The sequence below is a fragment of the Monodelphis domestica genome, chromosome X (genome assembly GCF_027887165.1).
Source record: "Monodelphis domestica isolate mMonDom1 chromosome X, mMonDom1.pri, whole genome shotgun sequence".
Classification (NCBI taxonomy): Eukaryota; Metazoa; Chordata; class Mammalia; order Didelphimorphia; family Didelphidae; genus Monodelphis; species Monodelphis domestica.
The window spans coordinates 1913179-1982675 of NC_077235.1; the positions used below are offsets into that span (position 1 = coordinate 1913179).

Here is a 69497-nt window from a genome sequence, read left to right on the forward strand (position 1 = left end):
GGCTGGAGGGGGTTCTGGGCATTGTCAGACAAGTCCAGGAGAAGAGGCAAGAGGAGGTTAGCTTGGAGAGCAATGGCAGAAACCAGAGGAAATATGGGGTGTGCTGACCAGGGGGAAGCAGAGAAAGACCTCAGCCAGTGTAAACCAGGCAATGGCTGGACACAACAGAGCCCACAGTGGAGGTGCAGGAACATGACAAGTGAGCGATGTAAAGTGAACTCTGGCCAAGGCTGATGCCCAAGCTCGACCCCAAAGAAGAGAGAGGAGAAGCAAAGGAGGGGGCTCGCCAGGGTGGCATGCTGCCCACAGCCCTGGTTCCTTTCTGTCAGTGTCACTGACAATTCTCTCAGGGGATGGATGGGAGGGAAGCAACAGGAGCAATAGGAAAGGAAGGTGATGGAAAAGCCAACCATGGCAGAGGCTGCTTTTTTCTTCTTCTGGGAGCTGGGAGGAGAAACGCAGGACTAACTGGCAGGGTCTAAGGACGTCTGGTTTTTGGAGAAGAGGAGAGACTTGGGCAGAACAAGTAAATAGGGAGAACGTGAAGTTGAGGGAGACGGACAGAGAGAGGCTGGCTGTGAGGGTAACCTGCCAGAGGAGGCAGGAGGGCCTGGGGTCCCTTGTTCAGATGGGCCTTTGACTGCACAGAAGACTGGAGTAAAGAGGGGAGAGGAGAGGTGTTGTCAAGGGCTCCAGAGATGTAGAGCAGGGAAGCGGAGGGAGCTCCTGGAAAGTGGCCTTGCCTAGCTCAAAGTTCAGAACAGCCTTGGTGGGAAATGGCTTTAAGGCCTGTCTGAGTGTGGTGAGGACCAGGTGGGCCTAGTCAGCTCAGTCACATGACTCCTCCAGGTCATTAGCGGCCCATGATCCTGAGGGGCAGGCTGCAGGTCCAACAACAGGCTTTTGGCAGACTTCTGCTGTGCTTCCTGTACTGGGCTTCAGAGTCCAAGCCAAGGGACGCCAGTGGGGAGCCCCTTCCATTCTCCCAAGGGTCACCACACTCAGGTATGTCTATCCTGGGAGTTTTTCTTCCCCGATGCCCTGCTGAGACAAGGATGAGGGCCCCTGGGGCCCCAAGGTCACTATGTGAATTCAAGTTGAACTCTAAAAGAGCCAGCTTGCCCTTCATAAGCCTTTTGGCATTTCAAAGCAGATGCAATGGGCCAGGCCAGCTTAGACTAGCAACTGCTGCCACTGCTGCTGCTGCTGCTGCTGCTCTTCTCACTTCCTTCCCTTTTTCTCTGCCTCCCTTTCTCCACTCCAAAGAGACTAGGCAGTGAGGGGTCAGATACACCCACTAATGTGGTGCAGCTGTGGACAGTGCAGGGGGGAGCCCAGAGCAGGAGGAGGAGGAAGGGAGTCAGTGGGGAAGGCCCCCCTGGGCCCACTCTATTCTTCAGCAGCAGGTGAGGGAGGGAACTGAAGCCTGCTTCCACTTCCAAAGATCTGGCCATGAAATCTGGAGGGGAGCCTGGAAGCCCAGGAATGTGGAGGTGGCGTGTTCCTTGGCCAAGGAAAGCATCCCACAGCCATGAATCACTCCCTTCGGAATTAGTCAAAGGCTAAAGGAATTCAGGCCAGAAGACAAGACCTCTTAAAGGCTCTCCCCAGGTTGTGAGTGGGGGAGGAGAAGAGGAGGTAGAAGAGAGTCAGCAGAAGTGCAAGGAATCAGGCAGTATAGACATGGGAGATCTGTGGGAAAGTGCAGCTTCTGGCAATCCAAGCTCTGGTTAGTGAGTCACTGTTAGCCTCAGAACTTGGCCTCATCCTAGCTGCACAGCCAGCCCCTTTCTGGGCCCAGTTCATCTGAGGCCCTTTCGGTTCCTCATTTATCATTCGCCTGGCATAAGGACAGTGGGGGGAGGGGGCCAAGCAGGCCACCTCTGCTGATGGAATGCAGCCTGGGAATGGAGGGGGTGGGGGAAGGGGGCAGGAAATACCGGATGTGTACATCAGCACGATGGGGGGTACAGGCAGGCTGCTCCAGGGGACTTGGGGCACACCCCATGGCCACAATGGGATAAAGTTGAGCAGAGATGAGCCTCACTGATAAGCGAATACAGGCAAGAAAATTCAACCCAAGCCCCATGGGTAGGAGGAATTAGGAAAGACCAAGGTACAGTGAATTGAGCTGTGGGGGTGGAAATACCAGGGCAACTGGAGTACGGTGACTCCTGGCAGAAAGACAGCTGCAGCTTATACAGTGGATAAAGCCAGAGGAGACTCTGGAAATCGTCTAGTCTGGCGCCATCCTTTCAAAGGCACAAGAAGGAGTTGGCTTGATTTCTTTATTACCAATGACATGTACACAGGTCTTCCTAGGGTAGATGATGGAACTTCTCTCTCTCCCTCCCCCCTCTTGGCGCTGGCAGCCGAGTCGATCTGGGTTCTCCGTGGATTATTGCACAAAACGTGTTCGTTTTCGTAAGCGACCGATCTTCTAGAACGAACCACACACACACACAGAAACACAAATGATCCATTGAAAAATCGTTCGCTTCCGCTTCCGTCTCCAGCCCGACTCCTCCGTCCGTCCAACAGTTCTTCCTGGGGGGGGGGGGTGGAGAGAGCATGCTTGGTCCTGCGGCCCTCAGAACTGTCCTGGATCGCCGTGCTGTTGAGAGGAGCCTGGCTGAGCTTTCGGCAATATCGCTGCCACCAGGGACGCCATCCTCCTGGTTCTGCTCGTTTCGCTCGGCATCAGTGCCCACAGGTCTTCCCAGCTCTCTTGGAACCATTCCTTACAGCCCATCACATAGCACAGTCAGTTCAGCCACTCCCCAGTTGAGGGACGCCCCCTCAATGTCCAGTTCTCTGCCACCACCAAAAGAGCTGCTTAGAAAGATTTCTGTCCAAGCGGGTCCTTTCCCCTTTAGGAGGGAGAGTTTGAGTCACATGCCTAGTGCAGCATAGTTAGCAAGTGGCAAAGCTGGGGCTAGCAAGCAGGTCTCCCTAGCATGCCCATGTGGCCAAAGGCCTTCTATCACACTGTCACCTTGTCATGGTGTTGGCTGCCAGAATTATTCATGACTAGATATGTGTGATGAGACCAGTTCAAAAGTCTGTTTGTTGTTCATTTCGGAGTCCATTATGAGAAACTGGGCAACTTAAGACCTCTATAAGCGTCTTTCTCCCAAGGCCTTTTCTCCAGGACTCATTAGACTGATCTGCAACCCTAAGAAGAACAGGCCAGAGGTGAGTGGGTTAGGTACTGCCCCTTTTGTGGGGATTCACCACTACTGGACACAGATGGAAAGGAATGGAGACAGCTGCCAGCTAGGTCACTCCCCTCAATTTTCAAAGGAGGAAATGGAGTCCCAGAGAAAAGAAGGAATTAGACTTAATTAAAAGACTTAGCCAAGCTCTCCCTCCCCCAGGCCCTACTCAAAGCCTCCAAATACTGACCACATCCTCCTGACCACTATGCCTCGTTTCTATTAAGATCAAATGAGCATAGGGATAGCCAGGTGGCTCAGAAGACTGAGTGCCAGGCCTAAAGACAGGAGATTCTGGGTTCAAATGTGGCCTCAAGATACTTCCTAGCTGTGTGACGCTGGGCAAGTCATTTTACCCCACTGCCTAGCTTTGGAACTAATACATAATACTGATTCTGAGACAGAAGGTAAGGGCTTTAAAAAGAAAAGAGCAAATGAGCTATAGGCCTACAGACTTTAAAGCCCAGTTATATTGCATACCAAATATGCCAGATATGAATAGATCCCATACTCTCCCCTACTAAGTTGGGGGAATGTAGGCCCTGAGAGAATCAGATTCAAGGGGGCTAGAAGCAACCATTTGACCTTTGACTCAGAACACGGTGCTCTGATTCTGACTGACCAACATGACCTCCAAGATCTCTTCCACCTCCACAATGCTATGGCTTCTATGACTCCCTGAGCTTCAGTTACCTCATCTGTAAAATGGACTCCTGCCCTACCTATTTCATAAAAGAGAAAATAAGCTAGGAGGAGAAGTACTTTGAAAATTCTCCAGGTGATAAATACTGTGATCTGAGAGTCAGAGCCCAGATATTTGGAAGTTCTGTTCTAGTTTTCTCCTTTTGTGAATGGGAAACTGAGGCCCACAAAGAAGAAATTATCTGCCTAACGTGTGAAGCCAAGTCTTTGGACTCCAAATCCAGGGTGCTTTCCACTGCCCTCTGCTGCCTCCCATCCAAAACAAGTTCCCTTTTCCTTCTCTTTCCTATCCTTCCTCCTTGAATTATGAGAGGCCAGAGGCTGGATTTGGATGACGGATTGGCTGAAATGGCTCAGAGGTCCTGCCCAACCTACAATTTGAGTCATTAGACCAAGACCTCCTGGCAGTGAAGAAGAGTTATAGAATCAACCTCAATTCACTAAACAGGGAGTGGAATGCAGGATTTCCAAGTCCAAACACAAAGCACGCCTTCTACTTGAACTCCCTCCAGCAACTCGTGTCCTCTGCTCCTTTCTTTATTTTGCTTTTTTTTATTACCTCTTCTTCCCCGGATTGGGGGGGAGGGAAACATCGGTCAGTCAATACTGATTACATGCCTACTGTGTGCCAGGCACTGGGCTAAGTGCTGGGATTCAAGAATGGCCAAAAGACAGTCCCTGCCCTCAAGGAGGATAACATTTCCAAAGAGGGTCCTAGGGTTAAGGATTGTTTGGGAAATGGTACTTCCTGTAGAAGATGAGATTTTAGCTAAAACTTGACAGAAAGCAGGAGCAAAGACAAAGAGGGAGAACAGGTGTGGTGGACAGCTAGAGAAAATGCCCAAAGTCAGGGCCACTGGATCCAAAAGTTTCTGTCAGGGAGGGGTGTTGTAAGAAGCCTGGGGAGAAAGGAGTTCCTGATGAGGTTACAAAGGGCTTGGAGTGCCAAACAGAACATTTGGTAGTTGATCCTGGAGGCACAGGGAGCCACTGGAGTTTGCCTTTGGTAGCTGAGGAGAGGATGGACTAGAGAGGGAGAGAGCGACTTGAGGGGTGCATTGTGTGGGAAGAAGGGCATGGACTAGAGTGAGCAGTGTCAGAGGAAAAAGGAGGCATATTCAATCGATGTTGCAAAGGTGCAATTGAGTTTGAATATGAGAGGAGGGGATGACAGAGGACTCCTAGGTTGGGAGACTGAGGGACCTCCTGAGAGCATGGCGTTGCCCTCTACAGAAAGAAGGAAGGTGGGGAGTGTTTGGGGGGGAAGTTCTGAGTGCAGTGCTCATGATTGGACCATGTCAATATGCTATTTGAACGCCGTGCCAATCGACTAATAAAAAGTGCTTTTGGAGGAACAAAAGACCTGGAATATGAAGAGAAAGAATGAAAAAAGATGGAGGAAACAGCATTTCCAGACTCCAAAGTATATTGTCAAGCAGCAGTCTTGAAAATAGAAAAGTGCATCCGTGGAACAGACCAGACATGAGAGAATCAGAAATAATGGAACTCAATAACCCAGGAAAAAATAGAAAATACTTAGGAAAGATAAGAGCTCCAGATTTGATAAGAACTGCTGGGCAAACTGGAAAGCAGCCTAGCAGAAACAAGATGAAGACCTTTAGTTTAGGCCAGATTCTCCAATCTAATCCAAAGGAATGCAAAAACTGAATTTTAAAGCTCAGATGCCCAAAAGTACCAGAAGAGAAGCAAATCACCTTCCTTTCACAGCTATGGGCAGGAAGTTCACAACCCGGCTAGCATTTTTGACCCCTCACACCCCCCCCCAAATTCAAACACTCCCCTTTTGAACATTTCCTTCTTCCCACTCAGATATCTATAACCCTCGTTTAAGCTCTCATCACCTATTGCCTGAACAACTTTCTTGAACAACAAGCTTTCAAATAACTGCCACTAGCCTGCTGGGGGGGCGGGGGGAGGGGGGGAATGTCACCCTGCCCTCCTGCATTTCCCTACTCTGGCCCACATTTTAGGAAGATCATTTTGATAGCTGATAGATGAGAATGGGGAGACACTTGTGGCAGACAGAGCCACCGGCAGCTATTGCAGTAGTCTAGGCCTAAGGCGACTAGGTCCCAGACCACAGTGGTGGCAGTGTCAGAGGAGAGAAGGGAGAATATAGGGGAGACGTTAGGGTGGTAGAAATGGCAGGCTTTGAACACATCTTTAATACTGAGGGTGAGAGAAAGTGAGAAGTGGAGGATGACCCTGGGCAACTAGGAAGATGGTAGTGCTCTCAACAGCGATGGGAAAATTAGGAAGAGGGCAGCATTTGGAGGGAAAGATGGTGAGTTCAGTTTTAGTTATTCCAAGTTTGAAACGCCATTGGGGACATCCACTTGGACATGTTCAAGAGGCAATTGAAGATCGGGAACTGGAGATCAGGAGAAAGGATTGAGCCAGACAAGGAGAGCTGAGAATCTGCATAGAGATGATATTTGAATCCAGGGGAACTGATGAGATCACTAAATGAAATAGCATAGATAGTGATGTGAATAAGAGCCAGGACAGAGCCTTGGGGAGTACCTCTAGCTATTGTTGAGCATAACCCAGAAGAAGATTGCTCAATGGAAACAGGAGTGGTCAGAGAGGTAGGAGAACCAGGAGAGAACAGCAGCCCAGAAACCTAGAGGGAAGATAATACTAAGAAGAGAGTGCTCAAGAACCAGGAGAACATCGTACACAGAGACAGATACACTGTGGTACAATTGAATGTCATGGACTTCTCTACTAGCAGCAATGCAATGATCCGGGACAGTTCTGAGGGACTTATGAGAAAGATGCTCTCCACATCCAGAGGAAGAACCGTGGGAGCAGAAACACAGAAGGAAAACAACTGCTTGACCACATGGTTCGATGGGGACATGACTGGGGATGGAGACTCTAAAGGATCACCTTGGTGCAAATACTAATAATATGGAAATAGGTCTTGATCAATGACACACGTAAAACCCAGTGGAATTGTGTGTTGGCTACGGGGTGGGGGGAAGGGAGGGAAAGAACATGAATCTTGTAACCAGGGGAAAATATTCTAAATCAAATAAATAAATAAACTTAATTTAAGAAAAAAGAATCTAGTGTTCACTAATGGCAAAGGCTACAGGGGTCAACAAGAATGAGGAGTGAGAAAAGGTCAGTAGATCATTGCTAACTTGGGAGACAGCAGCTTCCCACAAGTGAAGAGATCAGAAGCCTAACTGAAATGTTAAGAAAAGAGTGAGAGGAAAGGAAGTGGAGGCACTGATTGTCCATGGCCTTCTCAAGAATGAGACTCTATAGGGAGAAATGTAAAGTCTTTCACTCTAGCATTAAAAAATGTTATCCGTGCAAGATGGGGGAACCCAGCTAGAAAGTAGTGGTTCTGAAAAAGATCAGTGGGGTGTTAGTGGACTGCAAGCTCAATGAGTGGTCAGGGGAATGTGGCCACCAAGAAAAGGAATGGGATCTTGGCCTGGGGTGGAGGTTTCTGTGAAGAGCACCAGAACTTCCAAGAATAGGAAGGTGAGAGGCCTCTGCCCTGCTCAGAACCCCTTGCTAGCTTCCTGTCATTGCTCAGCTTAGGCCAAGAGGGTGATGGGGCAAAGTGTGGGGAAAACAGCCTCTGATCAAGGGGAAGAGTCCTAATGGTCACTAGGAAGATAAAACTTCCCAGCCCGCGAGAAGTTTTAAGGTAGGAAAATAGAAACAGGATAGAAGTTTTGAATCCCGCGAAGAGTGTGAAAGAGCCGACCTTAGAGATGTGAATAAATGAGTCAGTAATCAATTATTAATATTCGGGAGCCACAGCCTGCTCCAACCACTGGACGTTACTATCTAGGCTATTCCCATCCAATGATCCCAATTTAACACTGCACTGGTCAGAGGATAATACTAGCTCAGTAGGAAAGGAGATTAGAAACTAAAGGAGTTAGATAACGCTAGGTATTAGCATTGGAAAAGAGAGAGAGACAGGAAGGCCTGACTGAAGGGCCAGGCCTCAGGGAGAAAGATAGAGAGGAGAGAGAAAGGGGAGAAGTGGGGGGAGCTGGCTGTGTCCCTTTCTTTTTATTCTCTTTGATATACAAATGAGCTCAATACATATTGATAAGTTACATGATGCCTCAATACATATGGATGAGTTACCTGGCGTATTGCCATTGGATAATTGCAAATTATGACAAGGTGAAGGTGGGGTTATTATCCTCAGGTGAGTGAGACAAAGGGAAGCAAGGTTTCACGCCCTAACTTCAGCCATGCTGGGAATAGCATTCATTGCCATGCGCAGAATGGCCATGTGCTTGCTCACTCACAATCCTTGTCTCTCCATAATACCTATGGGCTGGACTGCTACAGAAGAGAAGGGTTCTTAGCCTTGGCTTCTCTCCTGAGTGAGGGGGGACTCAGGACTTGGAAGGGGAGTTACTGCCTGGGCCCTAAATCACTGTTCTTCTCTGAACTCCAGTCCCTCTCTAGGCAGGGTGAAGGCCATCTGAGGCTGAGCCGCAAGTCTCAGAGAAAGGTCTATGCCTTCGGAACACGTGGGGGTGGGGAGTAGTGGGGGGAGGTGTCTGGATGGTCTCACTATGTGAGATAGCTGTATCTTCATCAGTCAGATTTCCCTCCCATACCTTAGGAAGTTCAGCCTTTGAGCAAATTTTACAGGTCAGGAAAACCCTTGCCCAAGTCCTTTCTCAGATGTGGTCAAGCACACTAGTCATAACCAGGAAATGGGAATGAGGACCCGGAGAGCCACTGCAGGGCAAAGGATGACAGTAAAGACTGACTGTTCTTTGTTCAGGCTTGACCGGTCTGGTGGGGAGGACAGCTCCTAAGGAGGATATTGTATAGCCTGGCATGACAACAAATGGCCTTCCTGTTGACTTCCTGGCATGTGCTAGGAGTGGTTTGGGGCTCACTCTTTGACCTGGTCCCCTAGCACACACTTACAAGAAGGTAGAGAGACAGACCCTAAGCTGATGCTGAAGACTACAACCAATATGACAACAGCGCATGTGGACCTGAAGCTTGAATGTTTGTAAGGAAGCATTTGACCTTATAGACAGCTCAATCCAAATATCGTATTTGGGCCAGGGATTATTATTAATAATAATCACCATAGTGAGCACTTCTATGGGGCCTTAAGGTTTGCAAAGCCCCTAAAACATTCTACTTTGAGATACTTCCAACAACCCTGGGAAAGAGGTATTGTTATTCCGCCTTTTTACAAATGAGGAAACTGAGGTTGGGAGAAGTAAAATGACTTGCCCACAATCATCCAGCTAATAAGTATCTGAGACAGGATTTAGACTCAAGTCTTCCTGACTCCAATCCCAATGCTCTAGCCACTGTACCACCTACCTATGAAACCAAAGTGTGATATGCATTGATTCTAAGATGTCCCCAGATAGAGGCAAGTTCAAAAAAATTGGGCACTTGATCTGCCCATCTCCATTAGCTATTGTCCTATAGTGACCTTTTCCTTTTCATGGCTTAACTTGAGGTGGCCATTTACATTCAGTGTCTCTACTGATCTCTCTTGATTCTCCTACCTGTCTAACTATTCCTTCTTGGTCTTCTTTCCTGGATCTTCTTCCAAGTCATGTCCATAATGATGGGTATCACCCAAAGCTCTGCCCTGTGCCCTCCCCTTCCTTCTCCTCTCCTCGCTACTTTGCTGGAGGATCTCTTTGGCTCCCATGGATTCAATGATCATTTCTATGGAGATGAGTCTCATAGCTACTTATGCAGACCTCCAGTCTCATATTTCCAACTGCGTATTGGACATCTTCAGCTCAACATGTCCAAAACCAAACTCGTTATCATCCTCCCCCTCCCTGACCCCAGCCCCTTCCCTGGGACCAAGGATCATAGGAGTAGGGCTTTAGTGGGAGAAGGGACCTCAGCGGCTATCTAGTGCAACCCTTTCATGTTGTAGAGAAGGAGACTGAGGCCCAAAGAGAGGAACAAACTTCCTGAGGCTGTACAGTACAGAATATGGCAGTGAAATGGAGAGAGTCCCTGAACTGGATACCAAGAGCATTTGGCTCCACTCCAAGAGGGCTTTTCTGTTTCCAGCACTTGCCCTGTGAGGCAGGGGGTACAAGGCACATCAACTCCATTTTACAAATGAGGAAACTGAGGCCTAGAAAATGTATGCAGTTAGTCAGCTACTAGGAAAGAGCACTTTGTGAAGGAGCATCTGCCAGCTGAGAAATTATTCCAGGTACACAAACACTCGAAGAGAAGGAGGGGTGAGAAAGTGGCTTATACTGAGTAGGAAGAGAAACAGTTGGCTGTTGCTTCATTCTGACTCCAAATATTGTAGAACCCCCCTCCCCCACTGCAGGGAGACCCAAAGAGAGCAGAGGCAGAACTGGCCGTGGGAGGAGACATGAGGTGACAGGCTGGAGATGCTTGCTTTTCCGAAAATTGCCTGTCAAGCAGCCCCCAGTGGTATTCTAGCAATTAATGCAGGAAAGAGAGCCCCAGACTCCAGAAGCTGCTGTCAGCCGTGGCTCCAAGAAGTAGGCAGAGGAACAGGCTCTCTGGGCCTGCAAGCTGGGGCAGACTTGGGGGCTTTTGAGATTCTGTCAACAAAATCTGGTTCCCCAACCCTTCATTAGGTGTCTGCTGTTTAGAGAGCCCGGGTTAGGAGGAGAGGCAGTCTTGTCCTAAGGGAGGGACCTTCTGTTCTCACCTAGAGGAGCTGAGGCAGCCTGAAATAACTACCATCCATGATATCACAGGATAATTAGGGCACCAGAGAAGGGAGAACAAAGCCTAGCTGGGGGAGGGGGGAGGCAGGGACGGAGAATAATACTGCCCACGGCCATAATGGAAGTCCTCCTGACTGAGCTGGAGCTAGGTCCCCAAGGATGGCCGAGGAGTTCACCAGGCAAGAAGAAAAGCCATTGCTGACTGACACAGGGAACTGAGCTGAAAGGTGGGAGAGTGCTTGATGTGTTTCAGGAGGCAGCCATGGTCCAATGGAGCTGGAGCAGCATCAGAGGAGATAAGATTGAAAAGGGGATCAGTGGTAAAGAGGGTGCAAAATTCCTGGCCTGAACATCCAATGTGTACTTGGTAGGCAATAGGAAGCCACAGAAGATTGCTGATCGGACAAGGGAGTGATGTGACCAGATTTTGGCAGAAAGAAAATTCATCTCTTGAACTTCTAAAGGATGGACTGCAGGAGAGAAGACCTGTTCGGAGGCTAGTGCAATTGTCCAGGAGGGCAGTCAGGAAGGACTGTGCTAGGACAGGAGCAATGGTGCAAATACCAAATGTTCAAGGAGGAAAAGGCTTTAAGATCCCCTAGCCCAAATTCTCACTTTACAGATGAGGAAAGTGAACAGCCAAGAAAAGCGACTTGCCTAAGATCTCACACCCTTAGAGAATTGGCACAGCTGGAACTAGAACCCAGGGGTCCTGACTCCTAGGTCAGCAGCCTTTCCTCTCTCCAGCATGTCTTGTCTCCATGCTGGGTAATGGCGTCCCAGCTGTAGGAAGGACAGGGATCCCAAGGTGGGGGGCATGCTTAGCAGAAGTAAAGGCCGGGCACTTTCTGGTCCAGTGTCCTTCCTTCTAGGCCACTTCTTAGCCACTTCAAGGCCCTGAGCTCCCCTGAAAGCTGCCATGGCTACTTAATAGTAAGAGAAGGCAGACAGGTGATGCCTGGAAAGGATTAGAATGAATGGCTAGCTAATCCTGGGGAAGAGTTCCATCTAGGGCTGAGATTTTATTACCTGAGAAAACGAGTTCAAGAAGAAGAGATGCTCCTTGGAAAAGGTGGTAGCTATTGGGCCTTAATGGCTCTGGAAAGTTTCCTGGGCTTGAGTTGGAAGTAGAAGAAACAGCCATGGACAAGGTGACAGAATCCCCGGGAGCAGCTAGTTTGAGGTACCACAGAGGTGGATGCCAGGGACAACCCCCCCCCAAAGGTCTTCAATCAGAGACTGGACAAACCCAGAATCTTGGAGCTGGCAGAGCCTCAGTGACCATGTCTTGTTCAATTTCGACCCAAACAGGAATCCCTTTTACCCAACAAACGGGCATCAGGTTTCTGCTGGAAAATCCTCCTTCCCACCCTGCTAAAGAGACTAAATATCAAGAAGGTAATCTGGGAGGGAGGGCCAGCCTACTGGATGGAGGATTGGGGTAAAATGGGGAGCTACATGGGTGCCCTCTGTCTAACCTCTTAGAATCTCAGATCCTGGTGGCTCAATGGATTGAGAGCCAGGCCCAGAGACAGGAGGTCCTGGGTTCCATTCTGGCCTCAGATATTTCCTAGCTGTGTGACCCTGGGAAAGTCACTTCATCCCCATTACCAAGCCCTTACCACTCTTTTGTCCTGGAACCCATACACAGCATTGATTCTCAGACAAAAGGTAAGGGTTTTATTTTTTGGTTAAAAGAGGAATGCCTTATCCTTGGCTGTAGGGACTGTTTCATTCACTGTCCCTTATATCCCCAGTGCTTCAAACAGTGCATGGCATACAGTGGGTGTCTAATAAATGTTTGTGATTAATTGCTTACAGAGAGCTGCCTTGGCTACTCCCAAGGTCATTGTGGAAAGAAAGGCTTCAAGGAAAAGCTGGATCTGAGACTCTTCTTTGGACATGGCCTTTGAGAGGGCCAGCCAGAGGTTGAGTCTAGAACAGAACTGCAAGAAGAGCCATGCATAGAGAACAGGCTTTGTGTGGTGAGGGGTGAGGGGAATCTACTCCTCTATGTGGCCCTCTACCCCAGAGTTGGCAGGTGAAGAGAAACCACTTCACCTATCAGAAGAGCTCCCAGAATTGAGCTTCTTGGAGGGAAGCAGGACTCCTGAAACACACTGGATGCAAGGATTGAGGGAACTTTCTAGACCAAGACTGCTAGAGTGAAGAAGAAGAGAAGTCCTGGCCAACTGCAGTCTCCTGGAGGTCAGATTTGGGGATGATTTTCCCATCTACTTGTCCAGCCTTCACCTCTTTCTTGATTTCCCATCTCCAACTGCCTAATGGGCATGCCAAATTAGATGTCCCTTAGATATCTTAAACTCAACATGCCCAAAACTGAATTAGTGATCTTTCCCTTCCAAAGTCTCTCCCTCTCCCTAGTTTTTTTAATCCTTGTCTTCTAAGAATCAATATAAATATCAGTTCCAAGGCAGAAGATCAGTAAGGGCTAGGCAGTGGAGGTTAGGTGACTTGCTCAGGGTCACACAGCTAGGAAGTGTCTGAGGACAGATTGGAATCCAGGTTCTTCAGCCTCCAGGCCTGGCACTCTAGTCACTGAGCCACCTAGCTGTCCCCTTCCCTCTTACTACTGAGGTTACCACTATCCTCCTGGCCATGGAGGTTCGGAACCTAGGTGTCATCTTCAGTTCCTCATCTCTCTCATCCCCCATATCCAGTCTGTCTGGGCCTATTGATTTGGCCTTTGCAACATCTCTCGTGTGTGCCCCCTTACCTCAAATCTCTCCCTACTGCAGTCCATTCACTTAGCTGTCCAATTAGGCTTCCTAAAATGCAGATATAATTATGCCATGCCTTCCCACCTCCCCTTTTCATAAACTCCAACGGTTCCTTATCACCTCCAGGACCAAATTAAAATCTTCTATTTGGCTTTCAAAGCCCTTCATAATCTGGCCTCTTCCTTCCAGTCTTATTACTCCACGTTCACCCCCATGTACTCTTTGGTCCAGTGACACTGACCTCATTACTATTCCTCAAACTAGACACTCTGTCTCCTGCCTGGGGGCCTCTTGATTTTTTTTAAACCCTTACTTTCCATCTTAGAATGAATCCTCTGTATTGGTTTCAAGGCAGACGACTGGAAAGGGCTAGGCAATGGGAGTTAAGTGACTTGCCCAGGGTCACCCAGCTGGGAGGTCTGTGGCCAAATTTGAACGTAGGACCTCCAGTCTCTAGGCCTGGCTTTCAATCCACTGAGCTACCCAGCTGCCCCCTGTAGGTCTTTTTTAAAAGCTGGCTATCTGAATGCTCTCCTGCCTCACTTTTGTTTCCTGGCTTCCTAGCTTCCTTCAAGTCCCAGCTAAAGTCTTCTATAAAAGCCCCTTAATGCTAGTGCCTGCCTTCCCTCTGGTGATTCCTTCTAATTTATCTTTTCTCTAGCTTGTTTGTACCTAGTTGTTTGCGTGTTGTCTTCCCCATTAGACTGGGAACTCCTTGAGGGCAAGGACTAGCTTTTGCCTTTCCTTGTATGCCCAGTGCTTAGCTTTGTACCTGGCACATAGTAGGCACTTAATAAATGCATATTGACTGACTGACTGGACCATGAGAAAAGATGGGGCAGCCATGGGAGCCTGGAGCTAAAAGAGTAGCTAACAAGAGACAGAGCCTCGATGTGGAGAAAGAAACAAACTCCCACCTTGCCCATGTCCCCTCTTACTGTGAGTGAGCTATGTGGACTGTGCAGGTCCTTTGGGAAAAGAATTGACTATTAATACCAAGTCAAAAAATCCCCTTTGTCAGAGGGAACCTCAACCTTAAGGTTCAGGATTGCTATTGTCCTTAGGGCTCACTGGAAGATGAAGGATCAATTTTCAAGCCACCCCCATTGTCTTCTGCTTTCCAAAATGGGGAGAGGAAGGTAAGGGCGGGGGGAACCTACTTTCCCCTTTTCAGGAAGTTCCAACCTTAGAGTGGCTCTATGTTATGTGAGACTCTATGGGTCTCTAGTGAAGGGGACACTCTTCAGAGATGGAGAGGAGGAGGGAGGAAGGAGTTGTCATGTTTTATGAGCTCAATTGGGAGTCCTTTATGTTTTGCATTTTTCTGGAAGGTGAAATCAAGGTTGTCTTGGGTCCAGTGTATTGCTAGTCTGCTATAGCTTGCATGGGAACTGAGGACCCATCATCTTATGCTTTGTGGTTTTTCTGCAGGGACCTAACATGAGCTCTAGTTTGATGCTCCCAGGATGGAGGAATGAGCCAAAGAGAACTCTGCTTCCCTCTTGTACTAAAATTGATATGTGTGTGTGTGAGCCCAGAACTTCAAGCTCCCCTCAACTAAATGCCACTGCAAAAAGAAATGACCAGAGTTTCTGAACTGGTTTAGAGGCCAAAGGGCTTTCTGACCTTCAGATTTCATTTGAACTCATGTTGTCCTCCAGGGGATCTCTGATCGCTCCCAGAAGCAAACATACAATATTAGAGGATCACTGGAAATACACAGACTCCAAAAGAAGACAGACATTTGAGGCCTTCAAGGCCTTCAGAGCTGCTAGAGCTCTTCCTTCGCTTGGCCATCTCCCACTGGCCTCTCCCTCTCCAGACTAGGCCAGCCCATGTTCTTCCCACCCCTGGTCTTGTGGCTGTCCTCTAGTTCCAGCCTTGGTGACTCTTCCTAAGCCGCAGGGCCCAGGGCAGCCTTGGACTATTTTGCAGCAGGGAGGTCACCACACAGCAGATGAGGAACAGGCTAACGACAGCCAGTAGCACCCACGCAGCCTGAGTTCCTTGCCACCATGTACAGAACTGACGGTGGTCCCTGGCTAGGGGGCCCCAGGAGCCCCCATCACTGCTTGGGTATACACACTGGGCTTCTCCTAAGTCTGGTATGCTAACATTGGCACTGGCCAAAGCAACCAACCAGCCCAGGGTACAGCAGTGAAAGGGGTTACCTGCGATGAACATGGATGTGAGGTGGCCACTCAAGCTACCCAGTGCCTCTGTGTCCAAGGCCTGGAGATGGTTTTTGCGCAGGTCTAAACGCTGCAGAAATGGGGAGCAGTTGAGGGTCCAAGGCAGGCTATCCAGTGTATTGCCTGATAGGTCCAAGACTCGCAGTTCCTGAAGGCAGGGAAGCCCCAAGTGGGTGCTTTCCATGCCATTCCCTCGGAAGGAGAGCTCACGCAAAGAATGCTGAAGGCCCTGAAGGTCACTGGGGACCAGAGCCAGCCCTGTGTTACCAGAGAGATCTAGAGAGAACAAGGTTGTAGGAGAAAATGCAGAGGAGCACAACTTCCTCAGCCCGTTTCTACTGAGGCTCAGGTGCTTCAGCTGGAAGGCAGAGCCAAATGGCTGAGGGGTCCCTCGGAAGGGCCCGTCTTGGCCAGCCTCTGTCCTCCAGCATAACTGTAGCTCATTGTCACCCAAGTTCAAGACTTTGAGACTGGGCAGCATTTCAAAGACCCAGCTTGGAAAAGTCTGAATGTGATTCCCTTGGAGATCCAGAGTCCTCAGGGGCAGGAGCGGCAGCACAGACATGGGTTGCAGAGCTGATAGATTCTGGAGACAGTTCCAGGCCATGCTGAGTCTCTGGAGGGCAGAGAGGTGGCTAAGGAAGTCCACTGGAAACATGCCCAGTTGGTTCCTACTGAGGTCAAGGTCAGTGAGCCCAGGTAAGCTGACTGCTGGATTCTGGCCACTCTGGGTCAGATTTGGCCTTATCACCTCTTGGTACCAAAGGGCAGTGTCCTGAGGTAAGGGTGGAGGATGGGACTCCAGGGAAGCCAGATGGTTGTCCGAGAGGTTGAGATGGCGGAGATGGTGCAGAGCTGAAAGCATGGGCACGGCCCTTAGCTGATTATGGCTCAGGTCCAGCACCTGTAGCTGGTACCCCCAGTTTCCTTCCTCAGTGGCAAAGAACTGCAGGGCATTAAAGCTTAAGTTGAGTCTCCACAGGGGCCGGAGGCTGAAATCAGAGATGCAGTGCAAGGAGTTTCTAGCCAGGGAGAGCTCCCGCAGCTGTAACAAGCCCTGGAAAGCCCCTGCTTCTATCTGCAGGATATAGTTGCCACTGAGGTTAATGTCCAACAGGTTGGGGTTGCCCAGGAAGGTGCCACGTGCTAGGAGTCTGATGTGGTTGTTGGAGAGATCCAGGCTCCACAAGGAGCTGAGATTGGCCACATAGACAGCAGCCATGTCACCATCTAGGCAGTTGGCCGAGAGGTCCAAAAAGTGTAGGTGGTCTAAAGGCCACAGTGCCTGGCTGTTGGACTCATAATCCTGGTTCAGGGTGTTGCCTGCCAGAATGAGAGCCTGGAGCCAGCGCAGGGGCAGCAGGGCCCCTGGGGAGAGTCTATCTAGCTGGTTCCCCCCAAGATCCAGGTACCGAAGATTTGGCCGTTCTTCCGTAGTGTTGTCCTGTAGGACTCGCAAATGGTTATGAGAGAGGTCTAGCTGCTCTATGGTCAAAGGCAGCATTTCAGGGAATGTGTGAAGGCCCAAGCCTTGGCAGGATGCCCTCAGCATGCCCTGAAAGAGAAGGAGTTTCAAGGAGCTGAGAGACAGGGATTGGGCTGAGGGTAATGGGGAGAGACAATGACCAGAAGCTGCTTCAGTGCTGACCCTGCTCCCTGGCAGAGGCTTAGTCACTCCAACCTGCGTCACCCTAGGCAAGGCAAGTGAGCCTCAGTTTCTTCACCTATAAAATGATACTTAGACTCTCTACCTCACTAGTGCTCCCAAAACATGAGCTCCCATTATGATTACTACCACTGTTGTTGTTGCTATTGCGACTGCTGTTGTTCAGGCCTGGCAAGGCCATCCTGAAAGTCAGGGAAGGCCACCGAGAGAGGGCCTGGGGATTCAGAGGGAAAGGGGCTATAGTTTATTTTGGCACCTTATCAAGGGGACTGGGAATTCCAGTTGAACAACCGCTCAAGTCATTTTCTGTACAGGCCCTACTGCCCAAGAACCTCCCTCTTTGTGGCTCCCCCTTATCCATAATCTCTAGGATCGATGGCCTTTCAGAAGCTTGAGGTGAGCTGATGAGCTCTGTTTTCCTGCTATGCTAATCACACTGACTCCCTTTGGTCGGTAACTACACATGGCCTTGCATGGGCAAAGGGGGCAGTAGGCAGCTGCCACAGATGGCCAGAGGGAGAAGCGCAGTGGAAACAGAATAGCTCAGGTGCCACCTTGGCACTGGCCTCTGCTTTGCCCAATCCTCTAAGGATCTACACCTTCATTGATGTAGGTTGTAGTACCCCCACCACCACTACTCCTCAATGTCAACTGCAATCATGCCCCTAACTCAAGCTAGTGGGAAAGTGACTGTCTCCTCTGACTGGTCTCCAGAGAGCAGAAATACAACAGCAATCCTGGGGAGCTGCCCAAGTTTGAGCTTTGTTAGCACGGCTTTTTTTTTTTAATCTACTCCAGGATGATACTGAAAACCTCACAGGTCAAATTCTTAGCCTGACATTCAAAGCTCTCCAGAGGGTGATTCTAGGAGTTCTCTCTCCCTCCCTGTCCTTGGCATTTGGGCTCTCCTCTCACCAAGGTAATCTCCTTGAACACCCCAAGGTCTTTCCCAGCTATTTCCCCTCCTAGGATGCCCAACCTTGGCCATCTTTCCTTGTGTCCAAGTTGCATACATCCTTCAAAGCTTAGCTCGGAGCCCCTTAACTTTTCTGACTCAAGTCCTTTTAGATGCCTCTAGCCTGCAGTGATCTACTCGGTCCAGTTCCACGCCATTTGGCACTGACTGTATGACACTGTTTTATCTGGTTGTTTTCTGTGTGTATGCTTGGGCTCACCAACAAGATCACGGACTCCCTGAGAGCAGGAAGATTTCAGGGCACAGTGGGCTGAATGAAACACTTTCCGTATTTTGGAAACCCTAAAGCCCTCTCCCACTGTAAGCTCTTCTCTCTAATGATCATGGCATTTCAGAATGTCTTAGTGAGTGAATTCCTGAATGGAGGAGGGAAAGCCAGCTTTGGGATGCCAACCTCTGCTGAGGCCAGGCAGAAGTGGGCCTGAGAGCATCAAAGAAGGAAGGGGAGAGCAGATGTAATTACTTCTAGAGATTTTGCCTAGACCCCAGAGTCAGGAAGACCCAAGTTCAAATTCTACCTCTGACACTGTGATCCCAGGTGAATCACTTATACTCCCTGGGCCTCATTGCCTCATCTGTAAAATGGTACCAATTATCCCTCTAGTTCAAGTAGTTGGGAGAGTCAAATGAGGTAATGGTTGGGCAAGCTGTTTGGACACCTGAAGGTACTACGTTGATGATGTGATTATTAACTCTTCCTCTAAGGCAAGACCCCGCCCCCACTCCCCAGAGCAAATAAGGCCCATCTCCAGAGTTTCAGCTCCCACCCCAGAGAAAAGGGCCAAAAGATGCACTGTGTGTGCTCTGAGGAACCCTGACCCCATCCCTCCAGGTTTTCCATTTTTCCATTCCTGGCTGACCCAGGAGGGCAAGGGCCACAGTATGGAAGACACAGCCTTACCTTCAGGCAGCCAGGTGGCAGAGAAGCTAAGTGTTCACTGGTGACCTCAGGGCTCATGTGCAGCAGAACCAGGAGCAGGCTGAGGCTCAAGGAACTGGGCCTTGGCTCAGTGGTCTCCTGGGGAGCCATGCCACTGGCCTCCTTCAGCTTTTCTTGTCCCTTCCCTAAGCAGCCAACTATCTTGAGGTTGTGGGAATTTTAATAGGCCCATGCCAAGGCAGGAAGTATTGATATAGGTCAGTGAAAGTCAGAAACCACCAAAACCTCTGGGTGGAGGATAAGGAAGAGACATGGGGAGGAGGGGGAATATGAGGCCTCTGGGAGGCTCATTTTGGGGTTTGCGCATTGGGCGGCCATGACTGGGTATCTGTTACTGTCAGAGGGGGCTGGATGACAAGTCATCCAGGAGGCCAAGCGTCTCAGATCAGGAACCCCTCCCCTGCCTGCTGTATCAACTGGAAGAGAAGCCCAGGATGGTGTTCCCCCACCTATAAGAGTCCTTCCAGCTCTAGACTTCTGATCCTGTCACCTCATGAGCTCCTGTACCATGAGACTCTGGCCAGATAATCTGTGAAGACCCCAGAAAGCATGATGAAGAGTTTGGCCTTTATCCTGTAGTCAGTAGGAACTCTCCTTAGACTCTTCAGCCAGGGAATGACATGATGAAAGGGAAATTCAGGGAGGCTCTCTAGCACTTTCCTTTCCTCCTAAAATTATCCTCCCCCTCCACTCAAGTGGGAACTGGGGTGGACAGAAGTGAATAGAAAAGGAGTAGCGTCCAGTCGGGACCTTGAGAGAAGCAAGAGAAAGCATTCTCTTGGAGGTAGCTCGTCCTCCATCCCCTTGTGCTCAAGGTTGGGTTGGAGGAGATAAAGAGAGAGCTGCTTCTGTTTTTCCTTGGCTAGTTGAGCCTTGTCTCAGGCTCTGTCCATCTAGAGGCCCAACAAGAGTTTCTTCTCTAGCCTCCACTTGATAATTGGCTTCATCTAGCAGCAGTGTGGTGCAACAAAGACCTAAGCTTGAATCTCATCTATATTATTGGCCTGACCACGGGCAAGTCACCGAGCCTTCGTTTCCTCATCTGTCCAATGGGGGTAATAATTCCTAGAGTATTTCTCTTATAGGCTCGAGGTGAGTATACAGGGCAGTGCACTTAGTCCAACCCCTTCATTTTGTAGCTAAGGAAATTGAGGCAATCCAGGGAAATGAACAGACTTGCCCAAAGTAACACACAGAGGTAGAAGTGGGTAAGATTTAGGCCCAGATCCTCTGATTCTAAACCCAGCACTCTTAAAAAAGAAAATAAACCCTTACCTTCTGCTTTAGAATCGATATTATGTATCGGTTTCAAGGCAGGATAGCACTAAGGGCTAGGCAATTAGGGTGAAATGACTTGCCCAGGCTTATATAGCTTGGCAGTATCTGGATCTGGATTTGAACTCAGGACCTCTGATCTCCAGTTCTGGCTCTCTAACCACAGAACTACTCTGTGAACACTGCATGGGCACTTATTTCTCTGGGTAGATGTTATTTCCCTCAATTTAGACATTCCTTGGAGGCAGAGACTAATTTTTATTTGTTTTGTTTATCCCTAGGACCAACTGAGGAGGTAGCTATCTGGCACAGTGGGCCTAGAGTCAGGAAGACCTAAGTTCAAATCCAGCATTAGACACATTAGTGGAGTGACCCTGGGTAAGTCACTTCACCTCTGGCTGGCTGTTTCCTTCTCTGTAAAATGGGGATCATCATAATCACACCTACCTCCCAGAGTTGCTTATTTATAAAGTGCTTGACCAAATGCCTGGCACATAGTAGGCACTTGTTCCTCCTCCCCTGAAAACTTAGGACCTTCAAAACCTTCCTTGCTTGCTCATCTTTGCTGCGCTGTGAGCCCCAAAAGCTTTGGCTGGGGCTGCCTCAGAGACATTAAACCTCTCCCCATTCCCTAGCCATCTCCTTCATGGCCATCTTGGGTCCTGATGGTGCTACTTCATAAATGCCCACACCTGGCTTCACTCCCAGATCTTCCACCATGTCCTGGGTAGCTGCCTTACCCCTTTCTGGCTGCCCCCCACCCCACCCTTAAAACCATGGCCATTGTTCCGAGACGAGGGGTGCCAATCTAGCACTCTCCCAAATCTGCCCTGGCCACCAGCCCCCATGGATGTTGTCTCTCCCATTAGCACTGAAGCTTTTGGAGAGCAGGAGATTGTCTTGGTATCTCCTGCATCTGTCACGCGATCTAAAGGCAAACGTTTCCTACCTCCCCCGTTAGGCCAGTCCCTTTCCCTGAAGCTTTCCTCACCCAGTCTAGCCCAACTGACCACAGTTGCCACAGAGAACTGCAGAAAAGTGCCCAGTACAGTCAAATGGGGGCAATTGCTGGGTTCCACATGCCACCCAGTGGTCATACCTCACATGGCAGATAAAGGCTCACTGGGAGTTCTTAACTTGACTCTGACCCTGATCCCTTCTTCTCTCCTACCCTCTTTCTTCCCCTCTCCAGGGCCCCTGCCATTTCCCAGAGACAATAGCCTGTACTTGAAGAACTGGGGCCTTGGAAACCACTGCCATGGGAGACACTGGGACCCTCAGGCACAGATGGCTTCAGTACCATGAGATGAGGAGCATTGGGCATGGTTACCTTCATCATCTTCCTTATTCCATCAAGCCCAACTGACTGGTCCAGGCCAATTTAAAAGGCCCTCCTAAAAACGAGGGGAGCACAGACCATTCTACCGGTCAGATAAGGAAGAGTTTATGGCCAAACTAGAACTCGGACACAGTAGGGGGAGTGAAATCGGTAATTTTGACTGTACGACATTCAAAAGGTTTTACACAAACAAAATGAGCACATCCAAAATTAGAAGGAAAGGAGGAAACTGGGAATTGGGAGAATTGTTACAGCAAGTTTCTCTGATAATAATGTGACCGTTTTGATGATATAAAATGATAACAATTCTCGTAGAGGGACATTTCTAAACATAAGAGCCATTCCCCAATTAACAAATGGTCAAAGGGTATGAAGAGGCTACTTCCAAAGAAGAAACCAAAGCTATCTACAGCCATGGGAAAAAATGCTCTAAATCACTATTGGTTAGAGGAAGGCAAATGACAACAATTCTGAAGTGCTACCTTATACCTCTCAGGTTGGCTAATGTGACAGAAAAGAAAAAGGACAAATGTTGGAAGAGACATGGAAAAATAGGGACATCAATGCTGGAGCTGTGAACTGGCCCAGCCATTCTAGAGCAATTTGGAACTATCTCCAAAGGGCTGTAAACCTGCATACCCTTGGACCCAGCAGTACCGCTGCCAGGTCTATGTCCCAAAGAGATCAAAGAAAAAGGCAAAGGGATCCTGTGTACAAAACTATCTATCGCAGCTCTTTTTTGGTAGTGGCAAAGAATTGGGAATTGAGGAAATCCCCATCACTTGGGGAATGGCTGAACAAGTTGTGGCAGAGGTGGAGGATATTTGTGGTTTCAGAAAAGCCTGGGAACGCTTGGATGAACTGTTACAAAGTGAAATGAGCCAAACCGGAGAACAGTGTATACAGTAATGGCAAAATTGTAACAAGGATCCAGGGTAAACTACTTTGCTACCTGATCAACACAATGATTCAAGGCCCCACCGTCAGAGAGAGAACTGCAGACGTAGGGAAATGTTTTGGAGGGTGGGCTGCAGGGGGCAAGAAATGAAACTGAAAAAGTCTGAAGCACCTATTGAGCTCAGCAGACCGGAGGATCCTAAATACCTGAAGCTTTGAAGAGTTTAATGTCCAGTTCTGTCCTGATGGTCATCTGTTAGCTCCAGGAGAACTGGAGGGTCTGAATATCAGTCTATGTCCCACCTCCTTGCCTTTGTACAAACTCCTCCCTCCCGCCAGGTCTGGAATGCACTCTTTCCTCAGGTACAAATCTTGTCATCCCTGGCTTCCTTCAAGACTAGGGCCTTTAAGCTTCTGCCAGTGCCTCCCCTCCTACAAATGATCACTTTGTATCTATCCTGTTTCCACATATGTGTAATTGTGCCCAGAGGTAAAGAGGGATTCAGTTGGGTCAGGGCGGAGTATGAACAAAAGGCAGTGACAGAGATGGGCCTGGAAAAGATCTTGGAAGGTCTTGTGTGCCAGACAGTCAGGCAGGGGATAAGCAGTTATTAACCACCTGCTAGGTACCAGGCACTGTGCCAAGCTCAGAATATTGTTTTTAAGTAAATGAAGGCCAAAGACAGGCCTTACCCAGCTAATGGAGAAGGCAACAGACAAAGCACCCCCTACCCAAAGAATTTGACAGTATCCATTGAAAGTAACCAACAGAGGGAAAAGTAGTAGCATTCGCGAGAATGATCTTTACTCACCAGGTAAGGAGGAACCACAGCCATTGGGAGGTTTTCTGCTGTTGTTATTGTTTTTAGAGCAAAGTGGCCAGGCCAGATCTACTCTGGATAGCAGGCCGCAGGGGGACAAAGATGGGTTCAGGAGCTAATTGGAATGAAGGAAGGAGGACCAAACAGGCTCTGGTTGCTCTTCAGAAGGGTCTGCAACCAGGATAGTAGCAGTGGAGATAGAGTTGGCCAGGCTTGGTAACAGATTGGATATGGCAGATGGGGAGAGCCAAGACTTATGGGTTATGAACGTGGGAACCAAGAGGCCACCAGTAACACTGGGCAGTCAGAGGGGAAAGCAGTTCGTTTCTTTGCTTTGGCTTTTTACAAAAGGCACTTATTAAGTACCTGCTATGTGTTGTGTAGGGAATACAAAATAAAAAATGAGGCAGTTCCTGTCCTTATAGTCTACTGAGGGGAGGTGGTGGTGGAGTCCACATGTTTTCAGGCAGGCAGCATTCAAGGCAGGAAAGTGATGCCATCTGTGAGCTGCTCCATTTAAAGTGCTAGTAAGCCCTTTAGACAGGTGCAGATGGAAAGGACAGGGCCAAAGACTCCTATTTGTGAGTCACGCAAAGATGGTAGGAGAAGCTGGCAGAATGCAGAAGAGTGCTAAGGGAGAGTGTCCACACTGAAAAGGGCCAAGGAGAGAGAGCAGAACACATGATATTAAAGGGTCAAGAAGAGGCTGAGGAGGCCAAAAGCACAGGTGGACCAGGAAAGCTGGGCTTTCACTCAAAAGCATCAAAAACTAGAGGATCTGTTACATGGAGAGGTGAATTGGAAAATAAATTATCTGATTCTCCCAAACGTGTGGGTTAAAGAACAAATCACTGACTCACTGCATTGAAGAGAATGACAAGGAGGAGACAACACCTGATGCGGCCAAAGCAGTACCCCAGAGTGCCCACAGGAACAACAAAGAGGATGAGGAGCTAACCAACTAGAAAGGAACAAGCTAAAAGCCCTCAGACAAAGACCCAATTGGAAGGCCTAAAACTCAAGGAGAAATTAGTCCAAGGGAAAGTCAGCAACTACTGAACTCATCAGTAAGACTGGGAGCTGGTTCTTTGAAAAAGGAGGTTTTGGACTTCCAACAGGAGACCTCAAGAAAGGGAAAGAGACCAGAGGACAGACCAGAGAGTAAGGAGTGGGAGCACCCATGGCGAACCTTTCCCAAAGAAGGGCAGTGAAGGAGCTGGGGGGAGGGGAAGACACAGGCCAAGAGCCTGTCAGGCATGGGGCCTCCTGGGCATGGGAAGGAGCTGGGGGCCTGGAGGCTGGGGATACATGAGGCAGGCCTATTGGAGTAAGGTCCTCCCCAAGTCACGAGGGAATGGACTCAAGGATTCCAGGGGCAGGATTACCCGAAGCAGAGCTGAGATGGGTTTGGAAAGGAATTCGGATCCATTGGAATGAAGGAGTCTGGCAAAGGAAGGAGAAACCAAGAGGCTGGGATAGCAGCTCCTGGAAGGCAGGGATGGTGTCACCAGTTCATGGGGGGGGGGGGGGGGCAGTGACATGAATAAGATGCTTGTATCTGTGACATCTTGGAGGCTAGGCGAGGCCGTCAGGAGTGCGTGGGTCGGGATCTGGCCTTTGACACTTTCTGGGCCATTTGCAACCCTTCACCTGGCCAAACAGCTCGTAGCTCAGGGCGGGGGTTCTCGGGAGTTTTCCGAGAAATCCGGCCCGCCCAGGCTGGGATGGCTTTGAGTGCAGGCCACGCAAATATCAGCTGTTCCCCCCCCCCCCCCAACTGTCATAGCACAGTCACGGGCTAGCGTAGGAGGGAGAAACAACTCAGACCTGGGAGGGGTGGAGACGTGCCTCCCGCCCCCGCGCGTTCTGGCTCCGCCCCCGCGCGTTCTGGCCCCGCCCCCGAACGCCTTTGCCTAACCCCCACCTCAGGCCGCCGGGTGGCGCTGTGCGTAACTGGCTCGCGCCCCTCTCCAGCGGCAGCGGCGGCGGCGGCGGCGGCGGCGGCGGTAGAGGCGGCGGCGGTGGTGGCGGCAAAAGCCTCTCGCGCGCCCGAGGCGCGCTCGTCCGGCTGGCCGCGCTCGCGCCCGCCCAGTAGTCTGCCAGTCACTCCGCGGTGGGCTGTGCCTGTGCCCGGGATGGGTTGGGCCTGTGGCCGCGGGGCGGGGCAAGGCGGGACGCAGACTCGGCCGTGGTGGCGGCGGCGGCGACGACGGCGGTGACGGGGAAGAGGGGAGGTGACTGGGGGGGGCCCCCCCGGGCCCTCCGCCCCCCTACGAGGCCTGTGAAGGGGAAAAAAACCAACATGGCGGCTCTTCCGGTGAGGCCGGGAAGTGACTGCCCTTTGACTCCGGAAGTAGATGACCGCTGGTTCCGTCCTTCCCCAAGATGGCGGAGGCGGTGGCGGCGGCGACCGAAGAAGAAGAGGAGGTGGCCGGGCCGCGACTGCCACAGCTGCTGGAGACCGGTCGCCGGCTCCTAGGTGAGGTCGAAGACACCAGCGAGTCGACAAACTCCAGGTTCATCCAAGAGAAGGTGAAGCAGGGTTTGGAGAGCCTGGATAAAGCTTCTCGCATGATGGCGCAGCTTGACCTGTTCAGGTGCGAAAAGGAGAGGGGGCGGGGCCGCCAACGGCCAGGTGGGGGGCAGTGGGGGCCGGGCGGAAGAGGGACCGAGCGCCCCACGTCCCGGACAAGGACTCCGGGAGTGCCGGCAGCCGCATGTCATTGACAACTCCCTCCGGGACTTCCCCCGGGCACCGTTCCGCCCGTGCATGTGGTTCCCGGGGTCAGTGGCCGAGCATGGCCAGAGCCCAGGCTCAACCTTTCTCTCTACCTTCCTTACAGCTCCAACGAAGACCTGGAAGAAATCTCTTCCACTGATCTGAAGTACCTGATGGTTCCCGCCCTCCAAGGAGCTCTCACGTTGAAGCAGGTCAATTTCAGCCACAGGCTGGAACAAGTACAGAGTGCCCGGGCCCACTTCCTGAACTTCTTAAAGCAGTGCCAGAACTACAAGGTCACAAAGTTCGAGCTTCCCCTAACCCATGACAACCTCCTTGGAAGAAAAGTAATAGACGGGACCCCAGGAAATCAGCAAAGCCTCGTCACCATGGCCTCTCACAGACAAGCCAAAATTGAGAGGTGAGTCAGTGGCTGCGACTCGACAGAGTTCCCACGGGGGATGCATGTTTGGGGGAGACCCAAAATGGAGCTTGCTGTTAAGGGGGCGAGTCCTCACTGAGGAGAGATCGCCAAGATTTGCCAGAAAGCACTGCCTTTGGTTGAGTAGACACCCCTCACCTCCATCTCTGAAACCAAGGTCTAGTGAAAAGAATGCTGGCTCCTTTGTTTGGAGTCCTCGACTCTGTTCCCCACCCTGCTGTGTGTGCACTGTATCCTAGCTCTAGACTATTTAAGTGGAAAGGGACCTTAGGAACCAGCTAGTCCACCTCCCTCCCCCTCAGTTTGCAGTTAAGAAAACTGATGATTAGAGAGGAGAGACTTGTCTAAGCTTATTCAACTGTATTCATTAGCAGGTCTACTGGGCATTTGACTCCAGATCCTTTAGTTCCAAAACGAATTCTCATTTTGAGAAGCCTGGAGCAGATCACTTTCTGACTTGATTGCTCCATTGGAAAAAATAGAGGTTTCCCACAGATGCATGAGAATGTCATGAAATTCATTGAGAAAAACGAATGTGAGTTTTTTGAATTTGTGGAAAATGATTTTATATCTTATAGATCAGATTCTTCAGACATAGGTTAGACTAAATGGCTTCTGAGGTCTCTTCCTATTCCTAAGATCTAGGATTTTGGTCAAGAGCATTACTCTAAACTGAAGGTCCCATAGTTTCCTCAGGACTGAGATTCTATTCCCTGTCTCCCTCCCAGGAAGAAACTTTGAAGGATGGGAAGCAACCCACACCGATTTCATGTTGTTTCTCTTCTCTGCCGGAAGGAACAAGAACTATTCAGGGTGCATTATGAGTGCCAGCTGGGACTGGGGGCCTCTTAGTGGAGATGGAACCCAGTGGGGCTTTAGAAAGAGGCCTGGAGATTGAAGTTTGTCTGTTGTGGAAATGTATCTGTATTAAATGCTGTAAATGTAGGCCTGAAAGGGATTGTTGGCTCCCCAGTGTGGCCTTTTGGAAAACCCTCTCTTGAGGATATTATATTCAGAATCTTTGTTGAAAAAATCCAGATTTCTGCCAAAAAGTTCATCTATTCCAAAGCATTCCTGAGCAGGAATTTCCTCTGAAGCATCCTTGAGATGTGTGATCATGTGCAGCTTCAGGCCTAGTGGTATGCTCTTTAAGCACCTAAAGGAGAACTTACCTACAATGAATGGGCTTCTCTGCCATGGGCAATCTTCCACCCTTCTTGACAAGGTTTCCTGTGTAGTGCTCTGTCCATAGCTTGATAACCTGATATAACCCAGAACATTGGGCAGCCATAGCTATGCTGCTGTGTTGCCTGGCGTCTCAGTCAAGTGAAGCATGTGCTTGGACCATGGCATTAGCGGTCAGCTTAGCAACTTTACTAGAACCCATTCCAGCTCCCCTCCTTTCCTAAGTGGTGATAATTAGAATTTTATCAAAAATTTGCCCTTGTTGGAGGAGTAAGAGTCTCTTTTGCTGGTGGTAGACAATTTGAGAGAAATGGCTCCCTTATTCTCCTGTGTTGAACCTGCCATTCACTTATTCCTTAGGAAGCTTTCTGCTTCATGGTCTTCCCTTTCACGTTACCTTTATTCAGGGCCCCCAATTCATCTCACATTTCTGGAGTGTTCTTCTCTACTCCCTCTAGACTTTCTGTATGGATTCAATTATCAGCCCTGTAGATGATTCTCAGATCAAGCTAGCCACCCCACCACCACCACCTCTCTCTGACCTTTAGACTGGGGTCTCTGAGTGCCTATTGGAGGGAGAGATGTCTTGCAGATGTCTTTAACTCAGCATGTGCAAGACAGAAGCCTTTTCCAGGCTTCCTTATTATTGTCAAGGACACCAGCATTTTCCAAGCCCCTCAGGCTCAAAACCCATCTTATCTTATCTTCACTTCTTAACTCCCCACCCCCATCCCTGGATTATTGCAATACCCTACTGGTTTGACCCGCCCTTGCCTCAAGTCTCTTCCCCACTCCAGTCCAGCCTCACTTCAGCTGTCAGGGATCTTCCTAAAGCATAGATCTGACCATATCCCCTATTCCTTAAGGTCCAAGGGCACCGAAATTCAATATAAAACCCTGTTTAGCTTTTAAAGCCCTTTGCATTATAGCCCTTCCTATACACCTTCCTAAACATTTTGACTCCCTACCCTACCTCCCACTCCTACACGGTGACAGGAACAAGATACTCCATTTCCTGACTCCCTGCATTTGCCTGAAAAGTGCTCCTTTCTCAGGTCTCCCCTGAAATCCCATTCATTGTAGGCAAACTCTTTTGGCACCTCCTTAATGGTGCCCCTTTCCTTCAGTTAAGCTGTTGATTTATCTTACTCATGCATAATCAATTGCTTGTTGTCTCTCTGCTTAGATTGTAAGCTCCTTGAAGGCAGGGATTGGTTTTGCCTTTCTTTCCACTTAGTGCAGTACCCAGCACATAGATGTTTAATAAACGCTGGTTAACGTGAATCTGCCATCCAGTGTGGTGTTTGTCTTGCCCAGTTTGTTTGTTTTTTGTCATCTCTAAATTTTGTTTTCACCTGTGCCTTCTAATCATTGATTAAAATGTTAAACACCACAAAACCCAAAGATAAGTGACTGTGACACGGAGTCAACCAGAAACCCTCCAGAATGGAATTGGATCCATTAATCACTATTTGGGGCAGGTCATTCTACTGGTTGAACCCACATAACTGCACTGTGCTCCCAGCTCACATCTCTGTTTTGTCCAGGACTTTGCTGAAATCCAAGTTATTTTGTCTCTGGCATTCCCCATTGGCTGACCCTGTCAGTAGAAGGAAGTATGGTTAGCCTGGAATGAACCTATTTCAGCCTGGTTGAAGTCCTGTGGATTCTTTTTTTATTATTCATTGATTTTTGGCCCTGACCTTCCGTCTTAGAATGAGTACTGTGTACTGGTTCCCAGGCAGAAGAGCGGTAAGGGCTGGGCCATGGGGGTGAAGTGGCTTGCCCAGAGTCACCCAGCTGAGAAGTGTCTGAGGCCACATTGGCACCCAGGACCTCCCGTCTCTGGGCCTGGCTCTCCATCCACCCAGCTGCCCCCCAGTCTGGTAGATTCTTAAGGGTCACCTTTCCCTTTCTACATGCTCACAAACCATCTCTTTCTTAATACATTCTAGAATGTTGTTTGGAAGAAGACGCAGGCTTACCAGCCTATTGTTTGTAAACACTGCCACATTCTTCCCCTTTTTCCAGTCTCCTGGCACCTCTTCTGTTCTGAGTTTCCCAAGATCGCTAGTTTAAGCTGCTAGTTTAGTCAGTACCCTGGACAGTAGTTTTCTAGGGCCTGCTGACTGGAAGGCCTTGAAAAAGCTGTTATTTGCTCTCTGACCATCTCTCCTCACTCCCTTGCATACCAAATCTGTTGCATCCGTCAGAGCCTAAAAATGATAGCTTTAAAGGTGGAGTATCTAATCTGTAGACCAATACGGTGCTGCCCCACCAGTAGCCTCGGCAGAGCAGATAGAAGCCAAGTCAGGCCAGCAGGTCTTTTTCTTGGTTGACCATGCTAATGGTTGCCTCCTCATGCCAGATGGTAGTTATTTTATCCCCAGTGTTTTGGTTATCACCAGCCTCGGATCATTGGGGGTTGGAGAATGCCTGCCGTTCGTACCCAACCTCCTCTTGACTCTGGCCTCCGTTGCCATCTTCCCTTGAGGTGCTTTGATTCTGGCATTATGAGCCCCCTGCCCACTGAGATTGCCAGCCTCCAGGGTCATGAGCTCCAGGCCAGCCGACTTTTCTCCCCAGAGCTAATGTGGCCCTTGGGTCTCATCTCTGTGGGGTGGGGAGGAAAACACTGGCATACACCTGCCATGGCTGGAGTGGGCGGTCAGGTGGCACACAAGCCATTTACTGGGGTCAGCGAGGGCAGATGGGTGGGGAGGGGGTGGGGGGGGGTGCGACAGGCACTCTACTGGTGCTGCTCTAACATGCACACATGCACCCGGAGGCCAAAGGCTACATTGTAGGAGGTCACAGAGAGCCTGGGGAAGAAGGGGCTCTGACTGGCAACATTGTCAGAAGGGCTTGAGAGTATCCATCCTTCTGTGTTTGTAACCTGTGGTGATGTTACAAGCTGCTGTTGTTACTGGAGTCGCTACTCTGTATCCAATTCCTTACATGTTTCTAACCGCCTCTCTAGAGATAGGTGTGGACTGCTGGCTGTGTAAGAGAAGAGTGCCCAGCGGGAACGGGAAGGGAATGAGCATTTATAGAGTGTCTCCTATGTGCCAGGTGCCGGGCTAAGCACTTTACAAATATGATCTCGTACGACCTTCACAGCAATCCTGGGAGGGAGGTGCTGCTGTTTTCCCCATTTTACTGGAAGGAGGAAACTCAGGCAGACAGAGGTAAAGTGACTTGCCCAGGAACCCACAGTTCATAAGTGTCTGAGGCTGGATTTAAATTCAGGTCTTTCTGACTCCAGGCTTAGTGCTCTCGCCCCTGAGCCGAGGCCTGCCAGCATAAGGATGCGGCTGGTAGTTTGGGGCCCTTCCTTCCCCAACACTTCTTTTGGAATGCTGGAGGGCACTGGTCTGTAGCTCTCAGAATCTATTGAGGTGGCATTGTGAACCGAATGTCAGGGAGCAACCTTGCTTCTTTGGGCCTTGTGGCGACTTGGGGACAACGAAGAGGGTTTGGCCACAGAGGCCCTGCCTCTCTCTCTCTCTCTCAGGTTGCACGAGAGATAGAGTGGGAACAGGATTGGCCGGAGCAGCCTCTGGCAATACAGCTGCTAGAAATGAAACCATTTCCCCTTGTTCCAGAAGCCTGCTGGCCCGTCTCTTTGGCACATGCAGAGTCGACTACTACACCTGGGTGTCCTACTAGGGAGCAGGAACACCTGGGGTCTGTACCTTTCATAGGAAGAAGCCACCGGGCTTAAGAAGATCCAAGTGGCAGGAATGATAAGTGAGTGAAAAAGCATTTATGATAGGCCATCCCCTGTCTGAAGCACTCTCTCCCGCCCACCCATATTGTTTGGGTCTGGCCAGATGTGTCGCCGCCCTTGAAATGCCATCAGCAGGGAATCATTTGTTGGTTGTAACATGCCACTTCCCTAGATGTGAATTACAGTGGCTGGGGTTCCTCCCTCTGCCCATGCCGGCAGGTTGTCTATTTCAGGCAGCACATGTTTCCTGCTCTAACAGAGCATGTTGGGAGAAACGAACTGACACTTCCATTTCCTTAAAGAGATGGCTAGGCAGATCCCACAAACTGCGTAGTTCCATATCCTTTCATGGAACCTCGTTAGGCACACCTCATCTGGCTGGTGGGGGTGGGGGGTAGCATAGCAGAGGCTCAAAGAGCCTGGGAAAAGATGATGAGCCATTTTGATTGCCAACCTCAGGCTCAAGTGCCCCCTCCTTGAAGAGGTCTTCCCCGACTGTCCCTCCACTCTCTCTCCCCAAATATACACTTAGTACGTGTGTGTATTCATTTCTCTGGGCACATGTGCTTCCCCAGCAGAATGTCAGCTCCCTAAGGTCAGAGTCTGTCCCACCTTTATGTGTGTATCTCTAGCATCTAGCACAGTGCTTGGCGCATACATGCTTGCTGGCCAATTGGGATATTTGTCCTGAACTCTTCAAAAGGCCAGAAGTGGAACTGATGGAAAGGCAGGTTTCAGGTGGCATCTAAGTGGTGTCACAGGGGATAGAGTGCTGGACCTGGTGCCAGAAAGACCTGAGTTCAAATCCAGTCTCGGATAATCACTAGCTGTACGACACTGGGCAAATCATTTCACTTCTGTCTGCCTCCGTTTCTTCAGTTATAAATTGGGAATAATAATACCACCCACCTCCAAGGGTTGTCTTAAGGATCAAATGAGATAATGCATGCAAAGTGCTTTGTAAGCTTTCAAGTGCTCTATATGACACGCATATGACATGTCTCTCTGAGATACATATATGTGACATAAAGAAGAACTTTCTAGCAGTCAAAGCTGTTCAGCCGAGCATAACACAGCACCTGGCCTGTGGGCACTTGATAAACAATGATTGGCTCCCTATCCCTGAAAGTATTTCTTAAGAAAATAAATGACCACCTGGCAGGGATGTTGAGAGGAACCCAGTGTGGGTGGGAAGTCAAACTCGGTGGCCTCTGAAGTCCCCGTTGGTTATAAGATTCTGGGGAAATGAAAGTCACAAGGCCTGGAGGAAAATTTGATTCGATCGACCACAGATTGATCCAATAATCTAAAGAAGTTGACTTCTGGAATCAGATTATCTCTCTTATTGTCTTCTTTTTCTTTAGTATCTTCTTTTCTCCTGGCTTCAGTTCTTCTCACTTCTTTTAAACTCTTACCTTCTGTCTTAGAATTGATCAATACTAAGTGGCTCCAAGGCAGAGGAACAGCAAGGGCTAGGTAATGGGGGTTAAGTGCCTTGCCCAGGGCCACACAGCTAGGAAATGTCTGAAGTCAGATTTGAACCCAGGTCCTCCAAACTCCAGGCCTAGCTCTATCCACTGAGCCACCTAGCTGCCCCTAGTTCTTCCCCCTTTTTCGTAATCCCTTCCTTTCTTGAGGCTCAAGGGAACTGGGTTATGAGACCTGACAGCCCTACCAAGACATGATCAAATTTCTAGGCTTGCTTGTTCTTGAGAGAGGGAGAAATCATGTTGAGTATATAGATATAGATAGATAGATATACACACACATATATTTATGTATATATATATATATATATATACATAAATATACTTGACCTTGTCATGATCATTGTATTTAGGAAAATGTGGATGAGTTTACTGCAAGTCATCTTAGGGGGAGGGGAGCAAATCCTCCCTTTCGAAGTTCCCAATTAGACCTTCTTAGGAAGTTTGCTTTCTCTTCCAAAGCAAATGGTGAGCTGGATTGCTTCAGTCACCAATGAGCCTTTGATATTGACCCCTCTGATATCAAAGTCCAGTTCCCATCTAGTAGCAGACAGGGACTCCTATTGTTGTTGTCTTCCTCTGTCCCTCCAGCCTCTAGAACAGGGCCAGGCCCAGAGCAGACACTTTATTGCTGTTTGTTGCATTGAATTCTGTGGGACAGATACAAGCAGAAGAAGGAGTTGGAGAACAAGTTGGCATCTCTGGAGACTGCTGTGGAAAGTGGCCTTGCAGATGAGGAGCAGGTCCGGGAGTATTATTTGCTTCACTTACGGAAGTGGATCAACATCAGTTTGGAGGAGATCGAGAGCATTGACCAAGAAATCATGATCCTGAAAGCCCGAGACTCGGGAAAGCAGGTAGGCCGCCATGGGGGCTGCACTTCTGCTGTGGATTTTTACAAGAGAACTCCTCATTCGATTTCAGTCTAAGATTTCATAAATGAACTCCTATTGTCACGACTGAGCCAGGTAGGTCCTACAAGACCTTGAGAAGCCTGACCTTGCTTGCCTATCGCGTGGTAATGAGCTCATGGGAAATCCAAGAATCTACCATCTGGGCTTCAGCTGCCAGGCAGCAGATATTCAGTTGAATTAAGCTCACCAGCCAGCTTTGGAATGCCTGCTCTATCTGAGGTGTTGATGTAGTTGCTGTCCTTAAAGCAGTTGTTTCCCAATCCTTCCTTAGTGCCCAAGCCAGTTCTAGATGTTTCTGGTTTTGTGACACAGTAGGGGAGGAGACTGAGAACAGGTGACATGATTGTAACACAGGGCTTTTGGAGCTTCCAGAAATACTCTGAGCCTCTATGGCAACTAATCTCTGTTATTCCTTGTCCTTCTCAGGCATCAACTTCTCGTATACCTTCGCAGGGCAGGCCTCCAACCAAACCTTTTATCCTCACCCGAGACACCACACAGGCCAAGTAAGTAGCACCTGGAAGGGCACTAGCTCTTACGGGCCTCTGCCATCAGACTGGTGTGGCTTCCACATGTTACAGACCTGCTGAACATCATAGAAAGGTGACATTCTCCCCTATGGAGAACGCTCCCTTCCCATTTTGTTCCCATGGCATTTAACTCCTAAACCTAAGACTTAGATGAGATTCTAAGAGGAAAAGAAATCAGAACTTCTGACCAGAGTTGTGCTACCTGAAGGCAGGGAAGGGAGCTAAAATTGAATGAGGTTAATATGGTCATCTTCACCCTGAGACTGGATAACATAACTGCTTGTTAGGATTCATGGTTCAATTTGAGATTGGCCTGGACGCTTTCTAATGTCCCTGCCAACTCTGGGATTCAGTGATGCTGCTTTGAACCCCTTCCTTCTCTTTATTGATGGCCTTTCTCCTTTAGCTACACCTCCAAATGTCACTCTTTTCCTTAAGATTTCATTTTGAGACCTTGGGACAGTGTTCCCTCCCTCAGGGTCATAGGCGAGAAGAACAGTTGGGGAGCTTCCTCTGTTCCTGTCAGACCCACCAACTGGACTTGGGAGGGTCTACAGAAAAGTAACACTTTAATTGAGCAGTTGTTAGCCGCATCCCTTCTTTTGGGGTTCCCTCCTTGGGAGATGCTTCATCTTCTAATGGAAGCCTGGCCATGCTCTTAGTCACCAAAGTCCACCTTGCTTATCTTGGTGGTGGTATGGTTTTTTGGAGCAGTCACTGAGCAAGTGTGAACAGTGCAGCACTGAGACTTACTTGGTGAGCTCATCACTGAACAGAAAGGGGCTCTTTGCATTCAACTCCCTGATGCCAATTTGCTTCCTACAGGGTATTTGGATCTGGCTATCCTAGCCTGGCGACCATGACCGTGAACGATTGGTATGAGCAGCGACAGAAATGGGATACACGCAAGAATTCAACAGGTACAAGTCAATCAGCAGGCACTCAGTGCGTGCCCAGGTACTCTGCTGGAGTGCTAAAGGAAAGGAACGCTGGGAAATGGTCAGGATGATAGAAGTTGTGTCCAAGCCACCAGGCTCCTGCTCCATGTTCTTTAAAGTGGTAGAGAGGCGACTACGGTTTATGCTAGGACCTCCGAAACTTCTCAGAAAGGGGGCCTCTCCCCTTATTTGGTAAGCAGAAGGGTCAACGTAGACAGGCTGTGGGCAGCCAGGGGAATGCGCTTTCCCTTCCAGAAGGTGAGTAGTTGGCTTCATTTCTCTTGAGCATTCACTCTGTGTCGGTCACAGTGGCTAGGCCTAGGCTAGGCCTTGCCCTGAAGGAGCTAACTTGGCAGCAGGAACCATGCATTCTGTTTCTGTTTGTTCCGCCTCACATATCCTGGCACCAGTTGGTCTGGCTAGTCTGAGGGCTGGTTACATACACTGAGATCACTAAAGGATCACGGACTGCATTGGAATGTGCCCCCCCCACACCCCATCCCCTGGCAGTGCCTCTGATTCCCACTTCTTTCCCTTCCCTTCGATCACAGGTACTCTTAGCTCTAGCTTTTCTATTATTTTTGTATTTTCCCAGACCTTGACCTGCTGCCTGGAATACCCAGCCTAGGAGTAGCCCTGGTGAACTTTTTGTCCACATGTCCTCTGTGGCTATTGTTTACCTTCAGTGGAGTTTCCACAGTGTGCTCGGGCTCACTCTCCATCACATTTGGAAAGGAACAAGGGCCCTGGAGGCCCAGGGGAGTTCTCGGCTTTGTTTTGATGGTTATCCCTTCTTCCTCCCCTTGCCCCTTTTAGTGAACCTCCGCCAGGACGCCGAGCAAGATGAGGAACAAGAAACAAAGTCAGAAGAGGATGAGGAAGACACGCTGCACCGAAAGCGCAGTTGGGACGACTGGAAAGACACACACCAGCGGGGGTATGGCAACCGGCAGAATATGGGCTAATCTCAGCCTGAAGAAATAGGACCAGAGGGACTTGAACCTCCACCTCCAAAGGAAAGTTGTCCAGGTTCCCTCTCCCCTGCCCTCCTCCCTCTCCTGTGTACAATGACATCAGAGACAGTTCATCTTGCTGTGCATTTAATAAAGTGTCAAAAGACTGAGTGTGCACTTGTAGCCTAGCTGATGAGCTGACAGAGCTGTTGAGCAGAGAGTCCCAGTTTACCAGACATTCCCAAGTAAGTGGAAAGGGAAAGGCAATGAGAAATAGTGGCTCTGTATTGTCGATGGTTGTATTGATTCTCTTTTAAAAAATAAAATCCCATGTGTTACTTAAGCCTCCATGGAACCAAGCCCTTTCCTGGGCTGGGCTAGGTAGAAGGCACTTGCCCGTGGAAGATCTGAGGAATTGGCTCAGCAAATTCCCTAGACTCGTAGCCAGTGGTGCTTTTCTCCAGCCCTGGGTGACAGCCCCCTTCTGCCCAGCAAGTACTTTGGGCACTGTGACATTTGCAGAAGGACAGAAACAGGCTAAGATCTTACAGCCACTTGGCGTCACTTTCAGGAATTGGCAGCAACGACTGGTGGACACCCAAGGCCAGCCATTACAGACTGTTCCTCAGGCACTACTTGAAGCAGTTTAAAAAAAAAAAAACAACAGTGCCTTAGGGGTCTCACCAGCACTTGCTTTGGTCCCACGTGGAGGCTATGATGTGAACACAAGATCCTGGGACTCCTGGTGCCTCTGATTCCCACCTCTTTCCTTCACCTTAAATCCATCGAGATCACAGATTCTTCCCTTCTAGCTCCTCTGAGAGCTGTGGTTGCTCATTCATTGCTGATGTCTTGCAGAGATCGTCCTCTTTTTGGAGGCTGCAGGGATACAGTTTTACAGAAGTGTTTGCCGTGTCTTGTAGAGAAGGGGTGGCTGGCTCAGACCCTTGTCTCTGGCATTTTAATTGCTCCTCCAGGATCTGTGATCTCCTCAGTGTGGCTCTTCCTTCCAATGTGTCTTCCCTAAGATCATCACTCGAAGTTCCTTCCTTGGCTTCTTTGGACATCAAGAGGATACTGTTGAAGCTGCCAGCCAATTTTCTTGCTCTCCGTCTGTGACAGACCTGTCTTTTGGAATCACCCGTTTCTTGATGATGTTTTGCTCTGTAATTCCTTTTTTGGAATGTGTTGAACCCTGCTCATTGGATGACCCTCAGCGTGGCTTCTGTGGAGACTTATCATGTTCCACTTCTCAGCAGCACATCCTCAGAAGAATATTGGTATTAAATAGGTTTGACTTACTTTGTCTCAAGGAAAAACTTGGGGTCATTCAAAGAACTTGGAAGTTGCACAAAGACAATTCTGCTTGATCTCTTCCTCCTAGTCCATCCGGAGCCTAATTCATCATCTATTTGCAATGTCTGCTGATGGACAAATTCTTACACGCCGTCCATTCAGTTACGTATTGTCTTCTGGACAATAAACAACCTTCGTCCACTTGTATCCGTTTCTGGCATGGAGTGTTAGGCCTCAGTCTTTTAAAGAATTTATGGGTTTCACTTAGAAGGTTCTGTTCTGCAGTGTTCCAAGTCTCGAAGTAGTCACTATGGTGTCATCCTTGAGACAGGAGCATTTAGAGGACATGACACCTCTAGAGAATCCCCTTCCATATGGACCTTGCATTGGATCTTCTCCATGACAGTAGTGGATTGCCTTGCTTGAGATTTCCCTAAGTAGTGGGTCTTGCAACAAGGCTCTGTTTTATGTTTCAGAGGTCAGCATATGCCAAGTTGGGAAAGAGCCAAGAAGGTGGTGTTTTGGCCTGTCCAATCATATGGTTGTTTTATTCAATAATCAGAAGCACAGTGTAATCTCGTATTCTCTCAGTCAGTTGGGTGATAGTAAAAACACAGTGTATCGTAGAATTGTCATTGTGAAAATCTGCTTGCTCGTTTCTAATAACTTTATTAAGTATGCACTCAATATGCGTGTGTAGATTATTCTTAGAAAATTTGCCATAGGTGGGGAATGTACTTCCTGATAGATACTCTCTAGGAGCTTTTTCTTTTCTTTCCTTTTTTAGTCCTCAAGTCTGAGATCTTTTCCCATGCTTCAGCTCCCTTCCCTTTCAGATATCTTGAGAATCAACCTCATGTCACCCTCCAAATGAATGATGTTGCCTCTTGCTGATTTTCTCATCATGAAATTCTTCCATTGCCTTTTCCACTTCCTCTTAGCTGAGTCTGTGCTCTTTAAGTCCATGTGTTATAGCTATACTGCCCTGGTGGTAAAAGACAAACAAACGAACAAACAAAAATTTGTTGATCACGACTTCTGCTAATATTTTCCATTTTTAGTCTCCTTATCCTTTTTCCAATTTCATCCTTCAGTGCCCTGAGGATGGATGCCTGTTAGTTGGGTCTCTCGCCAATGTTTCTTCTACCTGCCACTGCTTCCCACGATTTTATCAGATATTGTCCAGAATCTCCCGCCATCTGCTTCCATAAGGTTTTTGCAAACTTGTTTGTATTCTAAATGAGTAGTGTTCTCGCCTGCTGTATCCCTCCACTTAGCAAATAGATCAAGTGTTTGTTGACTAAGGCAGTTTTCCGGATCTTTGTGACTCGTAATTATGGCATTTGATTACATTGGTTAAACTGAATGAAATGTTATAATGATCATCAATGTCCTGTGCTCCATTTATTTCTCATTTTGTTTAAGTCTGATTGGAGTTGTTTGAATTGCATGCCATGTCTTCTCATTTTGATTCTGCTGCTTTTGTATTCATTTTAACCCTTGCTCTAACAAGTCAATGGGCTTGACTGTATACAGATAGCTGATTCAGGAATGGCTCTCACATCAATACTGAGGCATTTCCTATCTGTTAAAATAGCAATTAAATGTTTGATTCCATTATCTGGTGCTTGGCATATTTCACATAGTATATAGAATCCTTGACAGGCCAGTTGGTGATGAACTACTTGGCCTTGGTAAACCATGAAATTATGAAAAGAAAAGTGGAAAATGGCCTCGTTTCTACACAAGCCCTGTGCAGTTATTAAGCTTCTGGTGGGAGGGGTGGGCACCATGGTTTAGGGGTATGTGCATGTGTGTGTGTGTGTGTGTGTGTACATGCATGTGTGCGTGGATGTGGGTGTGCATGCATGTGGGTGAGTGTGTGTTTGTGTGTGTGTGTGTGTGTTTGTGTGTGTGTGTGTGTGTGTGTGTTGGAAGAAGGGCCTTATACACCAGGACTTTTCAAATACCTGGGCCCAGCTTTTGCCATGATGGAAATAAATGCTCTCCTAAAAAGCTCCAATTCACTTCAGCATTAGTATCTGTAGGACAGACCCTTAGATGTGACTAGAGGGGACAGTGAGCCAAAGAAGGGAAAGGAAAGGGTTTAGGATCTGAGAATGTCATGGCTGGATCTAGTTAAGCCCCCTCATCTTAAAGATGGCCAACCTTTGGGAAAGTGGGACCCCGAGAAGGAAAGGGACTCTGTACCATAGAGTTCCAGAGATGGAAATGCCCGTTGGTATCCTGGTGCCAGTCCTGTTGTACCCAAGGGTCTTGGGAATGGAGCCAGACACTCCAGGATCACTGACACGAAATAGCTTGGCCCAGGCCTCTTCTCCTATGTCAGTAGTCACGATGACACTCAGTTGACTAGCGCTTTCCTTTGCTCAGCCAGGGGAAGAATGGGCTGCTCGTTGGAGCCCAGTTACTGTAGTACATCCACCCAGACCAACACTTAGCTACATAGCATCAGGTCTCCAAAACTTGGTGTCAGATGACTCGATACAAGAAAGGTGACGGCACCCCCCTCCCCCCAAGCTCAGAGGAATTCCCATTCAAGAGAAGCTGGAATAGGACACCCTGGCCTTCCGCTGGATGGGTACCCAGCAGGGTCCTAAGGGGAGCTGCATCAGGCAGGCAGGTTCCTGCATAACTGCTACCACCCAAGTGACTGCCTCGCCTCTCCCTAGGGTCCCCACGGTAGCTCTCTAGTTCCAGGAAACCTCTTGAAGGCAGGTTACTTATTCTTTTTGGAATGATAGTTCCTATTGCTCTAGCCACACTATCGGGGGATAGATATTACAAGCCATGCGTTCCTGTCATACACTTGAGGAAGCTGAAGGAATTTCAACAAAGGGGTAGGGGGAGACAGAATTGAAGTTGCCTAGCAGATGTTTGAAAGGACCTGGGAGGATCCTTCCAGTGACCTCCACAGCCGTCTCCCTGCCGAATGCCAGCACTTAGAAAGCTGCTCAGCATGGTACAGGGAAAAGGATCCTACACTTGGGCAGCTAGGTGGCTCGGGGGATTGGGAGCCAAGCCTAGAGATGGGAGGTCCTGGGGTCACATGTTTTGCAAATGCCGCGTGGTCTAGGAAACTTAGACCCTTCGAAGGGAAGGAACAAACCCTGCCAATGTTGCCTGTTTGGGAGAGAGAAAAAAAAAGACCAAACCCCAAAGCCCTTTTCCAGATCCACCCACATGATAAGGCACAGAGGGCCCTTTGCCTCATGCCCCCAGTATTGCACCTTTGTCACAATGGGGCTCTGGTGACACATCCTGAGTCTCTGAAGACATTCTGGCCAATCTGCCCAGTAGCCTGGGAGCTCTGAAGACACGCTCCTTCCTGTGAGTTCCTGGAGACCCAGCGACATGCTCCTTCCTTTTTCCTCTAGGCACTTAGCACAGGACCCCCAGTATGGTGGTGCTCTGGGGCGACCTCTCCAAAACCATGCTTGCCCAATGGATGACTGTGAGCATTCTCACCTGGCACCTCCTCATGAGTTTGGCTCATGACTGCTACAAGGTGAAACTGTCAGTGGCCTCCCATTCACCCAAGCCAAAGGCCTTTTGCCAGCCCTCATCCCCAGGACTTCTTGGCAGCTTTTAGCATTGTTGACCGCTCCCTTGGATTGGTTTATTTCCCCTTATTTGCTTTGCCTAGAGACCTCACAATCTCCTGGTCCCCCGCCTCCTACCTGGCTGATGTCTCATCCTTTCATTGGTTCTTCTGATCTTTTTTTTAAACCCTTACCTCCCATCTTGGATTCAATACTATGTATTGGTGCCAAGGCAGAAGAGCAGTAAGGGCTGGCAATGAGGGTGAAGGGACTTGTCCAGGGAACCCAGGGCCACCTACCTAGGCCTGGCTCTCAAGCTACTGAGCCACCTATCTGTCCCTCTTCCTGATCTTTTAACGAGGGTTTCCCCAGAAGCCTATCTGTAGAAATGAGGAGTCAAACATTTTACGAAGCCCCTACTATGTGCCAGGTGTTTGGCAAATTTTATCTCATGTAATCCTAGGAAGGAGCAGAGGGTGGGCTGTAATTATCTCCATTTTACAGCTGAAAAAAAAAACAGAGGCAGACAAAAGGTTAAGTGTCTTCCCTAGGGACACATAACTAGTCAGTGAGTGAGGCTGGATTCGAACTCAGGCTAGCCACTCTATCCACTGCACCAGCGAGCTTTTTCCCTTGGTCATCTCTTCTTACATTCTTTCCCCTGGCAATGGCATTCGCCCTCGTGGCTTCAACTACTGCCACATCTATGGGATTCCTTCGAAATCTCCAGCCCTTAGTTCTCTTGCGAGTTCCAGAGCCTCATATCCGACTGAAAACTGAGTCAACACAAGCTCATTGCCTCCCCTTCCAGACCTCCTCTTCCTCCTGACTGCACTGTGCAGCTTTCACCCCAGCTCCTGTGTTCCTGATCTTGATATTGCCTTTGTCCTCATCCCTCCCAATCCAGTCAGTCCTGTCCCTTGGATTTCCCCAGTACTCTTGTACCTATCTTGCCCCATCCTCTCTGTTTCCATTGCCGCACCCTGGGCTAATTGTGAGAGCTTTCTCATATATCAGCTTCCTGCCTTCGTAGAGCACTCTTCCTCTTGCCTCATGTCCCCCTGCTCCCAAATTTGGCCCTCTCCTGTTGCCCAAGCAAAGTCCAAACTCTTTGCCCAGAAATCTAGGCCCTGTCTGCACAACCTGGCATCCCCTTCCCCTCTACAAACACAAACTCTGCCCTCTGCTCCAATGACAGCCCCTGCCATCAGAAGACCCATCCCACTCACTCCTCCACACCTTTGCCCATAATGCCCACCCTCCCACTCTCTCTCCCTGTCTGTTCTTGTGGAAGTTCTACCAGTGAAAGGCCCAAGTCCAATAAAGGCAAGGATGGAAGTGTCCAAGAGACTACTGGCAGTGCCATATTGGAACTCGAGAGAGACGAAGAGCTGGGGTGTCTTGCAGGGATGAAAAGTGAACCTCTCCATGGGAGGTGATGAGCTCATGACTGAGACAAAGTGTAGACAGAGAAGACAAACAAGGTCCCAAAATGGACCATTGGAGGACACTCATGGTTAAGGAGTGGGACACAGATGATGGTCCACCAATGGAGCCCAAGAAATAGAAGCACCAGAACAATGTCGTGACAACTGGCCGAGAAGAAGAAAATATCAGTAAAGAGGGAGGGAGGGAGGAAAGGCGGGAGGGTCAGAGAAATGGGCAAGTTGAATGAGTTGAAAAGAAATCCTCCATATTGGTCCACAGAGACAAGAATTTTACTTGAGGAGTTACATAGGGAAGAGAGATGAAGGTAATGAGCACCAACAGCCTGTTCTCAGACATTGCCTGAGAAGGATAGCCGTCTATTCCGAGCAATGCCTGTGGCCAATAAGTATTCTTGGAGCCTAGGTGCTAGTGAGACCATGTGGGGCTGGTCCATGATAGTAGCCATGGGAACTTGGGAAGCCCGACACTTTTCTTCATCTACCACCACCATCTCCCCTCTCTGGGGCCAAGGTAGGCTCCAAGTCTTGCATTTCTCCTTTTCCATGAGTGATGCCCAGCCCTGAGCAGGCAGCGGCAAAGGTCAGGGCCCTTCTGTCTGGGTTTAAAATCAAGGCAAACGAGCGGGGGCTTCCCTTCCAAACCGATCCAGGCCGAATAGACACATGCCTGAGGTTGTTTGTCCCCGCTAGGAGAGTGGGAAGGGCATGCCAGAGGGAGCAGAATGGCAAGTGCATGGGAGGGCCTTGGGTTCCATCTGAGTCTCCTCTTCCAGGTCTGGGGGAGACTTGGCTGTCACAGGGTGCTTCCATGCTGTGGAGCTACTCCTCATGCCCACCCACCCTGCACTACCTCTAGTTAGAGCCTCTCACTTGTCCCAGAGGGGCCAGAGAAGGCAGAAGGAGGGCAGAAGGAGGGGCAGAGCAAGCCCATGCTGCCCCCTCCCCTGTGCCCAATTTGTCCCCAGCTGGGGGGGGGGGTGGAAATGGAGAGGGCAGGTAAAGATCGGGAGCTTTGTAGCATTCCAAGCATATTCACATCTATGAAATATAAATGACTGTATGATTACTGTGTCTCCAAGCATAAGGTTATACCAATGAGGCTTGTGAAGGTAACCTTGAGCTGGCCATGCGGCCCTTGGCTAAGACAAACTCATTAACATGCTCGGACTCAATTCCCGGGAAAGCAGGTTTGCAATCTACACGCCCAAAGGTGTTCCCTCTACCTTGCCACCCAATCTTAATTGTCTATACTTTGTGATGTGGGTACTACGTGCTTGGGAGTTCCGCCCGCCCAAGCAGGACAGGAATAAATTCAGAGGCAAACCCATGAACTTCCTCTTGGATCTTCAATCTGCTCTAGCAATCTCTCTCTCTCTACCTGAATCTCTTCCTCCCCCGAGGCTCCAGCCCCTCTCAGCTATGTGTTCTCTGCCCCAATCTCCTTCTCTACCTCGTATTCCACTGATCCTCATATTCTCCTTCCAAGGAGAATACCATAGGGGTTTGCCTGCCCCATTTAAACACTGACTTGTCCGTGTCTCTCATTCTTCACCCTGGTTCCCCGATTCCCTACCTCTCCTCGGGTCCTACCACAAAGGAGAACCCACTCTTTGTAGACCCTGTTTATCAGGACTCTACAAGCTTCATGCCATTGCCATTCTCATGCTCGTAGCACCTACCTCCTGGCTTCAGCCTTGGCTTGGGTGGGAGGTGCCAAGAACACTGAAGGAGAGGAAGTTCGGTCTGGCTCTGGCTCCACCAGAGGAGCCTTGGCAAGAGGCCGAATCCCAGGTGCAGACACCAGCCCCTCTCCCGACCTGCCCAAGTCTGGTCCATGGTCACTCCCCAGCCTCCAGCCCACTGGGCCAAGAACAGGCAAAGCCTTGGTTCACCTTTGGACATCTTGGGAAGAGGCTGCTGTGAGAGCCTGGGATTGGAAGGCAGAGGACTCTGGAGAGCCTTTGCATCCTTCCTGTAAGGCTTACTCAGGTGGGAAGTGATATTCCAGAAACACTTACAATGAGGGAATTCCCTCAGCTGATGAAGAGACCACCAAGACTCCGCAGAGAAGGCCTAGAAAGCAATGCCTTCCTTTCCTGGGCCACAGCGCCCGGAGTAGCCAGAGAGAAGAGAGTGGGGGGAAAACACAGTCACATGTTGTGGCTGGGACTGTAGTGGGGGGAACATAGTCTGGTGCCATGGCGAGGCCCCATTTTGGAGCCTGTTTCTTCTGCTGTCAAATGAGGATCCTGAGAGTTGCATGGCATTGTGAGCCACAGAAAAAAGCATGTGTAGGATCATGAGGCCTTCAAATTCATCAGCTCCAACCCTGCCATTTCACAGATGGGAAAACAGGGGCCTTTAGGAGAGTGACTTGGCCAAGGTCACACAGAAAGTGAGTAGCTGAGCCAGAATTTGATCCCCTGGTTTTTCAGGTTCTAAATCCGATGCCAAATGGTAAATCTACTAAAAGTGCTTTGTAAATAGGAGCTCTTCTTGGGGCCCAAAAGAAAGCAAAGATCTGGGAAACTCTGAGGAAATGTTCAGAAAGTGTCTGAGCTAGCAGGACCTGAACACATAGCTGAGGCTCTCCAGTGGCAGAGGGGATATATGGCCAGACTCTCAGTGCAAACTCTTTGCCATCACTTGCTGCCCTAGTGTGTCTCATGAGCCCCAGCCAGGTTGCAAAAGAGGATCCACACCCAAATGGAGCAGTGGAGGCTCAGTCATTCCAGCCCACACCTCCCCTCCTAAGTTCCTGGAGGTAGGTGTGTGCTAAGTGTGCCTTCTGCCCTCATAGGACTGTGTGGCTGCCAGGTGCTTCCCTCTTCTCCTGGCTTGTCCCACTTCCTTCTTCCTCTTTCTGGGGCCCCACGAGGCACCAAGGAGTGTCGAGATTGCAGGCTCATCCCAGCTCCCTAACTGGAATTGCAGCCCAGCCTCAGACCCCACATTCATGTGTTTCACCCCCTCAGCCTGTGGGGACAGTTGGCAATCTGGCCACTCTGGGCGCTTTCCTGGTTCCAGCCCTCAGCTTGGAAAAGAGAGGCCGGAGGCAGGGCCCCCACCAGAGAACCCCGTGGTGGGCCCACCGTTTTCTCCTCAACCTAGGCCTGCTCTTCACTCAGGCCACTATCCAGACCTCAGGCCGGAGGGAACTGAGGCCCGGCTGGTGGAGCTCATTCTTCTTAGGCTTGGAGGCTGGCTGGCCCCATCTTCTTGCTCACTGCGTCACAAGCCCTGGCTGAAAAAGAGAAGACTCAAACAAGCACACATTTAGTCGTCAACCCTCATTGGCTTGTCTTGAGTTTTTCTTCTCCAGCTGCTTCTTCCATAGCCACATCCGGATCCTGCCCATCTGTTCTTCCCCCAGGCTCCTCTGCGGCCAGCTCTGTCTGTCTTTGAAATGAGCTTTTAGCAACGTTACCTATTTCTCGTACCACCAAAGCCTCCCCTGTACCCCTTCCAGAGAGACACATCGTATGGCAAATACTCCTTTGCTAAAAAGGAAATCAAATCTGACTACTTGATGAAAACATTGAAAAAGGCTAAAAACACACACAGTATGTAGCGCCCTCGACCATGGAGGGGTGGGTCTTCTCACGTCTCTTCATTCCGGCCCTGCTGATCTTTCTCGTTTCACTACGTTGACTTTGCTTTGGGGTGGGGGACGAGTGTCCAGGGGCTTTCCATTGTCGTCATCGTTGTCATCGTCCGAGGTGCTGTGGACATCGACTGCCTTGGCACTGCACTGGTTCCTGGAGGGCTATCTCCATGTTCACCCCCCACATTCATAGCAATGTCCCGTTACGTTCATGTAGCCCAGTCTGGCTAGCCAGGCTCCAGGGGAGAGGTACCTGCTTTGATCCCAGTTCTCTGCTCTCACAGCCTAGATGGGCACCTCCTTTGGGGTATGAGCCCAGTCCTGGAGCCCCTGAGCCAAAGGGGCCTCAGCAGCTTGACCATTTTATGGGCCTAGTTCCAAATGGCTTTCCAAAACAATTGTGCTGTTGCTCGGCTCCACCCCCAGGGTTGCGTCAGTGTGCCCGGCATTCCGTAAGCCCTTTCATGTGGTTGTAGTTCTTTGGAGAAGCGTTGGTTTGGCGTTCTCTTTTCAACAGGAGAGTAGCCTTGACTTGCTAAATTTTTGTAGAGCTGGGACAACCAGAAAGAAAAGAATAACATGGAGAGTGCTCAGCCATCACCAAACCTTTCTGCTCTTTTATCCTTCTGGGTGGTGATGCTTTTCCACAACGCCTTGAGTGTTCCTTTTTTCTTTCCAGAAAATTTTCCAAAGCTACTTGCCCAAGATCTCACAGCTACTAGGCACCAGAGCTAGAATTTGAACTCGGGTCCTTTGGCTTCGGAGCCAGAGAGCTTTCCATTGCATCCCCATTGTTTGACAAAGGACACTGTCTTAAGAGGCAAGCCTAGTGGTGAGCTACAAAGCTCCTCTCTACCTTTCCAATGCATCCTTTAGACCATTACCGAATTAATATTCCCAAGGCACAAATCTGATTTGGCCGCCCCTCCCCAAGAAGAAAATCTACAGAGGAGGCTCCCTATTTCCTCTGGGAATGACTACAGACTCCTCCTCCTGGAATTTCAAGGCCTCTGCCTGCCATTCAGCTTCCAACACTTCTTTAGCAAAGCAGCCTAACCAGCTGAACTGAACAGCTACCTTTTCCCTGAACTTGCCACTTCATCTCCCACCTCTCAGCCTTTGCAGAGGCTGTATCATCCCATGTCTGCAATGCTCTTTCCTCACCTACACCTCTTAGAATTTCTGGGCCTTCCTTCAAGGTTCCTTCTAAGCAAGGCCTTTCCTTTTCCGATCCCTCCACGTGCTGTTGCTTTGTCCCTCTGCATCCATGCCCTAGTCCTCCAGAAAAAGGAAGCTCCATGAGGGCAGGGCCTGTTTCAGTTTTGACAGCATAACAGCCCAGGGCCTAGCACTTAGGAAACGTTTGCTGAGTTGAGCTGCTTGGATTTGCCTCTGTCTGTGGCCACTGTATCAACTTGTATGCTTCTCCTGACCCCTAAGGGTTTCTGAGAACAGCCTTGAGCCTGTCCCAACTGGGTTGACTCCAAATTCATGCCATCTAGTGGGGCCCCTCTTCCAGCAGCAGCAGAAGCAGCACATACTGAGCTCCCCAGGCCCTGAGCAGGTGACTTCCAATCCTGCTGTCCCAGGGAAAAGGAGGACATTCAGCAGGAGCTCCCTCAGCTAGCTAGCCTCCATCCTTCCTCCCTTCATTCTCGTCCACTTCCTGACCCTTCCATCTCTGCCCTCTTGCCACCGTTTTCTTGTATCACTCTCCTTTCTTTTCCCATTACACTCTGAAATGCTTTGAGAACTCTCCTAGGTAATCATTTGAGGGGCCTGTGACCAATTCACAGTTTTCTTGGAGGCCTGGCCTGGAGCCACCTTCAATTCACTGTCCTCTTCTGGGCTTGGGCCTCCATGTTTCCTGTCCCCTCGGTAACTTTATTTGATCAAGTTCTTTGCTCATTTTCCCAGCCTATTTCTTATTTTTTCACTTTACATTGAAGTTGGGCACTGTATGTCCACCTGTGCTTTGGGCCCCAAGGGAGCAGGGGCCCTGGGCCTAGTGCCAGGATGGAAAGGCATGTTTATGGGTTGTTCACGTTTCAGAGAGCAAGCCAGGAGAGTAGTGACCAGGGGCCCCAAGAACTAGTGCTCCTCCTCACCTGGAGACTGTGACCTGGAACCACACATGCTCACAATGCAAGAGCCCATGCCAGCAAAAGATCCCCTGCTGAATCCTTCTGACTGGTAGTCTGTGGGCTGAGACATCTGGGAGCTGCCCCCACAAATGTACATGGTCCCAAGGCCTGCTGCTGGCAAGTGGAAGAGACCCTAGAGGCCAGCCAGCCCAAGCCCCTCATTTTCCAGAGGAGGAAACTGAGGCAGCCCAGATCGGTGAAAACAGCTGCCCCACTGCCATACAAGGTTCAAACCTGGACTTCAGCATCACAGGTCCTAGGTGCTCTTCTGTTTCCTCCCTTGGTGGCCTTGGAAGAAGGACTTCCTTTCCTAGGACTCCCTTCCCTCCTCTCTAATGTGATGGGATGGGCATGAAGACTCTGCTCATCCCCCGAAGCCAGGGCACTATTTGCCTTCTTCCTCACCTCCTGCCCAGTGCCCTCAGCCGTAAAATCTATGCCATCTCTTGCATCATTCCCCTTTTCTCCATTCATACAGCTGCCACCATTCACAGGTCACGCTTATCACCTCTTCCCTGGATTATTGCAGTAATCTGCCAGCCAGACGCCTGGCCTACTTCCTGCAGTGACCAAAATCAGCTTAGGATGGTCTCGGTCTGATCACCTGGGAACGATAGCTCATCTGCAGGAAGCTCCAGGCTCGCCAGGACAATCCAGAGAAAACCGAGAGTCAGAGAGAGCTGGGGCTTTGCCCAAGGTCTCGGGGCCGATGTCAGAGGCGACTTTCCAACTCCAAGGCTGTATCCATTTGACAGCATTCGAGGACTGCCGCAAGCTGTTACACACGACTTCCCTCTCTAGCCTGGTTTCATTGGACGTGCATTCTAACATCCCCCCCATCAGTCAGAGTGACCCAAGCTTGACCGGCCTTCAGACATTCATGGTCTCCAAGGCTTGGAATTGCCTCCCTTTTCAAAGTCTCTGCCCCTCCCAACTCTTCCTTCAAGATTCAGCTCAGCCACTGCCTCCTCCGTGCAGCCTTCTCTGATTCCCCCTGTTCAGAGGCCCCTAGGGCACCCTTGTCCAGCTCTCTCCTTTCCCCCTCCCTACCAGACGTGTGCATTGTCCCCTCCCTCCCCAGAGAACAAACGGAAGCTTGAGGGTGAGGGCTGAGTCCTTTGGGTCTCTGTATCCCCGGTGCCTCCCACAGGGTGCCTGGAGTTTACAAATGGAATCCAGCCCCCTCATTTTATAGAGGAGAAAAGTGACCCTCCAAGAAGGGAAACGATTTGGCCTGGGCTATTCCAGTAGGGCCGGCATGGGGTGGAAGGGGAAGGGGAAGAGTCAGAAGTTCTTACCTCCCTCAGCACAATTGCTGGCCCTGTGCTGCTGAAGACATGGGGCTCTTCTCCAGCTCTCTTGGCCAAGCAGGAAAAAGTGGGCTCTTGTCCAGGGGCCAATCTGGGGTCCAGACTAGCCCCCTTTTACCCACTTTAACTAGCGGCCCTAGAGTCACCCAGGGTCAGTCAGTGAATGGGAATCTGAAGTCAGACAGCTTCTCTTGGAACCTGTACTTTTCGGCTTCCTAGCTGCGTGACCTTGGGCAAGTCATGGTAGAGGCCCCATTAGTAAGCTGAGGACATTGGGCTAGATGGCCTAGGAGATCTCTGCCAGCTCTTGGTCTGTTTCCTGTGTGATTTGGGAGCGTCACATCCCTCCTCTGTAAAATGAAAAGCTGGAACTGGCAGCCTCCAGGTTCCATTCTTGCTCTCAGTCTTGGGGCCCCAGAACATCTATAACATCTCTAGCTTCTAGTAGACCTGGGAACAGCAGGATCAGCAGCAGATTGGCTGGCCTAGATTTCTGGGCTATCAGATGAGAAACCTCCCAGAGCCTGGCCACATTCTGGGGTGGGGAGACATGGGAAAGCAGGACAGGGAGGACTGCCCCAGACACAAATCAGGGGAAAGGAGAAGCTTGAGGTCTGCCATGGTAAGAGAATTGGCCAGGGTGCTGAGGTGGCTGAGGCTGGCTGACCTCCTGTGTAGGAGGCTGGGGTGTGGCTATGTTGAGAGAAGGGCTAGAGGAAAGGTTGAGGGTTGGAATTAGAAGGAATGCTAAAAAGGCTCAGGGATGAGATGTTGGAGCAAAGCTCTCGGGCTTCACTGAGCTTGTGAGGCTTAGGACTCCTGTGCGGGCTCCCTGCCACAGCCTGGGCATCATGGCCTTTGGCTCCTCCATGGATTTTCCGGCTGCCCTCCAGATCCTTTCCATTCTGCTGTGGCTGCCACTCTATGTGGTACTAGGTAAGTGGGCCTCACCGGGATCCCTTGTCCACCAAAGTATTGCTACCAATGGCCAGAGAAAGTCCTTGGGGTGCTCAGCCCCAGGCTTCGGTGCTCAGCTCTGGGTGCCACACTTCATGAAGGACACTGTGAGAGCACAGTGTTCAGAGGAGAGGGGACACCAGAAAGGACAGCAGAGCCCCAGCCATCCACCTCTGGCTTCTCTTCTCAGCACAAATGGCAGAGTCACTAGGTTCAAAGAGCAGTGGATGAAAAACTAGATGCAGAGACCCTTGAACACCCACCACGAAAGGCCAGCTGCCTTTGTCCCCTCTCCCCATTTTACAGCTGGGGAAACCAATGACCAGAAAGAATGAAGGAGGATCCTAGCCCTTGAGAGCTTCCCTCTTCCCAAATGTTGGAGGCCACACCCAGAAGAGAACTAGGCTTTCCAAAGTGAAGAGGGCCTTAAGGTCTTTGAGCATGATGGAGATGTTTGCACGTGGGTGGCCAAGTGACTTGGATGGCAACTTGCCAGGGTCAGATTTTCTCCCTGTTCCCCCAGAAGGTCGCTTTTACCTAAGCAGACTCTTCTCTTCTCCCTGTCCCAACACTCACACTGCTTCCAGAAGGGTCCACAGAGCAAGGACCCAGGAGAGAGAGATGCCCCCCGGCCAGGTCTTGTAGGTCCCCTCCCCAGGAAGGAAGTAAGAGACCCAGCCACTGAGCCAAGAAGCCACCGACAGTAAGCAAACACTTTGGCCTTCCCTATGGGGTGGCCGCTGGGCTGGATGTTGGAACCCTGACAGCCATTTCCAGGATTTGCCCTGAGATTGCCTCCAGGGTTAGGGTTCACTTTCTCAACAGGACCTGAGCTCATTTGGTTTCCTTTGATAAGCCAGCCATCCTATGCCCTAGTCAGACTGCCACAGCTGGGGGCATCTTTGGTTTCGGGTGCCACGTTTTGGGGAAGACATTGAGGAGCTGGAGAACATGCAGAGGAGGGAAACTGAGGTGACAAAGAGTCTTGAAATCAAGCCAGAGTGGCTAGGGAAGGAACTGAGAGAAAGAGAAGGCCTGAGGAGGACTGCAGCCTTCCAGGATTCAAAGAGCTCCTCCCCAAACCTCCATTCAACAAGGGCTCTCGGTCATGCCATCTCTCCCCTTCTGCTCTCCCACACATGCCCAGGGGTCCTTTGCAACTCTAAAATTCGGTGGACTTTCACAAGTCCGAACTAGAAATGTAGTGACTAAAAGATGGGCAGCCTGAGAATTCATGAACTCCGAAGCGATTGATAAACTCAAGTTTCATCTCAATAACAGGCAATTCAGTGGCATCCCTTTTTCTTAAACGCTTCCCTCTGTTTTCCAGTTTGCCCTTCTACAGCCTTCTGCCTTCCGAGGCCACAGAGCAAACCCTATAAATTAATTAGGTAGGATGAGGCTTTTTCTCCCCATCTTTCAGAGGAGGAAACTGACATCACTGCATCACTTCAGAGACAGTAAGTGACTTGCCCAGAGTCACAGAGTTAGGGAAGGATGGAACCAGGACTCAAACTCAAGTCTTGTGACTCCAGGAACAGTGAGGGTTCTTCATCCCACTGTTCTGTGGCAGTGAAATCAGGGTGAGGCTGTCTGAGATGGGCTCCACCGAAGGAACTGGAGAAGAAAAGATTGAGGGGCACGAGAGGTGTCTTTGTGTGTTTGAAAGGCTGGCACGGGTAAGAGGAGATCAGCAGAGGGCAGATTGAAGGAAGAACAGTGGCAAAGGGGCATCGGGACCACCCTGAGAGCTTCCCTGAAGTGGCCCAAGCTGCTGGAGGCAGCTGCAGGGGGTGGAGGCTTTCCCCGTTGTGGAGGGGGGGTCTCCAAGCAGATAGGCACTCTGGCATGGTGGTAGGTAGATAGGTAGGTAGGTAGGTAGGTAGGTAGGTAGGTAGGTAGGTAGGTAGGTAGGTGCTTGTAGATAGGTAGACTTTTGCCCCCTGAGGCTGGGATTCTGTTCCTCTCTTTTCCTCCTCCTGAGAGGGAGAGAGAGCACAGTGGATGCCTGTGGCAACATGGTCTCCCTTCCCTCTGGGCTTCTCTCCTCTGTGGATTTGCAGGCTGTGAAGCCCACTACTCTCTCCTAGAGCCACCTTTCCCCCTTTCTAGAGACTCTTTCTTCAGAGAGAGCCTTTCCTTCCCTTGCCTCAGGCCAGCAATCTCATAGGAAACTTCAAGGTCCTGAGAGAAGAAGGAGCCACTTATCCAGGCCTACCATCCCAGTGACCATGCATGGTAGAGGTACAACCTGAGGCAGATCTTGGGATCTCTGGCCTTTTGCCCCCTCTAGAAATCTAACCCAGCCCTAACCCTACTCCTAACAGCTCGTGGATAGATGGCGGTGTGTGCTCTTCAAGGTGTCTTCCTCCCAAGAACTCTGGGTGATACCTGCTTCCCAGAGCAGAAAATGTTTGTTCTTATGTCCCAGGATCATTGAGAGACAGACCTCTGCCAATGTGGCCCTTGCTGAACTAGGAAGGTGCTTTGAACTAGGGGCTAGAAACTCACCATTTCGTAATAATCTCCCTGGATGAGTCCCCGGGACTCAGCTCCTCATCTATTTCTGAGCCCACCTCCCCTCCACAAATCTTTGCGCAGCGTCACAAGTTCTACTCAAACTCAGCTCCCCTGAGTCCACCATCTCCAGCCCTCTTTCCAGCAAAATCTAATTACACCCCGAGGTTCTTTTCTCTTCTTCCTTTTTGGATTCGATTTGATTTTATTTTCCATTTCAAATCCTCTCCCTCCCTTGAGAGAGCAAGGAGTACAAATACCATTGTAAATGTGAAGGCATGCAAAACAAATGTCCACCTTAGCTATATCACACACACACAGAGGGAGAGAGAAAAAGAGAAAAAAGAAAGGGGAAAAGAAATGAAGAACATGCTTCGTGAAAAGCCCTTTGGAATTGTGGTGGGTCCTCGTGTTGATCAGAGTTCCCAAGTCTTCCAGAGCTGATTGTCTTTACACCATTGCTCTTCTTGTATGCACTGTTCTCCTGGTTCTTCTCGCTTCATCTTGCATCCGTTCAGACAAGTCTTCTCAGCTTTTTCGCCTTCACCATTTCTTACAGAATAGCAGTATTCCATCACATTCATTGGGCATGCTGTCATTAGCCTTCCCCCAATTCTCAGTTCTTTGTCGCCACCACCACAAGTGCTGCTGTAAAGATTTCTGTACAAATGGCTTCTTTTCCTCTCTGACCATTTGCCAGTTGGAGAACGGCCCTTATTTTGGTAGATCCAACTTATTTCCGTATACGTTTTAGGAATGAGGCTGTTGTGAGAAACATTTGCTCCAAAAGGTCCAGCCTCCCGCCCCGCCCCCCCCCCCCCCCCCCCGGCCAGTTTGCCTCTTTTCTTCTCATTTTCGCTGCATCGGTTTTCTTCGTAATTTGCTGTAACCAAGTTTTGACATTTTAACTCCAGTGATCCTCTCGATCCCTTTCCTGGCCCCTCTTCATCCGCCTGTGAGTTCGCTTGCGCTATCACACGTCACATCTAAGTCACCGGCCTGTTTTGGAACTCCTTCGGGCATGGATGTGGGTTGTGGGTGTGTACCTGCTTTTTGTCAGCTTCCTTTCCCGCTTGGCAAACAGGGAGTTTGGGCCCCGATAACCAGGATGTAGAAGCCAGTCCATTTGCTCATCCCTATCATGTGACTAATTTGTTCCCGGGCTCCACTGATCCTTCTCTTAGCCAGTACCAGACTGTTTTGATGAGTATCACTTTGTGATACTGTTTAAGATCTGGCATTGCTAGGCCCCTCCCCACCTCCTTCACAGTTTTCCCACGGATTCTTTGATAGTCTCGACCTCTTGTTCCTTCAGATACATTTTATTATTTGACTCTAGTTCTTAAGTAATTGACAGTTAACATTTTACAAAGTGTTTAGTATCCAGTGACAGGCACTGTGCTAAGTGCCTTGCAATTATTATCTCATCGGAACAACCCGGCGGGGGGGTGCTGTTATTATCCCTATTTTACAGATGAGGAAATTGAGGCAAACAGAGATTAAGTGGCCTGCCCAGGGTTGCCCAGCTGGGAAATGTCCGAAGCCAGACTGAAAGCCGGGACCTCCCATCTCTAGGCCTGGCTTCTAATCTACAGAGCCGCCTGGCTGCCCCCTGGTAGTATTATCATTTTCATTGTGGGGGCTCTGCCTACCCATGAACAAGTCACGCTTCTCCAGTTATTTAGATCTCTCTTATCTGTGTGAGGGGTCTTGTACAATTGTCATCATATAGTTCTTGCCTGTGTCTTGGCAGGCAGACTTCCATATATTTTAGACTGTCTGCAGTTCTTTTAGATGGAAGGCCTCCTGCTTCCTCTTCCTGTTTTGTTTTGTCCAACTTCACCATAGTGCCTGAGAGGTAGCTCTCCTGAACTAACCCAAAGGCCTCATGTTGTCGAAGCACAGTGAGGGGAGGGCACCCGGTGCCACTCTGCCTTGTTTGACAGTGAAGAAAACTGAGGGGCGTGGTGTCTGCTTGAAGAGGCCTTGGACTTGACTGACCCTTGGTGCTTCCTCAGGATCCATCAGCATCTTCCTGCTCGTCACCAAGTACTGGATGCTGTCTGTATTCTTCCTGGCCTGGCAAGCATATGACTGGAAAACACCCAGGCACGGTGAGTGGGAAGGGGAACAGCGAGAAGCTGAAAGCTCGCTGCCTGGGACCAGGTAGGAGACAACTCCAGGACTCCGGGGACTTCCAGGCAGGGCGAGGTTCTCCAGAGCACAGCTTGTGAGGGGGGCAGAACAAACCTCAGCAGGCTCATGTCACAAAGGAGGGGCTGCAAGGGGTGACTTTGAGGTCTAGTGCCCTTTTCTGCTGTCCCTCTCTAGGCTCTAGCATATGGGGGTATGCTGGGAAGGAGGACTCTGGGCCTCCGAAGCCCCAAGGGGGCTAATCTCCGACTGGGCCAGGGAGCTCAGGAAGCTGTCTTCCCCTCCAGAGCGAGAGCTGAGGACGTCACAGGCCAGTTTCACACCCTTCCCATCCTTTCCATACAGGTGGCCGGCGCTCAGATTGGGTGAGGAACTGGACCCTTTGGAAGTATTTCCGGGACTACTTTCCCATTAAGGTGAGTGCCTAGCTCCTCCGCCCATGTCCCCTAGGTGTTTGCCCCTCACATCCCTTTGGTTCCTGCTCCAGGACACGAATTTTTCTTTTGGCTTCCCAGTCCCTGCACTTTACAAAGGCTTAGCAGCTAGCACTTGGAGCAAGAGACCAAAAGAAGCTAGGGGAGGTAGCAGCCTCTCCATGCTGTAGAAGCCTCAGGGAAGGTATGCTTAGGAGATGGGTGGTGACAGTCATTGCCAAGAGAGGGGAGCTGGGGGCCCAGGAAGTACGGCGACCCTGTGGCGGGACCTGCAGAGGGCCTGGAAGGGCCCCCTGGCAAAGGGCTTAAAATAGTCAGTTGAGGGTTGTACATTGACTCCTAGAGATGACCGGGAGCCAGTCCAGTTACTAGAGAAAGGAGACAGTGCAGCCAGATGCCCACCTCAGGAAAATCACTTTAGCAGCTGAGTGGGTGGTAGCCTAGAGCGGGCAGAAGCAAAGTAGGGAGGGGCCTGGCCCAGGGTGATAGCCAGGTGAATGGAGAAGAGGACACATGTGAGCGACGTTGCCGAGAGGGAAATGACAAGATTTAGGACGGAGTAGCTCTGTGGGACAAGTGAGAGTCAGGAGTCTTGGGGGACAGTGAGGCTGAGGGCCGAGGCCACACAGCTAGTCATGGCCAAGAGGAGACTGAAAGCCCATACTGCCCTTCAGCAAAGGAGACCGACCTTGGAACTCCCCACAGTAAAGACGGGGCCTTCTCTTCCCCTGATCCCCAGCCAGGCCCTATTCCACCACCCCCTCCTTGGCTCCTTGCCCCTCTCCTCCTAGCAGCTGGTGAAGACTTGTGAGCTCTCTCCTAGTCACAACTACATCATTGGTAGCCACCCCCATGGGATCTTCTCCCAAGGGGCCTTTTGCAACTTTGCCACGGAGGCTACTGGCGTTGCTCAGATTTTTCCTGGGATCGTGCCCTCCCTCATCACCTTGGAAAGGTTCTTCTTGTTCCCAATTGTCCGGGAGTTTTTGATGGCAAAGGGTGAGTAAGTCTGGGGCCTTCCTGTTCCTACCTCTGCCCACCAGCTCATCTACCACTATCTGGATCTTCCTCTCTCTTGGGGTCAGATCCCAGCCCTTGTCTTAGAAGCAAAGGAATCCAGGAGAGGCTCTCCCATCAGAAAGAAAACAAGTTATCCTTCCAGTGCTTGGTGTCTGGGCCGGTTGGATGGGTGGGTGGGCAGTGTCCCTACTCCCTTCTGTACCAATAGCATCAACCGACCCATGTAGAAGGTCTAGGTCCTTCGGGCTGAGCTAGATGGATGGTATACTGGCACCCTTGGGTGCTTTCCAACTCTTCCTGGGAGGCAATTTGTCTCAAGTGCAAGGGTGCTCTAGAGAAGTGCTGGTAAAGGTGTGGCACAAATGCAGAGCCAGCACTCAGGGAGCTGCTCCGTTTCCCCTTTTCCCAGCACCCCAGGACACTTTTCGCATGCCCTGCCCCTCTGTCCAGCTACCCAAAGCAAGCACTTCCTCCCTTTGCTCTCTGGGGTAATGTGGGATGAGGGGGGGGGGAGTTCACAGGCAGCTTGAAGTTGCAGCTTGGGCACCTGAACTTGAAAACCTTCACCAATGCTGCCGTAGAGGGCGTAGAACCTCTAACTAGGTCTCTGATCACTGGAGAAACCAACAGGTAAGAAGGCCAAGTTGGGAGGTGACAGTGGAACCCAAAGGAGAATCTGAGCTTTCCAATCCACATCCAGGCTCAGTCGCAACAACAGTAATGTCAGACTCTCTCCCTTGCCTACATCACGGCCCTGGACCAGATCTCTGGTTCTTTTTCTGGGCTAGCTCAGAATAGCCCCTGGAGAGATGGAGGTCAGGGGCCAGGCTTTTTCAAGATTGGTCTGACTCATAGCACCCCCCAGGACCCAGGGCAGTGGTGGCATGTGTCTTCTGTCACAGCTTGGGGAATATGTTCATATGTGTTGTCTGAAAACATCAGTCTAACCTTAAAACAAAATGGTGGCCAAGACCTAGTCCTGGAAGCAGAAGCGGCCTAATTGGAAACAAGAGGAGGAGGGGGAGGGAGGGGAAGGGGTCTGAGAGAGCTCCCTCTCCAGGTAGCAGGTCTCCCAGTGCCCTTGTGTGCCCTTGATTCCATAGGCATATGTCCGGCGAGTCCCTCAGCCATGAAGCACTTGCTGACTGAGAGGGGCTCAGGCAATGCGGTGATTCTGATGGTGGGAGGGGCCGCTGAAGCCCTCCTGGCCCAGCCTGGAAAAGCCACCCTCTTCCTGAAGAATCGCAAAGGTTTTGTGCGGCTGGCTCTCCAGACAGGGTGGGTTGCTGGATGGATCACTCAGAGTGGGTGCCTAGAGAGGCAGCAGACCATCGATGGAGCCTCCGAAGGGGTTTGGAGGGGGGAGATGGAGAGACTCCTAGCTGAGGTCCCTTCCCAGCCCACAAGTACCAAGTGGGGGAAGGGGAAACCATTTCGCCAACCAAATCCAGAGCTCCCACCCAGCTGCCTGCTCTCCACAGCTGCCTGCCTCCAGAAGTGGAGCCCTCCATTCTCATTGAGCTCCAGGCAAAAAGAGGGGTCAGAGGGCTGCTGGAATGGTGGAGCAGGAAGGACTTGAGGGGAAACTGGGGGCTCACAGAGGTCAGGGGACTTGGCAAGCCTCTCGCTTCTGCCAAGAAGGATGTTGCCAGCTCAGCACACACCAAGGCCCTCTGAGCTTTGCCCTGAAACCAGGGCCCTTAGGCCACATTCCCTTCTCTGCCCCTCGTGGTGTGGCACCAAGAGTGAGAGGTGGGGATCCTACCCAGTGGCCTCTTCATTGGGAAAGTTCTCCTGCACATAGGAGGCATTTCATGAATGGTGGCTGAATCCCACTGAACTGACCCATTGCCAGACGCAACCTGCCCAAGTATCTCTAATCCAGTGACTCACAGTCCCAAAGTTGCCAAATGCTCGTTAGGACGCTGACATCTCCTCGAAGCTCTCCTTTAACGTACCCCAGGGGACAGATGAGCCCTAGCTTTGACCCAGGCAATAAAGCCATGGCTATGAGTAGTATACACAGAAATGTGCACAACCACCCCCACTCCCCAGACACACATGATAACAGACATCTATGTGCATAGGCCTGTGCTGTGGCTAGACAGCTAGGCTGTGTTGGGAAGCCCCAAGCTCAGGCTTGCCAGTGTTTGTAATGGGTGTATGTATGCATGTCTCGGAAGCTCGTTTTGGTTAAGTATCATCTGGGCCCCATCAGGTCGAGAATTCTGGGCTCCGTACTTCAGGAAATAGAAAAGAACGACTACCGTTAAAGAGGCCATGATCTAGTCTGCCCCCTTGCAGAATGACAGAGCAATCAGTAAATCACATGCTCCCCGCTGGGGCTCTTCTGATAATGATTCGCCTTGGCATGCCCCAGACCTAGTACAAGAGTGAGATTGAGGAGGGAGGGAAGGAGGGAACCTAGACGGAAGTGAGAGCCATGACTGGGCCTAACGAATAGAGAGACAGTACAATGTTATGCCCCTTGTGTGTGAGTGACCTTGGGCCAGTCTCTTCCCCTATTTGGGTCTCTGTTTTGCCCTCAGTAAAACAAGGGGATGGGCCTTGATGCCCTGCATGGTCCCTTCCAGCTCTCAATCCCTCATTACAGATGGGGAGGTAATAATTAGTGAGGGCAGAGCAGAAGCAGATGCCTAGTGGCCTAGGCCCAGGGGGAGACAGAAGAATATGGGCTAGGGAAAGGGTACAGAGAAGCATGGCTTGAATGGTTAAACTCGACTCCTCTTTGGAGGTCAGGGGAGTTTCCACTGTAGGCTCATCTGCTCACCCATACCCACTCCCACCCCCTTGGCAGGGCATACCTGGTTCCTTCCTATTCTTTTGGCGAGAATGAGACTTTCAACCAGAAGTTCTTCCCCGATGGCAGCTGGCTGAGTTTTATCCAGAGGAAAATCAAGGCGACCCTGGGCATAACTATCTGTGTGTTCTATGGTCAGGGCTTCACCAGGCACTCCTGGGGTTTCCTGCCTCTCAGACAGCCCATCACCACTGTTGGTAAGCTTTCCTTTGGCCCCCAAACGGTCTTGGGCTGGCAGCCCTCATGCCCTGGTCACTTAGTCTATCCTCTGACTAAAATGAAGACTGTTGGGCAAAGGGCCACCAAAATGGATCTCCTGCCCTGGGGCTAGGTAGGGGAATGAGACACAGGGGTGGGGAGGAGGGCCCTTGCTTCCTGTTCCCACTATTCCTCTGCCCTGACTGGTCCCTGACACTTGATTCATCTTTGTCCCTTTCCAACTTCCTGAGTAGTCGGGGAGCCTCTACCGATCCCCAACGTAGAGGAGCCATGTCAGGAGATGGTGGACAGATACCATGCCCTGTACCTCAAGGCTCTGCGGGAACTGTTTGATGAACACAAGGCCAAGTATGGGATCTCTGAGACCCAGGAGCTGGTGTTCTCCTGACAGCAGGGGCTGGGGAAAAGAGGGATCTTGGGAAGGTAGGGATGTATGGCAGGCACAAGAGTATGGGAATGTGACCTACAGCATCATAGTTAACATAAACAGCAAAAGCAGCCAGTGACTCTGGGCCATCCCTGGCACGAAGCCTTCTTTGTTCTATTTCCATATGATATCTGGCCTGGTTGGCCTAGAGATCCACCACCATCCTCCAGATGCCAAGGACGCCAAGGACCGGGCCTCATGACTAAGCTACTCCCAAATAAAATCTATTTATTTGCCTGCTGGTGTGGACTGTCCCTCTTTCTTTGGTATTTCAGCATTCTCTTATTGTGGTGGGACCATCCCTTTGGATAGTCTGCCACACAACAATTGGCATAATCTAGGCAGACTGGCTCTGCCCCCTTACAATTGGCATAGTCAACAGGATACCAAAGAAATGGGTTTGGGGAAAGAAGCCTCTGATGGAAAAATCCCAGCCAACCTTATCCCCGGAGGATCCAACTGAGTATGGGAACAGTGTCCAGCATGCTAGATGCCTGGCATGAGCATGGGGGACACCGGAAGTGCTAATTGGCTTGTGCCGTGGCAGGCTTAAAACATGAAATTGATTTGAATGACTTTGTGGCTGATAATGTAGAATCAAACAATGCCCCAATCCCTGCAACTGTACAAAAATATGAAGAGAGAAAATGTGGAGCCAAGATGGCAAGTAAAGTGAACATTTTTGGTCAAGCTCTCCCATCACACCTCTTTCAAGCACTTTTTTCCCATTTGAATTAGTTTATTTAGTCAATTTAGAATATTATTCCTTGGTTACAAGAATCACAGTATTTCCCTCCCTCCCCTCCACCCACCCTTCCCACAGCCCACACCCAATTCCACTGGGTATTACTTGTGTAAATAAATAACCCCATTTCCATGTTGTTGGTGTTTGCACTAGGATGATCCTTTAGAGTCTCCATCCCCAACCATATGCCCTCGATCCATGTAATCAGGCAGTTGTTTTTCTCGGGTGTTTCTACTCCCACAGTTTTTCCTCTAAATGTGGATCGTGTTCTTTCTCATAAGTCCCTCAGAATTGTTTGGAATCTCTGCATTGCCACTAATGGAGAAGTCCATTCCATTCAATGGTACCACAGTGTATCAGTCTCTGTGTACAAGGTTCTCCTGGTTCTGCTCCTCTCACTCTGCATCACTTCCTGGAGGTCTTTCCAGTTCACCTGGAATTCCTCCACTTTATTATTCCTTTGAGCACAATAGTATTCCATCACCAACATATACCACAATTTGCTCAGCCATTCCCCAATTGAAGGGCGTCCCCTCAGTTTCCAATTTTTGGCCACCACAAAGAGCGCAGCTATAAATATTCTTGTACCAGTCTTTTCCCTTATTATCTCTGGGGGGACAAATCCAGCAGTGCTATGGCTGGATCAAAGGGCAGGCAGTCTTTATAGTTCCAATTTGCCCTCCAGAATGGTTGGATCAATTCACAACCCCACCAGCAATGAATTAATGTCCCTACTTTGCCACATCCCCTCCAGCATTCATTACTTTCCTCTGCTGTCATGTTAGCCAATCTGCTAGGTGGGAGGTGATACCTCAGAGTTGTTTTGATTTGCATCTCTCTGATTATAAGAGATTTAGAACACTTTTTCATGTGCTTATGAATAGTTTTGATTTCATTAACTGAAAATTGCCTATTCATGTCCCTTGCCCATTTACCAATTGGAGAATGGCTTGATTTTTTGTACAATTGATTTAGCTCTTTATAAATTTGAGTGATTAGACCTTTGCCAGAAGCCTTTGTTATGAAAACGGTTTCTCAATTTGTTGCTTCCCTTCTAATTTTGGTTGCATTGGTTTTGTTTGTACAAAAACTTTTTAATTTGATGTAATCAAAATTATTGATTTTACATTTTGTGATTTTTTTCTAGCCCTTGCTTCGTTTTAAAGTCTTTCCTTTCCCAAAGATCTGACAGGTGTATACTATTTTGTGTTCGCCTAATTTGCTTATAGTTTCCTTCTTTATATTCAGGTCATTCACCCATTCTGAATTTATCTTGGTGTAGGGTGTGAGGTGTTGATCCAAACCTAATCTCTCCCATACTGTCTTCCAATTTTCCCAGCAGTTTTTATCAAATAATGGATTTTTGTCCCAAAAGCTGGGGTCTTTGGTTTGTCATAAACTGTCCTGCTAAAGTCATTTACCCCAAATCTATTCCACTGATCCTCCTTTCTGTCTCTTAGCCAGTACCAAATTGTTTTGATGATCACTGCTTTATAGTATAGTTTTGAGATCCGGGACTGCCAGGCCACCTTCCTTTGCATTTTTTTTCATGATTTCCCTGGATATCCTTGATCTTTTGTTCCTCCAAATGAACTTTGTTATGGTTTTTTCTTTTCAACCACTTTTAAAAGCTTGTCAAACCAAGTTCTGACTGGTAAAAGCAAGAAAAAGCTACAAGTCATTTATCCATCCCAAGGCAATTAGGAAGTTGGAAAAGCAGGTCTGCAGATGCTGGGATGAGGGCTGGCTAGGAGCACAGCAGAAGTGGCACCAGGTGGTGGTGGGTGAGCAGCAGGCAGGAACAATGGTGGCAACTCCAATGATGCCAGTGATCAGGGATAGAAGGGTCCTGGACACCTAGTCAGAAAGAGATTCCAGGGGATCCATGTTCTAGCACTGGAAAAAAGAGGTGAAGAAGGAGGCCTACCCAATTCTTCTATGACCCAAATATGGTCTTGATATCTAAAACTGGTAAGAGAAAGAAGACTAGACTAATTTCCTAAATGAGCATGAAGATCTTTGCAGCAAGTTTCTCCAAGAAAGGTCTCATCCCTAAAATGCATCAGTAACTAAGATCAATTTACAGGAATAAAGACCATCCCCCAATTGATAAATGGTCAAAGGATATGAACAGGAAATTTTCATGAGAAGAAATCAGAGTTATCAATAACCACATAAAATGCTCTAAATCACTAATAATGAGAAAAATGCAAATTAAAACAGTTTTGAGATATACCTCATATGCATCCGATTGGCTAGGATGTGCAAAAAAGAAAATAAGCATGCTCACGCGCCATTGTTGAGTCCGGGGATTAGTCTGACCATTTTGGAGAACAGTTTGGAATTATGGCCAAATGATTCCAAAACTGTGCATATCATTTGACCCAGAAAGACCACTACTAGATCTATGCCCCAAGGAGGTCAAAGAAAGAAGAAAAAGGCTTAAAATATTTATGGCAACCCTTTGGGGGATGGCAAAGAATTGGAAACTAAGTGGATGCCCATCAACTGGGAGTGCCTGAACAAATTGGAGTATCTGAATGTGATGGAATACTATGGTGCTATAAGAAATGATGAAGGCGATGGATTCAGACAAAACTTGGGAAGACTTGTATGAACTAATGCAAAGTGAAGTGAGTAGAACCAAGAAAATAAGCTACACAGTAATAGCAATACTATAAAGATAATCAATTGTGAAAATTGTGAAAAAAATAACCGATCAATTCAATGATCCAAAGGAGCCATGATGTAAAATGCCATCCACTTCCAGATAGAGAACTAATGAACTCAATGTGCAGATTGAAACTCACATTTCCCCTTTATTTTTCTTGCTTGGGGCCAGGGGAATGGCTAATGTGAAAATATGTTTTGCCTGACTTCATAGGTACAGTGAGAATCCTACTTCTTGCCTTCTCGATGAGGGAGGGAGAGAGGGAGGGAGGGACAGAAGTGAGGGAGAGAATTTGGAACAGAAAATAAAAATTAAATTAAATTTCAAAGAAAACTTTAAAAGAGAGAGAGCTATCACTTTTGCATTCAGTCATGCTGAAGCTGAAGGGTTTCAGTTAAATGAATACAATTTGTGCCAGGATGAGAAATGGTTTAACACTAAATCACATTTAGTGGCACTATTGATCAGCTTTAAGGACAATAAATTTATTGGGGAAAATAACACATTGGGATGCAAGTCCATTTGTCAAACCAAGGTTGAATGACAACCATAGGTTGACTTTGGATCCAAGAACTTGGCAAATATCAACAAAAACATTCTGTAAGGATAAATTGGCTAACTGCTGGGTTTGTACCCCAAAGAGATAATAAGGGGAAAGGATTTAACCAGTTGAGAATTATTTAGTCAGTCAGCCTTATGATGATCTTTGGAGAAGGTGTTGACAAAGGTGATAGAATAAGGCTAGTTGGTAACAAACATCTCCCACTACTGTAGCTGGAATCCAGGGCGAAGCAAGCTTAAGCTTAAAGAATACATGTGACAAAGGAACAATATGAAGGAACCTAAGACAAATTAGATCCACTGAGGAAAAGCAGCCATAAAAGACATGCTTGTAAGTTTGTCTGAGATTTCATGGCAAGGCTGGATCTCAATATAGCAGCTCAAATGTACTGTCTAGCTGTAACTCAGATAAAGACATCTCCTGAAAGCTTCCTTCAGAATAATCCTTGAGTTGTACATTATTTTGGTGACCAAAGAAGCCTTTGTAATGTCATGGCCAAATCACTCAAACACTCTTTTTTCTCTGTTTCCTATAAGCCCCCAAGTTACTGCCAATATTCCTCGATTGCTTGGGTTTGTAGAAATGCCTGAGAAATGTTTGGGGTAAAGTCTTTGCATAAACAATATTCTGTGGGAAAACTACACCTCTTAAATGATGTCACGCTTAATATTCTACTTTCTAGAAAAAAACTTTCTCTTTGTCATAATAAATGTAGATCTCACATCCCCCATCTGGCCCTTGATTTTTTGTATATCTCTCTCCCTCCCTCTCTCTCTGTCTCTCTGTCTGTCTCTGTCTCTGTCTGTCTCTGTGTTTGTCTCTCTGTCTCCCTCTCTCTCTGTCTCTCTGTATCTGTCTCTCTCTCTGTCTCTGTCTCTGTCTCTGTCTCTCTATATCTCTGTCTTTCTCCGTCGCTGTCTCTCTCCTTTTTCTCTCAGTGTCGGAGAATGCTTGTCCAGCTGTCTTTAGTTCCCAATGCAGACATCACCACCAGCTAATCCAGGGATGCCACTTAGGATGCTGGTAGGGAGATAGGAAGTCCAGCATTTGACTGACTGGTCAGAGATAGAAGGTCCACGTGGGAAGGGGCATCATCGGGATGGGGGAAGGTTCAAGTGAAGTTGAGTCTAACGGTCTCCAGGACCCAGGGGCCTTTTCCTCACACAAGCAAGTTGGGGGGGGGGGCAGTGGTAGCCGAAGGATGGAAAGGGAAGGGCTGGGACTGAGGAGCTGAGTCAGAAGAGTCACACTAAATCCATGGGGGGGGGTGGTAGGGGACTCCACCCCTTGTACAAACTCAGAGATCAGGTACGGAGGGACACCCACCAGTTAGCATAACCCTAAGCATCTGTACAAACAAGTGACCTCCCTGAAGACAAGCAGAGCCTGGAAAGGGAGCACTTCTAATCAGGCAGATCTCTCTCATGCCATATGGCACACCTACGACATTCAGACCCTGGTGTTCCACCTCGCTCTGGGCCTCCAACAGCATTGCCTTTGAGCCTCTACTTTAAGTAAGCCATATAACGCCCTCAAGGAATTTCTGAGCTCATCGGAGATACAGGGCATGCTCATGCCAAAGCAACTGGGAACCCAAGGAGCCATGGGGGTAGGAAGGTGGCATGGCAGTGGATTAATGATTTGGGGAAGGCAGGCATTACAAAAGAAGGCCTAGAGGAAGTAGGAGGGCACTATGAACAAAGGCCTAAAGACAAGAATGTGGTCAGCATGTTCCAGTCTAGTCAGAACAGAGCAAAGGCTCTAGCAAGGAAAAGTGACCGGAGAAGAGTGGAAAGGTAGAGAGGCTAGATTGTCACAGGGGTCCCTGGTGGTGGCTGGCAATGCGAGGCAGGGAGAGAACAACCTGAGGGAAAGGAGAAGGCAGCCCATTCCCACTGTGTCCCCTGCCACACGACCAACTGAACTAGTGAGAGGCCTTCCCCTGCTCCCTCTTTTCCCCAACACCACTTCCCACCCCCACCCTAAGAAACGGGCCCAGGGCTGTTTGTACTCTATTTCGGGGACCTAAGATGGTCCCCATGAGACCAGGTGTTTGAGGCCCACTGATCTTGGAGCCATGATTGCAAGTAGGCTGCTACAGCCACCAGGTAGCCCAGTGTGGAAGTCCTGAGAAGCCAGGGGGCCTTGGGGCAGGAGGTTTGTTGCCTCGTTAGCTGAGACTATTGCTTCTCATCTTCTGCCATGTATGGATCCAAATATGTGCTCGCTCACTGTAGAGCTCCACGTCGGCTATGTGTGCCATTGATGTGCGTTTGCTTATTTCAGTTTCAACAGTACTTGGGACACCAGGAAAATCATTCTTGCTGTTTTAAAGTGCCCGTGCTTATGTTCAGCCTGTATATCGACAGCTTTGGAACTGGCCTCAAGTGGCCATTGCAAAGCTCTGCAAAGAGTTTCAGGCCAAGGAAGGAATGTAACTTGAGACCCAAAGACCAGTGCCATGGGACCTGCTCCTCCTTGAGGGAGGCCTATGATGCTCTGTGTAGAGAAGAGGAGAGGAGAGGAGAGGAGAGGAGAGGAGAGGAGAGGAGAGGAGAGGAGAGGAGAGGAGAGGAGAGGAGAGGAGAGGAGAGAGGAGAGGAGAGGAGAGGAGAGGAGAGGAGAGGAGAGGAGAGGAGAGGAGAGGACAGGAGAGGAGAGGACAGGAGAGGACAGGAGAGGACAGGAGAGGGGAGGAGGGGGAGAAGAGAGCTCTTCAATTTTTCTTCTAGTCACACTCTTTGGACTCTTTTTCAAGTCTCTTTACTTTCTCTGCAGTCGCTTTGGACACTCCTGGCTTCCATCTTAGAGAAGGAAGATAGACCAGGCCAATCCCATTCAGGCTGCCAGAAGAAAAGACTCTGGGAAGAAGCTGGTCTGAGAATCGCTGAGAGCTTCCATCATGTCCCTAGACCCCGCTAGCTACACTAGAGAGAGCCCTTGGGGAGTTTCCTGTTGGGTGAGGTCTAGAACTCTTCCCCCAGTGGGAGAGCTCTTTCTCTCTGTGTGGTCTGTGTTCACTCTGTACTCATATACAGAGGTGTTCTTTGGGTCCTATTTGACAATGGACTCGGATCCATGGTTTCTCTCCTACCTGCTATGCGTGTTCATTGTGTAACCAACCGTATGTGGTGGGGAAGGAGTCAAACTGGGAATAAAAGCTCGAGGTCCTGCTTCCCCCAATAACAACACAGCAATCAGAAGGGAGCTTGAATGAAAATACATGGATGGACTGTCCCTGAGCAGGGGCAGAAGGGAGGGAAGGAGACAGTTTGGATCTTTGGCTCATTTTGGAAGATGTGGGTTAAAAATGATTCTTCTAGGGACTCAGGACAACAGATAGCTGAACTGGAAACAGGAAGAAGCCAGGCTTGACCCTGACAATGGTGTTTCCTGGATCGACAATATGATTTTAGGGAGCAGAGATCTAATGCTAGCCGAGTACCCTTCTCTTGGAGGAGAGCACAGTGGCCAAGCTTCTGGCCTCAGCCTGCTGCTTCCCCTGCTGGCACAAAGCAAAGTCCCCCTCGAAGAAGGCTGAGGTGGGGTGAGAGAAAAGGCCAGAGATGTCGGCCTATCTTGCCTCCCTTGGGGCCCTCATGCCGCAAATGGAGGACAGCCCTGGCTTCCTTTGCTAAGCACTTATTAGCCCTACATTAGAGATGAGGGAAATGATGCTCGGAGAGAGGAAGTAGCCAGCCCATCCTTGTCCAGCAAAGAAGAGGCTGAGGCAGGATTTGACCCTTATTGGTTTCCAGGCAGAGGGTTAGTGGAAAATTGCTCTGGAAACAGGATACAGCCACTGGGAACATAGAGATTCAGTATCCGGGCTCCTTTCTCCCATCCCCCTCCCCCCCTCCCCGGGGGGGGGTCTCTGTTCTTTTTTTCCTATCTGCTTTCCACGCTGGCTTTCTTGTCTTTTACCCCCCCCCCCCCCCGGGATCCCTGACTGCCCAACTCTCTGGTTTTATTGACACCCTGGAACCCTCGATCTACCTGGCACTGAATTCTGTTTACCCTGTGAGGTAGAACTTGGACCACACCCTGGCCCTCCCCACCCCAGGATCCTCTCTCTGTGGCCCAGTTAATTGCCCCTAATCTCCATCCCTGTTGGGGTGGGAAGCTGATAGTCTCTAAGAACACAGAGGCAAGAAATGAGTCGTCAACAAGAAAGAAAGAAAGAAAGAAAGAAAGAAAGAAAGAAAGAAAGAAAGAAAGAAAGAAAGAAAGAAAGAAAGAAAGAAAGAAAGAAAGAAAGAAAGAAAGAAAGAAAGAAAGAAAGAAAGAAAGAAAGATCATCCCCTCCCTTGGATGGATGGGAAACGGACACCTGTAAGTTGGGCAACTTAGCAAACATGGAAATGCCCAGCGCTTGGTAAAGGCTGGGGGCAGCACAAGCAAGAGAAAACCAGGTTCTTCCCCAGCACCCCAGGAATGTGGAGGGCTATAGGAAGTGAACACACACAAAGCACTCCGATCCATGACAAGCAGAAACCAAATACTATGTGCGGGAGGTCTACAGTGGGAAAATGTACTACCACCTTGTCCAGGGAAATCAGGGAAGGCTTCATGGAAGAAGTGGCATTTGAACGAGGACTTTATGGATGGCTAGCAATGTGATGGGTGAGGATGGCAAGGCATTGCAGGTCTAGGGAGCAGCAGTGCAGGAAGAGCATGTAAGAGTTATATGAACTCTAGGAACATTCGTATGAAACGGATCTAAAAGTTAGGAGAATTCACAGAGCCTGAATTCAAGAATTGGCAGAGGCCTCAGTGGCCATCTGGGCCTACTCATCCCCAGAAGGAATCCCCAGTGGAGCATGCCTGGCCAGTAGGCATCTGGCCTCTTAAAGCATTCCATCTCACTTTGGGACAGCTCGACGTCGAGCCTCAATGGGCTCCTCTGCGACTTCTAGCTAATGCTGCTCCTGGGGCCACAGCCTGCCTCCACTCTACCTGGCAGTCCTCCAAAGACTCAAGGCAGTTCTCGTGTCCTCAAGTCTCCTCTCCTCCAGGCTCAGTTCATGTGACATGGCCTCCCTCACAGTGGACCTCCTCAGACACTGCAGCTTCTGAGCCCTTAGCCTGTGAGGCACAGAACTGAGAAGAGAGACAAAGACCCTCGCCTCCCTCTTGCACTTGGGACACTCCTCCGTTGTACCCACGGCTCGAACTTTGCAGTGGGCCCCAGTGAACTTCACTTCCTTAGCTTCGAGCTGTACTCCAGCTC

At 49.6% G+C, this 69497-nt stretch overlaps 3 protein-coding genes across 4 annotated transcripts; 2 read left to right on the forward strand and 1 right to left on the reverse strand.

The window, feature by feature from the left end:
• Window positions 1-14960: 14960 nt before the first annotated feature.
• LOC103098002 (transforming growth factor beta activator LRRC32-like) lies at window positions 14961-25808 on the reverse strand. The gene is made up of 2 exons (XM_007507617.3): window positions 25402-25808; window positions 14961-17118 (listed from the first exon to the last, which is right to left on the reverse strand). Exon 2 carries the CDS (start codon window positions 17113-17115, stop codon window positions 15241-15243), a length of 1875 nt encoding a protein of 624 aa, XP_007507679.3. The 5' UTR covers window positions 17116-17118; window positions 25402-25808; the 3' UTR covers window positions 14961-15240.
• IGBP1 (immunoglobulin binding protein 1) lies at window positions 25787-39291 on the forward strand. Its single transcript, XM_007507618.3, has 6 exons — window positions 25787-26074; window positions 26321-26617; window positions 33702-33897; window positions 34381-34460; window positions 35310-35404; window positions 36239-39291. The coding sequence occupies exons 1-6, from the start codon at window positions 25863-25865 to the stop codon at window positions 36385-36387; spliced, it is 1029 nt and encodes a 342-aa protein (XP_007507680.1). The 5' UTR covers window positions 25787-25862; the 3' UTR covers window positions 36388-39291.
• A 1380-nt stretch (window positions 39292-40671) lies between these two features.
• DGAT2L6 (diacylglycerol O-acyltransferase 2 like 6) lies at window positions 40672-60524 on the forward strand. Of its 2 annotated transcripts, none has more exons than XM_007507615.3 (7): window positions 40672-41200; window positions 55233-55328; window positions 55714-55784; window positions 56597-56801; window positions 57926-58100; window positions 59641-59840; window positions 60096-60524. In XM_007507615.3, exons 2-7 carry the CDS (start codon window positions 55271-55273, stop codon window positions 60248-60250), a joined length of 864 nt encoding a protein of 287 aa, XP_007507677.2. In that variant the 5' UTR covers window positions 40672-41200; window positions 55233-55270; the 3' UTR covers window positions 60251-60524. The 2 variants fall into 2 exon arrangements, with proteins under 2 accessions (XP_007507677.2, XP_007507676.2); XM_007507614.3 differs by lacking the exon at window positions 40672-41200 and adding an exon at window positions 49826-50676.
• The last annotated feature ends 8973 nt before the right edge of the window (window positions 60525-69497 follow it).

Coding starts and splice junctions, on each gene's coding strand:
- LOC103098002 (XM_007507617.3), bottom strand. CDS start 17,115: ATGCTGAGGGCATCCTGCCAAGGCTTGGGCCTTCACACATTCCCTGAA.
- IGBP1 (XM_007507618.3), top strand. CDS start 25,863: ATGGCGGAGGCGGTGGCGGCGGCGACCGAAGAAGAAGAGGAGGTGGCC. Junction 26,075..26,320: donor GCGCAGCTTGACCTGTTCAG/GTGCGAAAAGGA, acceptor CCTTCCTTACAG/CTCCAACGAAGACCTGGAAG. Junction 35,405..36,238: donor TACACGCAAGAATTCAACAG/GTACAAGTCAAT, acceptor TGCCCCTTTTAG/TGAACCTCCGCCAGGACGCC.
- DGAT2L6 (XM_007507614.3), top strand. CDS start 50,592: ATGGCCTTTGGCTCCTCCATGGATTTTCCGGCTGCCCTCCAGATCCTT. Junction 55,329..55,713: donor CTGGAAAACACCCAGGCACG/GTGAGTGGGAAG, acceptor CTTTCCATACAG/GTGGCCGGCGCTCAGATTGG. Junction 59,841..60,095: donor ACAGCCCATCACCACTGTTG/GTAAGCTTTCCT, acceptor CTTCCTGAGTAG/TCGGGGAGCCTCTACCGATC.